The sequence below is a fragment of the Centroberyx gerrardi genome, chromosome 20 (genome assembly GCF_048128805.1).
Source record: "Centroberyx gerrardi isolate f3 chromosome 20, fCenGer3.hap1.cur.20231027, whole genome shotgun sequence".
Lineage (NCBI taxonomy): Eukaryota > Metazoa > Chordata > Actinopteri > Beryciformes > Berycidae > Centroberyx > Centroberyx gerrardi.
In genome coordinates, this window is record NC_136016.1 from 6,037,399 (window position 1) to 6,106,515 (window position 69,117).

Sequence of the window (69,117 nt, forward strand, 5' to 3'; positions counted from 1 at the left end):
CTTGAAGCGAGCCCTGATGCCAAACTCCATACATATATGACAATTTAATGTGACCTTGCTCGTCGTCAAAGGTACATATATAGTAGAACAAAGTCAATATCTTTTTGCCAATCGTTAGGAGCCACTCACCAATTCGGCATCCATCGAATCCACCAAGCAGCACTTCACCTTTACGAATTCGTACACAATGCTCGCTACCGCCCAACAAGGTGGTATTATTTTGGTGCAAGAAGATTGGGGTACAGTAGGCGAACCAAATATAAAAGCTGAAATATTACTGAAAGCGCTACTTTATGTATTAGATGTGATGTTATACAGTTACCGGATAAACGTTATATTGAAGAGAGTAACAACAACAAGACCACATAAAACTACCAGATTTTTGAATGGAGTTTGGCACGTAACGGGTAGCTTGTAGCTACTTAAGCCAGCTGTCAATGAGTAACATTGAAGAGTGGGTTTATCATTTGTTTTAGTGATGTTAGGGATATGGTGAGATGACTTTACTATTTGGGGGTTGAAATGATTTTCAAATCACCACGGAGCATCTTCTTCACCGTATTTGCTGTCATAGAGGGTGAATACTAGCCACCACCCCAGCATCACTTACCTGAATGGACAGGCTCATGTGGGGTGCTACCTACCTCCAAAATTGTGCATGACAGCTTGGAAAAAGTAGACAATATCATGAGGTGCTTTCTACTCAGCAGTTGCGGGTAAATTAGATCACATGAGACCTAGTGATCCCTTGGGGAAATTGGGTACACACGAAAAATACCATCATCTAACAAGACTTTTGGGATGTTTACATACAACAGCATTCTTGTGCCGATGGACCCCTCCATTGGGTCCAATGCCAAATGAGGATATTGACCATGAAAACCTGGAATCGTTAGAGAAGTATCGCAGCTACACTCGTTACTTCAGACAGGCAGAGGAGGCAAAGAACAAGGCGGTCTGGTGGAACACCTACAGAAAGCACGTGGAGAAAAGAGACCCTGAGCATGGTAAGTATTTCATTTTGCGGTCATTAAATCTATCACCGCTTCAGAGTCTTAGGGTGTGTTGTTGTGGCGCAGGTGCAGAGCGGGTGGACATCGGACTGCCACACTGCCGACCCTACAGGATCAAAGAGGCAAGGGAGAGGAAGCAGGTGGTGAAGGAGAACAAGAAGAACGTGGAGCTGGAGAGGGCGTCCCGTTTGCGCACATGTAAGCCTGCCCAGACCGACCATAAACTGAATCCTTGAGCTTCTCTAATGGATAGATTTAATCTTCCTTACAGTTTGAGATGTGCGCTTGATGTTGCGCGTTGTTTTGTTTTGGAATCTTAGCTTAGTTCATATTCAGCTTGCAGCCCTGCATGTTGCCCACTTGTCTTGTATTAAACGTTCAGTCTTCTGTCCCCACAGTCAAGATCCCTCTGGATCGAGTGCAGGAAACCTGGGAGAAGAGCAGCGGTCCATTTCATGTACAGAGACTGGCAGACCACTACGGAGTCTTCAGAGACCTCTTCCCCATGGCCTATTTTCTACCTCACGTCTCACTCCGGGTCAGCTATGGCCAGGACAACAGCGGCCAAGTGCATTATGGGAATCGGCTGACACCTACTGAAGTAGGTTAAAGGAATGGGAGTTTAATCTTGATCTTGTTCTCCGAATGATGTTTTGAGGGATGACGCCCCTTAAAGTCTTGCTGCCTTTTCTCACCCCTCATTCCGTCCCGACATCCTGCATCCTTATTTAATTTTCTTCACTTTTTCTTTTCACTCTATCCAACTTTATGTGTATTCCCTGACTGTGCTCCATGCTCTATCTTGTAGGCAGCATCTGGTCCTCAGGTCAGCTTTGAGGCAGAGGAGGGCTCTCTGTGGACGCTGCTGCTCACCTGTCCAGGTCAGTGTCTTTTTGGAAATAACATCAGCTATGACTGAAAAACACGGGAGCCAGTTAATGTCTGTGGAAAATTCCTTCTTTTTCCTAAAATCAGGATGATTTTTGTGAACTGAACACAACTGCCTTTTACTGCATTCCCCATCATATTTTGTTATTCTAATGAAAATCCACATGGAGGCACTGTATGACTAGATAGTGAATATGAGGTTAGTGTCTTTGTCTGTAGGGATCAACCGTCACAATAGACAAATTATTAACATTTTATGGCTTGTGTCTTGTCTTTTTCAGATGAGCATCTCCTTGACAGTGAGGGGGAGTATGTGCACTGGCTAGTGTAAGTATTACAGCCCCAATTTTTTTTTTTTTTTTTTTTTTTTTACAATATTCTCAAATAACTTAACATGACATGGACTTGGATCACTTTTGTCATCTCATAAAAATTACTACATTTTCAAAAGCTTTACTTAACCAGGCAGTTCAGTGAAGGGTAAATCGACTCAAAGATCATTTCCCAGACAACAATATGTGCTCAGTCACCTTGGTTTAGTGATGTGACTTCACCAAATTTTAAGTAATGCAGTCTTCCACATCTCCTTTTTCTGAATGCCTCTTGAGAAAGGCCCATCATAGTGATTGCACATTATGATAATTTCACAGAGGATGTAGTGGAGGAGAAACCCACCTAAACTCAGCTTACCCACCTTCATCAGCTAATGTAAATCTTTGATATAAATCCATTGTATACCTTCTAGTAACTAGTATCAGATTGATTTAAGTGGAAAATGAAAACAAGTTCTTTTCAAGAATATAAAATATATGTGATTAGAAGACAGTTTTTTCTAAGACTCATTTTGTTTGTCCATATTTGTTGCCGTTTGCCTCACGGTGATCACGGGAGTTCACTCTTTACCCAGTTTCTATCTGCCGCTACGTCACTGATCCTGAACCTGTGTCTCCTGTGTCTCTGCAGGGGGAACATACCGGGGGGCGCGGTGCAGTCCGGGGACGAGTTGTGTCACTACCTGGCTCCCTTCCCTGCCAAAGGAACAGGCTTCCACCGCTACATTTACGTCCTCTTCAAGCAGGACGGACCCATCGACTTCCAAGGAGACGTCAGGCAGTCTCCGTGGTGAGCGACAGCATCACTGCACAGGAATGAAGTTTATGCTCGTAGCACGTTTCATATTGTTAAATATCATGGCCAGATCATTCATGTTACTGCAGAATAACCCATTTTATCAGCCTAAATCATGAAGTCGGGGCTGCCATACAGAAAAGCGTTACATGTTACATGGTTTGTGGGTATTGAAGTTGCAGGTTTTCAAATAGTTACCTAAAGATGCATTTTGTAGCTTTAATAAAGATAGAAAAATGGAGAAAATCTTTCAAAAAGAGGACATTTTTCAGTCCTCACTTGGAAAAGTTTTTTTTTTTAAGCATTAGGGGCTCAGTTAGTGTGAGAGTTAGGGTTGGCTGAGGTTAAGGAATGTAAGACAGCGGATTGTATTCACAAGCATAATATAAACTTGTGTGTTTATGTATGTATCTTGTTTCATATAGAAACACACTGAGCATGTTTTGTCCCTCCTACCCAGCCACTCTCTGGTGGATCGTACATTTAAGACGGTGGATTTCTACAGGAAGCACCAGGACAACATGACACCGGTAGGCCTGGCTTTCTTCCAGTGCCAGTGGGATGAATCCGTCACCAACACCTTTCACAACACACTCGGTAAGTCCCCACACACACACTTTCACACACACAAACACAGCGCAGGCATGGTCGTTTTCCTGCTTCAAAGTCAGGCCAGGCCATTGCAGCAACACCAACACCAAAAAAAAGACCCTTCCAATAAAATCCTTACTCACATCTTCGATTACCTACAAGTGGTTGTGATTAGACAGGGACTTTCTAGCCTTCTGGCAAATCCAGTTAATATTTTTGAATGATCAGTAAGGAGTCAGTTACTATTAGCTGAGTTGGGACCTCATTGAGTTTTACACTGGGTTTTCACAATATGACTTTCACAATGATTTAAGGTGCAAGTTTTGCCATCCCGATGGGATTTCAAGTTAAGGGGAAGTCTGCGCCGATGGTTGGCATAGCTAATGTTGTTGTAGGGTTCTGCTGGGGAACCCCATCACAGACGATTCTTGTATGTGATGCTCCTCGTCAAATGTGAGCCCTATTCTTAGATTATCTACAGGTTTATGCAACTGTACAACAGAGAGACTAGCAATCTGCTAAAGTTTGTCATTAAGTGTTACATGCTTCCTGATTTCACAGCCTGTTAGGTTTAAGGCCTTTAAAAAGTATTAAAATACCTTAAATGCAATCATTAAAGGTCTTTATTTTTCACAATGTAATAGCAGGTTTATTTTTTAATTAAGTTTAATTTGAATGCAAATATGAAATCAGACACTGGTACTGACAGAGATATCTAGTCGAAGTAGAGTTGGACAGGAAGGCAAACAGAATAAGGCAAATGCTATGAATTGTGTAGTTTCAGCAAAAAATGTTAACGGGACCAGCAGTAGTGGACAGAAATGGTGAAAAGTAGGGTACTGAACTGGCCATCTGCTATTGGCTGGTCTTTGTGCCAGGTGATGTCACCTTCTATAAAGTACAACAGGTGGTGACATCACCTGGCACAAAGACCAGCCAACAGCAGACGGCCAGTTCATTACCCTACTTTTCACCATTAGGTGTCAGGCTTCACCACATTTGGGTTTGGGGTTTAGTAAAAATTTGAGTTTCTGAAATCTGCAGAAACCCTGTAGTTGATAGAAATGCAAAATTCACAATTTGGACAAAAGACTTGTACAAGACCTACATTCAGAAGTGTCTCAGAGGAGATGCAGACTGAATTTAGCGTGTGTGAGGATTGCTTGTCTTTCAGTAATTAGAAGTCTGATCGTTGACTCTGTTTCTCCCTACAGACATGAAGGAGCCGGTGTTCGAGTTTGTTTGGCCTCCAGTCTACCACCCTCCACAGGTCAAGTACCCACATGGACAGCCTCTACGCTACCTGGACAGATACAGAGATGGAAAGGAGCATACCTATGGAATATATTGATTATGAAACACACGCACACGATTGACAACCTCTGCATCACATCTTCTCACAAATGTGGAATTACGGTTGACTTATATATGTGTTAATATAATAAAGCATTTTTTGTATTCATGTCAAGAGTATCTAGATTTCAGTATCTTCGTCTGTATTTTCCATTTATTGTGACTGTAACCCTTCTTGATAGTGGGAAAACTGTCTTGGTCAACGTACCTGCTCTTCTAAACATTCAGACAAGTTGACGGTAACAACGAAAAATGGTTGTTGATGACCCAAACACCATACAAGGTCTTGAATGGAATAATTATGCATTTATGCTCATCCTCTATCATTAGGAGAATTACAACTTTTTTTTTCTGCCATTTTGCCTCTCTGACAAAGTTTCTACCAGACCTTTCTCCTTGCACCAATGGAGTGCTAAGACAAAATCTGGAGACAGCTGTTCTTTACCTCACCTGAAACATACACTAATATATACAGTATGTCTATAAAGTTGTAAAAATAAACAACTGCACATCTGTATCCTGTAGACAAACTACTTCTGATCTAACTCTCACTACTGAGCTGCCATAAGGGAAGTGAATACAAATACTCGGTTCATTTCAAGACATTTAATTTACTCATTTTATCTCCACCATTGTCATTAGTGTGCCTGTGATATATATATTAATTCCCTATATTATTTTAAGTACCACCAAATGTGGTTTGGGAACATGTCTGTTTTTAATTTCTACATAGTTTAAACCAGTGGTTCTCAAAGTATGGCCCGGGGACCTCAAAGGGTCCGTGAGAGGGTTCCAGGGGTTCCCCAGCAAAATGAGGAATAGTTCAACTTTAATTTACTAGAAATTATCCCAATGAAATATAAGATGTAGGCCTATAACAGTGATCATAAGAATGACTAATCATAGGTTTCACTCTCACCTCACTCTCATAGGTTGTCTCTCCACCACACTACAGTGTACACAGTTCCTCAGTTCAATACTAAATCAACAGCTAAAATCTTCCCTTATGGCTCCTTGGGACTAAATCTGGTCAAGTGGGGTCTGTTTACGGTGGGTCTATTTGCGAGTCCTTGACATGAAAAAGTTTAAGAAGCCCTGATTTAAACTACAACAAAACAAATCTTTATAATATAATCCCTGGGATCATATTAAAAGAGATGTTTTACTGTCAGACCCAAATCACTTGGGAAATTGTGGCTGTTATAAAAGTCATCATTGCGGCTGTAGCAGATTTAAGACTTGTATTACCCAATACAAGTTTCAAGGAGCCTCACCAGTCATTGAATACTGAGGCCCTGATTCGCTAAGCGTTAGCGCACGCGCAAACATTCACAATGACAGAAAAAGGAGCCTTTGCTATTCATGAACTGTGCTCTGAGCATTTCGCGCAGCACAGTGAAAGGCGAGCTGACTGCGCTAGTGCCCCTTATAAATATGTAACGTTTGCATATAATTATTGTTCAAATATTAATGACTTGTGGGTTTGGTCATGTAAATTTGGCTTTGCGATCAATTCATAAAACATCTCTCAATATGCGCCCCTGTAGGAAAAATAGCGCAAACTTTTGAAAAAAAGTCATTTTAGTTGCACAATGGGATCATGTAAAATAGCTTAATCAGACTATTGCCTTAATGGTTAGTTACATTATATAAATGTAGCCGTTTGGAAATTGTGCAATTTGACGCAATGACATATATTGTGGGTGTTTTTTGCACGATCACTTGTTTTGTATAAATAGTCATTTGCTCGAGCTATTTGCTTCCGCAATGTAATTTTAGTCAATTAGAGCCTCAGTGTGAAAATGTAATAGACTGGGACAACATAATGGAGACACTAAGAAGTAGTGTAGTAGAAGTAGTGAAGTCAAAAGACTCTGCAATTAGATTTTTAAACATTGCTTTGGTGCAGTTGTAGAAGTGGCAGGAATGCAGAGACGGACAACTTCTCTCGTTGACTACACCAACTCGTGTGTCATTTATTTTTAGCCCACAGAGCAAGACAATTTACTTCGCGCTCAAAAACACAACATGACGTCGATCTGACGACTTTCTTAAAGGGACCGTGTCTCCTTAACCCTGAGAAGCACACAATATAACTGCGTGTGTTAAACATACCCAAACCACAGATTATGGTGAATAATGTCTATAGAGTCCGCCACACAGTCACCTTAAAAGCATAATGATCTGGATCAGATGATTCTGTGTGACCATCTTGGGGACTGTATTTTTTTTTTTTTTACTTAAGTGAAAAATGCTGTTTCACATACATATTAAAAATAATCTTCCATAAATGTTCAAGCAGATTTGTATGGTTATTGAGAAATTGTCATATATCATATACTATGAAATGCTGAACCTCTACCAGCACTGATACTGATTCCTATAAAGAGAGAGCCAATTAGTCATTAGAGCTGATCAGCAACAGCTGTGGCACCAGTAGGAAGTGCTTTTATAAACCTCTGCTGTGGTTCAGGTAGTTATTTTGTCTTGGTGACCAAAGCAATGGGATCTTTTTGGGCCTTGGTTCTCTGTGTGCTGAGTGTTTGGCTTGCCAAAGGTATGTCTCTATAATGCTATTTAAACCAGTATTTGTAAAATTGTAAATCAATTGAGGACAGTACAATTTCACAATATTCTGAGCGTAGGAGCTCAGAATATTGAAGAACTAAGACTACTGTCATCATCAATATGGACAACCTGAAGCTGCAAGGCTGATTTCCTACAATCAGCCTTGCAGCTTCAGGTTGTCCATATTGATGATGGCAGTAGTCTTAGTTCTTGGAATTTCTAGTTCTGAACATGAGGGCATGCATTGGACCATCCTAGGCAAGAGAAATATTGAGGCTAAATTTGACTGGTTTTGCCCTGTATTTCTGTTATCAATACTGCATTAACCTGTGCTAACTGCAAGTGCACCATCTACAGCATCTTGTTCACCAGATGGTGACACACAGGAGGATGGTTTTAAGAAGAGACTGAGAGGTAAGCACATGTGCAATGGCAGCTATAACTTTTGGAGCTAATTTCAGACTAACTCAATTTCCCTTGTACTGCAGAGATTTCACCCAATGAGATCTCGATAAAGAAAGCCCTTACACTTCTTCAGTCAATGGAGTCCATGTTTGATGAGCGACGTGCTGAAGACGGTAAGCAGGTTCTCTGAAAACCCACTAGCTAAAAGGCAATTTTGTGTAGCCTTGGCTTTTTAGCCTTTGATGTGGTAATCATGAGTGCTCAGTTCTCATTATACATTTATTATCTAATGTTGGTGTTTTCTTACTCAACAGTACACTTGGAAACCAATGAAGTGGAAGCTGAGGCATCATCTGTGCATTTCCGCCAGCCCATTGGAGCACGCCCTAACAAACTTGGACCCTTCCGTGGGGGTACCCAGAAGACTCCAATGGAAACCATCAGTGTAAAGGCCGCCATGACTGCAGCCGACAACATGACGGCAGCCATGACTGCAGCTGACAACATGACGGCGGCAGACAACATGACAGCAGCCATGACGGCGGCAGACAACGTGACTGCAGCCGACAACGTGACGATGGCGGACAACATGACTGCAGCGGCCATTACTGCAGCCGACAACATGACGGTGGCCATGACAGCGGCAGACAACGTGACTGCAGCCGACAACGTGACTGCGGCCGACAACATGACGATGGCGGACAACATGACTGCAGCGGCCATGACGGCGGCAGACAACGTGACGGCGGCGGACAACGTGACGGCGGCGGACAACGTGACGGCGGCGGACAACGTGACGGCGGCGGACAACGTGACTGCGGCCGACAACATGACGATGGCGGACAACATGACTGCAGCGGCCATGACGGCGGCAGACAATGTGACTGCCATGACGGCGGCAGACAACATGACGGCGGCAGACAACGTGACTGCCATGACGGCGGCCGACAACATGACGGCTGCAGACAACGTGACTGCCATGACGGCGGCAGACAACATGACGGCGGCAGACAACGTGACTGCCATGACGGCGGCCGACAACATGACGGCGGCAGACAACGTGACTGCCATGACGGCGGCCGACAACATGACGGCGGCAGACAACGTGACTGCCATGACGGCGGCAGACAACATGACGGCGGCAGACAATGTGACTGCCATGACGGCGGCAGACAACATGACGGCGGCAGACAATGTGACTGCCATGACGGCGGCAGACAACATGACGGCGGCAGACAACGTGACTGCCATGACGGCGGCCGACAACATGACGGCGGCCGACAATGTGACTGCAGCTGACAACATGACTGCGGCCGACAACATGACGGCGGCAGACAACGTGACTGCCATGACGGCGGCAGACAACGTGACGGCGGCAGACAACGTGACTGCCATGACGGCAGCCGACAACATGACGGCGGCAGACAACGTGACTGCCATGACGGTGGCAGACAACGTGACGGCGGCAGACAACGTGACTGCCATGACGGTGGCAGACAACGTGACAGTGGCAGACAACGTGACAGCGGCCATGACTGCAGCAGACAACGTGACGGCGGCCGACAACATGACGATGGCCGACAACATGACGATGGCGGACAACATGACTGCAGCGGCCATGACGGTGGCAGACAACGTGACGGCGGCCATGACTGCAGCAGACAACGTGACTGCAGCAGACAACGTGACGGTGGCCATGACGGCGGCAGACAACGTGACTGCAGCAGACAACGTGACAGTGGCCATGACGGCGGCAGACAACGTGACTGCCATGACGGCGGCCGACAACGTGACTGCCATGACAATGGCAGACAACGTGACAGCAGCAGACAACGTGACAGCGGCCATGACTGCAGCTGACAACGTGACGGCGGCAGACAACGTGACGGCGGCCATGACTGCAGCTGACAACGTGACGGCGGCAGACAACGTGACGGCGGCAGACAACGTGACGGTGGCAGACAACGTGACAGTGGCCATGACGGCGGCAGACAACGTGACGGCGGCAGACAACGTGACGGCGGCCATGACTGCAGCAGACAACGTGACGGTGGCAGACAACGTGACGGTGGCAGACAACGTGACAGCGGCCATGACGGCGGCAGACAACGTGACGGCGGCAGACAACGTGACGGCGGCAGACAACGTGACAGCGGCCATGACTGCAGCAGACAACGTGACGATGGCGGACAACATGACGGCGGCAGACAACGTGACAGCGGCCATGACTGCAGCCGACAACGTGACGGCGGCCATGACTGCAGCCGACAACGTGACGGCGGCAGACAACGTGACGGCGGCCATGACTGCAGCCGACAACGTGACGGCGGCAGACAACGTGACGGCGGCCATGACTGCAGCCGACAACGTGACGGCGGCCATGACTGCAGCCGACAACGTGACAGCGGCCATGACTGCAGCAGACAACGTGACGATGGCGGACAACATGACGGCGGCAGACAACGTGACAGCGGCCATGACTGCAGCAGACAACGTGACGATGGCGGACAACATGACGGCGGCAGACAACGTGACAGCGAACGAGCTGCATCCAGAAATCCATGGGGGAACTAATTCTGAAACTACCAAGAGTGCACCTAAAGGCAGCAATCCCAGCATCCAACATGTTCTTCTAGACATGATCACTACCACCACTGCTGCTCTCAGAACCCCAGAGCTGACCACTGACCTCAATGTGCCCACCTCAGTGTCTCCCTCTATCACATAGATTATTTTTTTGTGAAGGAAGGGATGCAAGAGTTCATGTCTTCAGGTCTAGGATGTGGGCATAATGTTTCTGCATGTACCTGCTCTGCCTCTACCTCAATTAAAATTTTAACTTGTATTTGTGTTGTCATTTCTCTATCCACAATCCCCAGATTAGCTTTGCTTTTGTTGGGTCAATTTGACAAGCCACACTACCGACACTACAGCTTCTCAATTTCTGACAGCTTTACTCCGTAGGACCAAGCCTGACAGAACTATATTTTAGGACTTCTGTTCTGTTCCTACTGTAATTTCTAGCAGTTAATGCAGCAATGCAAACCTTAATGCGCTAAGTATTGGTATACAGTGGCTTCAAAGTATTGAGACCCCTTTTCTCTTTGTTATAGACTTGACAAAGTTAAAACCTAATTAGAATTTCTTTTTTTTTTCTCAAATGTATTAAGCTGATATCTCATTTACATAAGTATCAGAGCCTATTACACTCTAAATTGAGCAAAGATCTACTTTTACTGTCCCCTTAGGGAAATTTGTCTTGGATGCTGTACAGACACAACATGGCATCGCAACAAAACAAAATGTGTGGCATACCTTAATTTTATAAAATGCATCCTTTAGTCATCCTTGATGTCTCTAGAACTTCATTATAGTCCACCTGTGGTAAATTCAATTGACTGGACATGATTTAGGTGTTGGTGCAAAAACCAAGCCATAAAGTCCAACGAATTCGCTGTAGACCTAAAATTTGTGTCAAGGCATAGATCTGGGGAAGGTATAAAGCCACTCTTGAGGAAAAGACATTAAGTTTGCCAAATGGCACTTAAGGGACTCGGAGCATGAGGAAAAGATTCTCTGGTCTGATGAGACAAGCACAGCTCATGTACAGACCCACGGCATGTGTTCAATTCACTTCAGCTCAATTCAATGCACTGAAGCGGTTAAACAATTCCACTTAATTACAAAAGGTAAATACGTTACCGTTAAAGATTTACAAAGACGTTATCAAGTTACTGTTTACAATTCCTGTTACTAACACAGACGAGTTTGGAGCAAATTGTGGAATGTTAAGTTTCACTTTAGTTTTCACACGGGGAGGCTCTGTTTGATTCGAGTACATTCCTGCTGGTCTGCGCATCACCAAATGACAAACGTGACATGATGTGCACATCAGGCGCATTAGAGATCGATTTAGATAAATTTCTAAACATTGACCAACTTTTGATTTTGTGCCTCTGTATGGGAAACACTGCATCTCACAGTCATAGACGCCCTGTAGAGGCCATCTCACGAAGCAACAGATGACCGACTGCCTGACCTGAATTTGCCTCGTGATGCCCTTGGCTGTGCTGTGGGAAAAATGTAATTCTTTGGACTGAATAGCAAGCGCTATGTCTGGCGAAAACCAAGTACTACCGCTCATCACCTAATAACATCCCTACGGTGAAGCATGGTGGTGGCAGCATCATGCTTCTGGAAAATGGGAATGCTTCTCAGGACTGAGGGAACGATGAACAGAGCCAAATACAGAGAGGTCCTTGAAGAAAACCTGCTCCAGAGCGCACACGACCTCAGACCGGTGCGAAGATTCACCTTTCAGCTCTTGAAGCACACAGCCAAGGCACCACTTGAGAGGCTTCGGGACAAGTCTCTGAACGTCCTTGAGTGGTCCAGTCAAAGCCTGGACTTGAACCCCATTGAAAATCTGAAGAGAGACCTGAAGATCTCAGTTCACCAACACTCCCCATCCAATTTGACAGAGCTTGAGAGGATCTGCAAGGAATAATGAGAGAAACTGCCCAAATCCACGTGTGCAAGAGGCATACCCAAGAAGACTCAAAGCTGCCATCCCTGCCAAAGGCGCTTCTACAAAGTACCGAAAAAAAAGTCTGAATACTACGGAGCCCCTCTGGGGTCACATGGTAGAAAAAAAACTCGATGTGTAAATCCGTGCGAACGGATTTGTAAACTGTGCCATTTGAAACTGTTTACAACTCCGTTCGCATGGATTTACACATCGAGTTTTTTTTTCTACCATGTGACCCCAGAGGGGCTCCGTAGTAAACCGTTTCCGTTCACACAGTTTACAAATCCGTTCGCATGGATTGTGAATCCCAGGGCATGGTTTTGAAATCCGTTCGCACGGATTTACACATAAAAAAAATTTTTCTACCATGTGACCCCAGAGGGGCTCCGTAGAATACTTATGTAAATGAGATTCGTTTTTTTATTTTTAATAATTTTGCAAAAGTTTCTAAAAACGTGTTTTCGCTTTGTCAGTATGAGGTATTGTGTGTAGATTGATTACAAAAAAAAATCAATCCATTTTAAATTAAGTCTATAACACAACAAAGTGTGGAAAAGTGATGGGAAACCAAGATACCAGTTGCTGTACTGCAGTCCTGTTTAAAAATATGTTTTCCAGTTAATTTACGGTAAGTGGCCTACTCTAAATACTCAAAGCTTTTCCAAGAAAGCCACTCTGCTTAAAAAATCTGCCACTGCTGCATCGGATACCTGTGAATCGCCTTCTTCCCCCTCTTCTTATGGGTGTTTTCTCCTTTCTGCTTCCTCCGTCTCCCTGTCTTTCCTTCTTATTCTCTCCTTCTCTCCTTTCTTTCTCCTCCATCTGCTTTTCTTCTCTTTATTAGAACTTCTCTATTTCTCTCCGCTCCTCCTTTCTTTCTCCTCCAAGTATTGCAGCAAACTATCCTGGAGTCATAGTCACAGAAGTTATGGTCAAAACTGAATATCATTTTGCTACTTGCTTTCTAAGCTTGCTGGCTGTCTTAAGAAACAGGCACTGCAGGTTGCCAGCTAGCTAAATTTGCAGTGTGTATTTGTGCGTGTGTGGCTATCACAAGTGTATCTCAGCATTGCAAGCAAACTTATTTAACACTGTCTGACAAGTTACTGAAGCAACAATAAATGTGGTTGCAGGTTTTAACCTCTGACCGTCTTGGGAACTTGGTGTGAACTTTCAGAATGTGCCGCATGCACAAAAAGCACCACTGAAACAAATAGTGGTGCTGCGGCAGAGAATGTAGCCAATCCACAGTCTTCCTTTACTGTCCACGAGCCAATCTCCTCTCACAATGCAGGGGAAAATATTACTTGCTAGCGTTTGTGTTCAGAATACACAATTTGCGCAATGAATTTTCCTGTAGTTTAAATGACCATGTAAACTGTATGATATGTGTTTGGGGAGCTTGAGAGCTTGAGACAGGGCCTCAAAGCACATTTCACGCCAAATGCGTTAAAATCACTAGTATTCACCTAGCAACCACCTACAAACCTAATCCATTTAGTATTACAGTGAAGTAATCACATAGCTACTACTGCTGCTACTTCTACAGCTAGCCTGCACATTTTCTCCAGGAAATGTAGCTCGTGTATATCTAAAGTTGTATATTTTAAATTCCCACTGAGCCAAAGTTTTAAGAAATGTGCCATGAATTCTGAATAATGCTCAATTTTGCTGAAGAATGGCAATACACAAGTATCAGTTGGAATAACTGAGCTAGTAGCCTACACTTACATAGTGCATAGTCCTACATCTATGCTAAAAATTGAATTGGGTGAAATATTTTCAATGTTGCAACAGAAAATGTTATTCCAAGACAGGAAGAAAACAATAGAAATTAAATTTTATTTTGTATAAAAGTAATGAACTGGATAATATGAATACCATATTAACAAGTATAAGTTAGATTTCAGTCACTACACAATTTTTTACTAGTTTTTAAGGCCAGTGCCACATGAAACATCAACTTAGTCCCAGATTTTTAGTTTACTCCAAAAATTCCCACTTCCACTAGTATGGTCCCAAACAAGTCATTGACGTCTCCAGCAATATGTTAACAAGTGCTATAATTGTATACTGCAGCAGATACTCAACGTATTACAGTGTTCATCTGTAAACAATTTCTTGTTTTCAGTCATGTCCAAGCCACCTGCAGCATTTCCTCCACAACCAGCAGTTTTTCTCGGGGTTTTCCCATGGCCTCGCCCCTCCTGGTCTCCTCTTTGTCTATCTTCTCCCAGTCTGAGAAAGTCACAGGTTTCACTCCTACAAAGAGTCAAATTTTGCCCACATTGGGGCGTAGGTTAGTGGAATTATCATAACAAGTGAACATGTCATTCATCGTCCCCCATGAATGATGCAGGCACCCTTTCGGCAAATCAGCAACAAGATGCATCGTCCCTCCAAGTTTCATAAAATTGGACCAACGGTGCAGCAGTTATGGCCTTTGAAAGTGTTACATTTTGACCTTTAATTATAGTATACTGTACTGGAGCGCTCTGTAGTGGAGTTGAGTGGGTGAGTGAACTGTGACAATACCATTCGTGTCAATGCTAAATAATAGTCTCTCTCAGTTGATATGTTGACACTTCTCTTTCTCTATTGGTTATCTAGTCAAAATCACATCACAAGCAAAGCACCTCATAACTGATTTACAACTAATGATGTTCTCCAGTTATCTGAGGCCAGTGATTGCTTCAACTCAGAGGAAAACCCAGTCTAGAGAACAGAGCAAGGAAGGAGAGAGCAAGATAGCCAGAGAGACAGCACCGTACCTCTCTCCTCCAGCAGAGCACTGACTCCCTGTGAGCCAGGCTTGGTGGCAGACACATCCAAGGTTCCCGAGTCGATGTCCTCCAGTAGGGTGCGTGCAGTGTCAAAACTGTTGTTCATAGTGGTGGCTATCACCCCGGTGGGGCCTGTCTTCAACCAGCCACTACAATATAGACCTGGAAAGAGAGAGGAATTCACTCTAGTGCCAACTGTCTTTACTCTTGGAAAGGAATACGACTGCTAAGGGTTTGTAAGGTCAGGTGTAGCGACTTCTTTCTTTCTTAAGGTGCTTTTTAAAGTCACAATGAAACAGCATTTTGAGAGTTTCTTGCTTTCGTAATTTGATGTATTTCCGGGTGAAAGAGGATGGATAGTCTGTGATTTTAATGTGTTGAATTTGTGAAATGTAGACCTTCACACACATGCAGGGCAGTACCTGTAGCCTGCTGCACACGGCCCATGGTGTTTGGGACGATGGCTCTGCGGGAGTCAAACGGCACCGACGGGTCAATGGGGAGGCTCTTGTAGCCGATACTGCTGATGACCAGGCCGCAGGTCACATCCTCCACCTCTCCTGTGGGGACTGCCCGGGCCCCCTCACCTGACCCCTGGTCACACACAGACGAAGTTAAACAGGCTGATTTTATTAACTTATGCCTTTTTATGAACTCTTTCTCCAGGTATTTGGATTTGAATTTAATACTTTTCAGCTTACAATTTGATGCCATATCTGTGTTATGTATGAAATAACACAACAACATCAGGGTAAATGTAGTATTTGGCAAAAAGGAGATAATGGTATTACATTTTTGCCATTTAGCTTATGCACTTACATAGATTGACACTGAGTTACACTGAGTGCGGTTGAATACGCTTCAACTTCCTATATCACCAAAAAATTCAAACAATCAATATAAGGAGTGCAAAGGTCAGGGCCTTCATGCTGTTACGTTATATTCCTGTGCCCACAGAGCGATCATGTAAGAGCGAATGCTAGGAAAAGCAATAGAAAAAGAGAGAAGGAAAGAGATAGAATGAGAGTAGAGTGAGTAGGAAAATCCTGTTCACCTCCAGCCTGTTGATCGCCAGTCGGATGCCAGCAACTCTGGTGAGGTCGGGGGCGGCCAGGACCTCGACGGGGCTCCGGAAGAAGCGGAACCCCCAGCTGCGGGAGACCTCGCTCCGTCTCGCGCGCTCCTTCTCTCCGGGGATCTCCAGGGCGGCCTTCACCATCAGCTCCGTCAGACGCTTCCTGGGCCTCGGCAGCTCTGACACACAGCAGGCGGACACAGATGAGCTCGGGAACGTGCAAAACACACATAATCAAGTACAGATTCTGTATGGTCCCACGGAGCATTTGTGGCGATGACATGCAGTTCTGTCTGAATACGAGAAGAGGATTGTAAGAATTGTGAGAAAATTTGCAGCCAAGTTGTGAAGATTCATAGTTGTATTTTGAGAATGATACAACTCTACTTCCTTCTATCATGAAGAACAGACAATTTGTAGGTATAGAGGTTTCAATTTTATATTTTTGCACTGCTACAAGGCATTTTAGGTTTACATAATGGACAATAGAGGATGTTTACGTAACCCTCCTAATGAGCCCACAGAGATGACTGACCTGTAAAATTATCATGGGTAAATGGTTTTTTTTTCTCAGCACTTTTAGAAGGTAAAGAAAAACAACTCTTCTTTTTTGTATTATTCTAACAAGAAAAGGTTACAAATATCCACTTCAGGGTCATTTTTGACCCCAATTGGTGTACATTATATTTAGAGTACTTCGATCCATGATGGATCTTCGTCAGGTCAAATTACAATTACGATGCATGCACACCTCCCATTTTGGCAAGTGCGGAAAAAGTGCATGCCTGTGTGTGTGTGTGTGTGTGTGAGTGTGTGCGCGTGTGTGAGTGTGTGCACAGGCGCGTGCATATGCACAGAGGTGTGCATGTGCCATGTACATGGTATCACAAGCACATGTACACACATACACATGTCAAGATTACTATTATCCCGCTGCAAATCCAATGGAAATATTCAAAAATGACCCCATAGAGAAAAAAAAGGAGAGTGAACAGGAGAGTTAAATACACCAACATTACACCTTCCCACATACAAACTCAAAATAAAACACTACAGTATGTCATTGAGCTAATCTGGAACTAAGAGAGTCCAAGGCAAACAGCTGGTGTACAGTCAAGGCCTGCAATCACTCAGAGTTCCAGTCTGTTGTGAAACAGAGCGGTGATCTGCGTTCCCCTCCACATACTTGAAGGTTTTAATGGTTTCGTTTTGAAAATGTATGAATTCAGTGGTTTTCACGAATTTCCTGTGACTGCACACATTCATGTGCTGCCAGAACCATAAACAGGTCATCACTCAAATGCTCATAATACTGTAATTGACAAAGCAACCATAGCAGCACTGACAACAAGCCAGGCACAAACTGCTAGCTGCTACTAACAAAATCCTTTCCCCTCTTCCCATCGTGTTGATAACAGATAGATTAATAAGACAGTTCTCATAATTAGCCATGGACTGTGGCAAGGAGAGCCTTATCACTAAGCCTAAACATGCTGGGCAGCATCAAGCCCAATCAAGGACAAGGACAAGATCAAAATTGCATAAGTCTCAAGGCCTTTTCTAAACCTTGCGTTTGCTCCAGTGCTTAATTTGTGCCGGATCCTGCCGAACAGGATCCGGCACCTCGCGGTTTTGGACTACCTGCATTCCGGTACTTATTTGCGTGGACCTGGCGGCATGACATTTTTTTTTTTTTTGTCTGCCATGTAATACTCCTAAACCTAACTGTCTCATTTCCATATGAAGACAGGTGTTTACCACATTAGAAAGTAACAACAAGCGCATAGTAATCACTTCACACACATAGGTGAATTATGAGACAAAGGGCCCCTGGGCACAGATACCTACAAAGCCCCCCCGCCCCCGCGCCACCACAACAGGAAAGTACAGGCACGTATACACAGAGGCAATCACACAATATCACCTGAATCTCAACTCAGGATTTACAGCTCAGAATTTACACAGTCAAAGCCAACGGCATGTTAGAAAAACACTTATCTGAATATAATTTTGGAATACGTTTAAGTCACTTCTAACAACTGAATGCCCTCATTGTGTGTATAATATTACTATGCCTATTATCTTTTTTTGTTATTGCACTTATGGGAGATAAAACTATCCATTACAAAGGAATTACAAGTTGCAAACACATATTATTCTAGGCCTAAAAAACAGTGCAAAATGCCTTTGATTGCCTGCAATGTCCTAAAATCTACTGTATGGCCGCACAGTAGCTGCATGGTATATGAGTCAGTGGGCCCTATTCTGACAGATCAGGAGTGGAAAACAACATTTTGGGGTCTTCGTAAACCATGTCTTTACATTACGAGGCCTTTGGACAATAATGCAGCGCTTTACTGCTAAAGCGCTATAGATAAACTGAGGGGAACACTCACTGTGACAGTGCCATGTTGACACCTTCAAAACAAATGTTTAGGTTATTATAGGGCGAATTTTGGGGCTTTGGTGTTGATATAAATGACTAAGCCCTTTGACTGCAGGGCAGTAAATGTAAAGTTAGTGACAGCATCATCATGTATCAGGCTCTGGCTTAGGGGCCCCCCTGAGCTCTTGGGCCCCTGGGCCTGTGCCCGGTTGGCCCGTTCAGTAATCCATCCATGTTCACACGTGAGTGAGCTGCTCTGCAGAGTGTGTTATGGTAAACTTCAGACAGTGTCATGGCTAAAAATTGAATTTGCTGTCCATATGTCTGCTGTGTGGACTATTTTGGAAAATTAGACATGGTAAGCATGATTTTTTTTTTTTTTTGTTAGCATATTCTGTAATCTATTAGGTCTCTGCTGGGACAATCAAAATTCATATTTGCATAGATGACTGCGAAACAGAAATTTTTGGAGTGCGGACCTGTAAGTCCCACAGTTAAATATGTGGGCAATTGCGCATGTTATGTTGAGTGTCCAGAAATAATTGGTAATAACATGAGAATTGGTTGACGTGAAGGGTTGTAAGCCCCACATTAATGTGGGCATTTTAAAACCAGCGTGGTCCAGCTGAGTGTCGCATTTAGGCCGACTTCTAGCTGCACCACGACATGTTTTATTGCATTATTCGCTATCGATATCCTATGAAAGTATTTGTATTGAATATTGATGCGTAACTACTCGAACCACAATTTCTCTGGTAAATGGTTGAAGCCATTGCAGTTTCCTTTATGTATGATTAGGATGTCTCATAGTAGCCTATGTAGGCATTTATATGTTGTGCACAGTGCAGTTATATCTTTAGTCTACTACTTGAAGGGCAGGTTTGTAAAAATGAGCATTATGTAGCCTATGCAATAATCAAATATAGTTATAGGTCCCCAGTAGTCGGAGCTCTAAGGTCATATAGTCGGCCATTTAGTAATGTTTAGGCTGTTAGGTCTACAGTAAGCTATATGGCTGTACTGAGCACCACCGTGCCTCCAACGCGCTTGTTGTCTTGATATGTTCCGGAACCTTTTCCCTCCACACCGACTCGCGGGAACACCGACCCCTTGGTGTTCCGGGACCTCATCATTTACAAATTAAGCACTGGTTTTCTCACAGCAGTTCAAAGCCATTACCTACAAGGGATTAAGTGCATTCTTGAGGAAAAAGCATTTCAAGTTTTGAACTTTGCAACATTTAAAAACTTCATTAGGTAACAGTTACACACATTTAGCAATAACACAGCACACATTTCCATTCACATGACCCTATATGGGCTATATGTTCAAATAGCTTACAGACACCTTGCAGCTCTTAACCACAGCATACATCTCTTCCTTCCTACTTCTCACATGTTTCACCGTCTCTGCATTAGACTCTCGTTTCATCTGAACTCATACTTTTAACACATGCATTCATCTTATATGTTCATAATGCCAGTGTGCTAGTGGAAAACCTTTCACCTTCTCTTTACATTATTCTCTTCAAGTTAGCATTGTGTTGCATATATTGAATGTGTTGTATGAGCCCGACTCTAAATGTGAAATATCCTGGTGTCAATTAAAAAGTCAAGCATTTCATTCAGTTTCTAACGTTCGCTTTTTTAACCATAACAATTGTTCCACAACACCAATGCAAATAGAACCGCAGACTTCCGTACATCAAGAATGGAGGAGACTGATTAGGCAGTAAAGAGAAAAAATGACCCTCAGAAAGGGTAAAATATTGAGAGGAGATGTCATCTCTCACCTTTCAGAGCCTCTGCAACACCCTCAAACTCAGCCGCCACCATTTCAGGTCTGGTGCCTGGCAGGTTCACCATTTCTCTAACCTCCTAGAAATAAGGAGAACATAGCAGTGATGGCTGGGCTGGACTGCAAAATGATTTAAAGCCGTTAAGAGCTGGTCTCTCTTGATGAGTTCAGACTGTTAAAGAGAGGATCTTGTGGCAGACTCAGTAAGGAGATGTCTTTGCTTTGATTGGTCAAGATTTAAATTGGCTTGGACTATGAGCCTGCTGCAGCACGTACAGAAAATGTTACCTTGCGTTACCTTCTGTGTGACTTTGAATCTATTTTGCTTTTGTACATCGTTAAATATCGTTTGTTTGTAACTTTTTACAACTGTTTGTCTTCCCTGGCCAGGTCTTCCTTGAAAAAGAGATGCCTCAATGGGACTAACCTGGTGGAATAAAGGTTAAATTATAAAATAGGTGGGTTAGAGCGCTTTTATTGATGCAAGATGATGGCAACAGGTAATGTTTCCCAACGTATCATTTCAAGGTAGAGGAGGAACACATTTTGACATCTGACTTCCTCTTTAAGGTCTCATGACGCACCTTGATTGTGCAAGCGACTTGCATAGGTCCTCTCCGGCCCACGATCAGCACCCTGCGCACCTGGCTCTCTGCCAGGGCCTCCAGGGCTGGCTGGGTGATGTCAGTCTTCTGCAGACACAGGGGAGTAACTTTTCATTAGTCTGCAATAACAATTCCTTTGTTACAAAATTTAGGGAATATAGGTAACTGACAATCATGACCCGTTTGCTCCTAAAAATAGACGTTTGTGAATGAGAGAAATCAAAACACGAGCACCTGTGTGACTAGAGATTTCACCTTCTAACCGTTATGGCTATACTGTCGTTTTTTATATAAATGCTGCCTCTGTGATGAATGTGTGGGTCATTCTTTTCAAAAATATAATTCCCAAATGGGTGGTGAAAGTGGGCACTAAGCAGAGCCCTTAGTATAGGCTAATGAGCCCTGGGAAAATTCAGTCAGCCAGAGACAGATAATGACACTTTTATAAGAATTTGTGAGTAATTTGTAAAGAAAACAAACGTTATGAAACCACTTTCTTTTTACTGTAAGCATAGAAGTGAGAATGAGGAAAATGTGGGGGATGGAGCTGAGGTGACAAATCAAAGTGACGACAAAATCGAAAAAAGGGAGGAAATGCACACAAACATATGCAAAGGGAAATATTGACTCAATATTTACAAGAATTGACAAATGAAATGTGAAATGTCTGTTCAGTGTTTATTAATAACTAGATGTATTTTTTGTGCTCCTATGAACAAATGTTACCATCAACCCCTGCAGTGGTAATCCAAGGGATCCTGTTTTGTTATTTGTTTTTTTTATTTGACGTCATCTTTTAGTACTAAGCGCTCACTGCTGTGACGTTCCTGCTCTGCACTTCCCAGAAGTCACCTGTCAATCAAACAGTGTGGAAAGTACCAAGATCTTTTTCCCTGGATTTTCTGTTGATGCAGTTTGAGTTTCTGTAGGTGGCGCTCTTTTCTTTGTCTGTTCAGCCATGGTGGCTATCACTGCTCATGCTAACTACTCAGTTCTTCTTCTATTTATTCTAACACATCACTTACTGTGTGGCAGAGGGTTTTTCCTGGGAAAGCTCTACCAGACACCGGGTGTTTAGAACAGCAAACATACTAGTTTTCATGAACTGGATATACTGTAAGTTGTAGCACAATAGTAAGTGATAAAGAGTAACAGACATGTATTTATATGAAAATGTTGTGGATTATTACTTTCAGGGACACACACGGCTGTTTCTCACCTTTAAAGTGTCAATGGGAGATAGCAGTATTCTTGCTACATCCAAAGCCACATTTCCCTGTCCTAAAACCACCGCTGTTTCGTTGCTCAGGTCCGGGTTCAACTGGACAGAAACACAGACAGACAGGGGAGAGAAACTGTGACTTCATGATAAAGAAGCAGAACAGAAAAGGAACTGAATAGAAAAGGGATGGTTTATCTTATCTGATTTACCTTCACATGCAGTGAGCTGTGCAACCGCACTGACCTTTCTAGAACCATCAGAAGAAACATGAGCTAGATGAACAGAATCTAATGCACAGAATACCTCTCTGTTACTGGGCACTCCGTTGTACCAGGCCACGAAGTCTTTGGCCGAGTGCACACCGGCCAAGTGTTCCCCTGGCACCCCCATACTCCTGTTCCCTTCTGCTCCGTAACTCTACCAGGAAACACACAGAATCAATGCCCATGCATGCTTACACACACACACACATATACACACTCACACAGCTTGCGAACAGAAGGGTTTAAGGTTAAAGTGTGATTTTATTTCTTAAAGCACCTTTCAAATGTGATTTTACACTACACTACCCACAAGGCAGTGTGTTTTCACGTTCTTACCAGTACGACTGCATGGTAGGCTCGCCGCAGCTCCTCTACACTCAGGTCCTGTCCCACGTTTACATTGCCATAGAAACAACAACGCGAATGTTGGGCTGTCTGCGTAAAGGTGTTGATGACGTTCTGAGGAAATAAAGAACAAAAAGATGAAAATTAAAGGATCAGAGAGAGTGTGCCATAGGAAAATGGTTTCTGGGGGAATTGCCAGTTTGTTTTCAGAACAGACAGTCCAATGTGTTTTGTATTAGACTCCGTTTTTCATTACTGAGTTTATGTTTACAACTCAACCCACACAACCTCATGTGATGTAACTCTCCACTTCACATTCAAACTGCTTTACTTTCTGTAGGACAGGTTTCAACAATTAAGTTTCTATTTGTTATTTTCCACTGTCGATGCCAGGAACTTTCCCTGCGAGCTACACAGTCTGATCATTATAACGCTGCCAGGGAAATAGTCAATTTCTATTATAATCCTTTCATCCTGCACTGCCAGTTTTCCACTAAGCAGGTTTTTCTGACTTGGTGTCTTCTTATTCCCACCCACTTCTCACGCGCCCACTATTGTAAACAGCATGCCAATAAATCCTGCTGGTCTCCTATTTCATGATTGGAGGTGTTGATCAGGTTATACACTGAACATTGTGTGAACCAAACTATGTGTAATCAACAGTGGAAATAAACCGGTTTTGAAGGGATGGCTGGTGGGAGGAAAAGAGTGAAAGGTAGTAATGATCACTGCTCCTGAACTCATTCACATAGAGTACAAGGCCTAAGCAAATATGAGTCATGGTAAGACATGCCTTTAACAGTTTGATGTTTATTTGTTTTGTTATGTCAGCATGTTATTTACACTTGCATTCTTACTTTCTCCGTAGCCCACAGTGCACCACAGCACGCCTACAAGCATGCCGCCAAACCTGCTAAGATGGCTACTTTTCCTTCAAAACCTCTTGTGGACACGGTTCTGTGTCACAGTTACGTCTCAGTGTGAGCCACAGACTCAACTAGCACTCTGACCTTGACTTCAGGATGGTCAGGGGCCACCCCGAACCTGACCAGGCCGAAGGGGACAGGCAACCGCTCATAAATGTCCACTTCCAAATCTTGACGGGCCTGGGAGGAGGAAAATGTTCACTTTTAGATTGTAGGTGGAAATATGCATTCATTGGAAACTAGCCTGTTTCTGAGACCAATCTGGCACATTTAGGTACTGTATGCTTGAATTTGACAATACATCTCCAAAAACACAGTTGGGCAATCACCGTTTTGCACACAAAGTTACATTAGGAAATATACTCAAGCCCTAATTAGATATATCAAAAATGATTATCTATGCAAATGTACTGACATAGCCTGGTGACTCACAAATTCCACCTTTTCCTATACACAGAGAGCTGAGGTCTGTGAGCAATTTCCTGTCTAGCTAGCAGCAGGCCTCTGGAGTTTAAACTGGTATACATCTCCTTCATCTCCTTTCAGGCATCCACCGAAAGTTCTGTCAATGAGGGTGTGACAAGCAGAGGTAAGGTGAAGCGTTGGTAGGGAGGCAGAACCCTATTAATCCTCTCCTACGTAGACCCCTTTGTCTGAGCTGCCGTGTATGACTTTGTTTTGTTTGTTTCAAGGAAATTGGTATCACTTCCTGGAAGGGGGCATGAAGACTGTTTATTTGTTGAAGTGTTCCCTGTCATCCAAAACCTGTGAAGTACATTGAAACTACATATAGCCAATATTTTGTGCCAATATTTGACAGTTGACACCTTTTAAATTTGAACATTTTATGCCTCAAAAATTCACAGTGTTTCCCCAAGAACTGTATTCTTGTCAGGGTGGAAAAGGCTCTGAAACAGAATTTAGACCATCATGGGACGTTAAAACTCTCCATTGAAACCCATAATGAAATTGTTTTAGGTGGGTTGGCAGCTCCTTAAGGCAGAGTGACCCACCAACCTTTTCAATGATAGGGGAAACTCTGGGATACATTACTGCCTTTAAATGAAGCATGAATTAATCATAAATATTACTGAACAATTCCATTAGTAAATAAAATGAATAGAAATAACTATAAATAAAATTTCATTGCAGGTTTTATAGACTGACACCCCTGAAGTTACTTCCACATCCCACTAGACTGTTTTCTCTCATCAGCCATCTGTAATAACCATAACAATAATAACAGGTTCAAGATAACAACGCAATGTAGCAGTACACAATGCAGATACAAGAATGGCTCTGTTCCATTAGTACTGTGTTGAGCCCGAGCCTTTATGCCCCTATATTATGAAAAGTGGAAATACCTTGATCAGATGCTGGGCCGTGTAGAAACCTGCTGGACCACCTCCAACAATACACACCTTTGGGCTGCAGGAGGAAAAAGAAGCCTGCACACGCCCACAAACACCTGCAGAGTCAGCAGAGAGAATAAAGCAGAAAGAAGGAACACATAATCCTCAAAGTAAACTTAATGGAGATATGATAGCTAGTAAGTCTAGGCTCGTGCCAAAACGTATCGTCTACTCACTGCAATGTAATTCCTCAGGCAAGATCGTGAAAAGTATTCATTACTAGCCATGCTACTGCTGAATGGAGAGAACGTCACGCCAAACTCCATTGAAAAAAACGACAGTTCAATGTTGCCTTGCTTACCGACAAAGCTAAACACCTCGGGGAACATGACTTAATATCTTTTACGAATCATTAAGGGCATCTGCAAAATTCAGCATACAAGTGATTCACTGTAGCAGCACTGTATTTCGAAAAGATCTCAACTTTTAGAAGTGATTCACACTCCTTGCTACTGGCCACCTCGGTTTGTTTTGGGGGAAGAGTATTGGGTAACAGGCAAGCCAATTTTACAAGACGACATTTTATTGGGTAACGTTAACAGACAAGCCAGTTTTACAAGACGACATTTTATTGAAACAAGTGCTGCTTGGTGTATCGGATATATGCCGAATTGAAGAGTGGACTCTATTGATTCGTGAAAGGTCTGAACTTATCTTCTACCAGGGATGTACATTTACCGATAAGCAAGGCAACATTAAATTGACAATTTTTATATGGAGTTCTCTCCACACGGGAGAACCGAGCGCATCGGGGGTACATATATTAGGGAGTACAGCTAGGTTAGCATACATGTCCTCTCACAGTGCCTCACCATCGTGAAGTCGGTTTATCCAGCTTCTTCTTCCTGAGGTCCACAACGACTTCAGCGTATTAGTCTTGCAAAATATCACTTTATGGGCGTTCATCTTCTATTCAGGCGTTACAGCACCGACTACAGCCTAGTTGCCTATATTTAAATCACGAAATATCCAAGTCAATTGTATTGTTCGCCTCTGGTTTGGTAACCAGCTCCACATAGCTGTCCCTGCTTTGAGCTTTGGACGGTCAGCAGGAGTGAGAGCAAAAGCCAAGGTGAAAACCTGTATCTTTCCTGGATAGTTTCCACAGACAGGAACATTGAGCGGCTTATGCTTTCTCCAGCTAACACAAATAGTTAGTTATATCTACACGATTAGAGCCAACTGTTTCATTTTGACAGGTACTCGACACTTTAAACATTATCAAAACAGACTGCTTTCAAGGATGCACCGTGTGTTGCATCCAGAACGGCCCGTAGAGAACAGAGGATTTAGTACATGTGTTCCGCGTGAGCATGGTCTATATATCATAGAGATGAAACTGTTTTATCTCTATGGTCTATATGCCGTCTCTGTCCACATGTACTGCCCTATCCTGTTTTAAATATTCAGTAGCATCATGTCCTTAAAAAGCCCAGCCTTGCCCCCAAACTCCCAGTTTTATTCAATGAAAAAGTTATTCTCTCTCAGCTGCTCTCCCACTTGAACCATAAGAACATACTTGACATATTCCAAACTGGTTTCAGAGCTCTGCATTGCACAGAATCTGCCCTACTGAAGGTGCTGAATGACGTACTGCTGCTTGTAGACTCAGGTGACTGTGCCATTTTGCTGCTCTTAGATTATCAGATCACAGATCACTCGTCTGGTACAGACTGCTATGAAAATTATGGGGGTTAAAAAACACTTGTCCCTCCAAACAATTTATGAGCAGTCTATTATCAGACTGGCACAGAAAATAGTGTCTGATCCAACTCACATTCTCCACCCAGAGTTCCAGCTCTTACCTTCCGGTAGAAGATTCAGGGTTCCCAAGAGCAGGCTGAACCGTTATAAACATTCATTCCTGCCTATGTCCATTAAGCTTCTCAACACTAACATGTAATGTAGATGTTGGCCATGAGGGTTGTGCAATATGTCACCATTGTAAGTGTGTATGTGTATATGTGTATAGGCAAACTGTTGAATATGTGTATGTGCAAACTGTGTATGTGTATGGAAGCCATGTGTTGTTAAGATGTTGACGTTTTTTTACTATGTAGTATAGATTTTATCTTCTGTGGAACTGCAGGATGGAGTCCAGAACAAATTTCCCTATGGGGACATTAAAGTATATCTTATCTTATCTTATCTCAGATCTTACTGCGGTCTTTGTCATTCTGAGTGACCGACTCAAGCATGGGGTTGGTGTTGATGACACAGCCCTTGACTGGTTTACTTCATACTTCACAAACAGAACCTTTACAGTAAAACTGGGCATTTCCTCATCCTCTTGTGACGTCCCTCAAGGCTCCATTTTGGGTCCTATCCTCTTCTCTGTCTATATGCTTCCCCTTGGTCAAATCATTCACAAGTAAAACACTGACAATACTCAGATATACCTCCCTCTAAAACTCAATGATCTGTGCTCCTTAAACAACCTCAGGGATTGTCTTGAGGACATCAAAAGTTGGATGGCAAGTAATTTCCTCCAGTTTAATGAGAGTAAGTCGTAGTTAGTTATATCCTCTGGACCCTATCACAACCTTTACCAACAACCATAGCCAGCTGTGCACTCATGTCAAGCCTTTCACCAAGAATCTTGGGGTATTTTTGCACTCAGACCTTAACTTTTAAAAACAAATTTAGTAGTTAGATCCAATTTCTGCCATCTCAGAACAATATCCAAAATCAAGCCCTTAATTCCTACAGGCATCAGTCAGTCCTCTCCTCTGCAGCTGGTTCAAAATGCTGCTGCAAGGCTTCGTACCACCAAAAAGAGAGAACATATTTCTCCCCCACCTTTAAATCTCACCTCAAAACCCATCTCTACTCTGTAGCCTTTGATTCTACTGTAATTGGTTGTAGGTGTCTTGATTTTTTGGCACGTGCCCCTGTGTTATGGTGGTGTTTGTTTTGCTCGTTCTGTCACCTTTTTGATCTGCTCTGTTATGACTATAGCTATATAAATAAATTGAACTGAACAGATTTAGAAACCATCCACATAAACTGACACCCAAGCCTTGAGTATGCATCCTGAAAGCCCTGGGTTTGTGTGTAGATAAATGTGTAATTTAATTGTAAATTTGCACTCGTTTAACTTATTATGTTCCATTTTTTTTTTGTATCACATATCTTTATTAATTTTGAACATGGTACATCACTTTTCCAAAATGAGTTGGTTGCATCATTCAATATTATGTTCCATTTTGGTTTGCATTTCCAGTCAAGGACCAAAGGCTGAAGTAGTGACTCTGTTTATAGCATTTGTTAAGGAACAGCAACATTGGAAAAAGCATATTATTTACATAATGCTGTGGGTAGACATGATGCCTGACCTGGATCTTGATATGACTTTCATGTATGACAAAATCAGGGAGACACTTTTAGTTGACATCTGTCTAAATGGATCTCTAACTGCCTTGAATCCTTTCATGCATTGATAGATTAATTCATGAATACCCCACAGAGACAATAACTAGAATAAGCACATTGCAAAATAGAGCAGGTCACGCACATATACTGTATATAGCATCAAAGGCCTTTACAATTTGCTTGATATGCATTTTTTCCTCACTAATACTGTTCACATGCAGACCTGTATACCACAGATCAGCCAGGATGTGGTAGATGAGTCAGTTTTCTGCTCACAAAAGACAAATTTATACACAAAAGGAAATGAAACCCAGAATAAGAAAACAACATTTCACAAGAAACCTTTCATTTGTTCATTGTATTCTATAATTCAAGGAAAGCTGCTGACTCAAATCCCACTCATGGCCATTTGTTTAATAGATTACTAACCTTCTATCAAGCTAGTGACACATTTGCACTGTCTCAACAATCACATACAGCTCTGGAAAAAATTAAGAGACCATATCAAAATTGTACATTTATGGGTATGTGTCTGTGTAAAATCTAACTTTTGATATTCTCTTATGAACTATTGACCACGATTGATTGTAATTTCAAACTTCAAACTTCAATGCTACAACTGGTCAAAATACCAAAAATACACAATCTCATTGTACATTGAATTGTGCAAACTAAACAAAGTAAATGTTTTTATGAGTGTATGTATAATGTATAAGAAATGTTCAGTAACCCTGATGCTTCATCACAAAATATGAGGTTTCTCTTTTTTTTTCTTTTTTCCCAGAGCTGTATATTCTAAGAATGTTCATCCGTTTTTGTCATCTTCACCATCATCAATCATCATTTCCCCCCTCAGCATTACAGAATGCCCCTGAAGTCAAGGCTGTCTGCAGATCTGCTGGAGTAGGGCAGCTGTTGACCTCTATGCTGCGGGAAGACATGCTGATGCCTGCAAGGCCTGGATCTTGCTATGGCTCTTGCGGGTCTGTAGTGCTTTTTGAACTGCAGGAACACAGAGAAAACACGTTTAGTACAAATCCCTTGACATCTACTAAAAGCGTTAAAGCCTTGACCTAATTAAGAAAGCGGATCCATCGCTTAATCAGTGAGTTATTTTAGCGTAGTACTCACTCTTGTGCATCTCAATATCACTGCTCCAGTGAAGAGGAACAACATGACAATGAACGCCGTCACGCTCAGGACAATGAAGATGAGATCCATAGCATGGCCGTCACATTGTTCCTGAGGATCCCTCTCTGTGAGGCAAAGGGACAGAAGGGGGTGTCAGTTGAATATTTGATTTACTTGCTTGTAGGGATGGGACGATGTACTGAAATTCATTATATCACGATACAAAACTGTGACAATACGTATTGTGGGGCAGAAAAATTTATCGTGATAAGCATATCGTCCCATCCCTACTTGCTTGAAATGTAAATTAATCATGTTCCAAAGGGTTACGTAACTATTTAACCTTCATCTTCTCTAAAACTCAAGTGACTGATTCTTCTCACCTCTGACAATTACCACGGTGCCATTGCTCTCAAGGCTTTCTGGCGTCAACGTGTGCGTATTGAAGTAACTCCACTTGCAGTAGTACACGTCCGTGTCCTCCAGCCCCAAGAGAGACAGCCGCAGGGTGAACCCGCAGCCCGGCCCGGTCCCTGGGTCTGGAACCACGTCGACTCGGCCTGTGAAGCCCGAGTGGACGGTCCTCTTGGTGACTCGGCCCTCCGCCAAGGACACGTACACGACGCTTCTGTCGCCTTGGAAATAGCCCAGCAGGTAGAGCCCCATCGGGTTGGACAGCGATGTGGAGCACAGGATCTCAGCGGACGAGTTGACTCTCATCAGGGAGATGGCAGGCGGGTTTTGAGAAACTGTCAGGGAGAGATGGATCGTTACTGACGGGGGCGGTCTTACCATTAGGCAAAGGTAGGTGAATGCCTTAGGCCCCATAAAAGACAAGAATAGAGCCAATATAACCGTGTTTCTCATCAATTTAAAAGAAATTCCCTTATTGAAAAGCACCCCAATTGTTTCAATCTTGAGTCATGGCCACCATGTTGCCGCTTGCAATATTACCTATTATTAACTACCTATTACCACTGCTTCCAAGCTCAGCCCCAACTTAAGGTAATGTATAGAAAGGATGGATTGAAAACAGTGAATGTTGGGACTCAGGGGGCCCCATATTTGCCTTTGCCCAGGGCCCCCAAATCACTAAGTCCGCCCCTGCACCTGAGGCAGTCATGAAATGCAGAGAAGACATAAGCATTTCCAGGCCATGTCTTCTGGAGAAACATGAATAATATCTAATAAAATGATAAAACTCAGCTTCCTCCATCCCTCTGCCTCCTACCAAAAAAACTATCCTCATGAACTGGAAAACTAGACACAAACTAAACAGAACACAATGGTTAAACCTTCTTACAGAACATATTTCGATGGAAAAGCTTACAGCCTCTCTCCAAGATCAAACCCCATGCTTTGAAGCAACCTGGAACCCCTTTCATTACGCACTAAAGCTACCAATGTTGAATTTTCCCCTCACTTGCCTCTACTGACACAAATAGGATCTACAGTAATTTATAATGCTGTTAGAGAGGCGGCTCTCTCTCTAACTGAGGTGTCTGTCACCTTGCGTGCAGGAGGCCTCCGAGTGACCTGTGAACCAATGCCCCTCACACATGAGGAACGCACACACACACACACACACACACACTCTCTCTCTCTTTCTCACTACTGCAAACCACTAGACTCTCAGAACCTAATCTGTTATTGTTATTGCTATTTTTATCATTATTCTATGTAATAACAGCTGCTTCTTTTTTTTTATTCTCTCCCCTTTTAATTTTCACTTTGCATCTGTTTGTCTGTGTGTTCTTTTTTTTTTTCCTTCCTTCCTTTCACCTTCTTCCTCTCCTTTGTTATTGCTTATTCAGCGAGGAGGGAGGGCAGGGACTTCACCACTGTCTAATTATAGCTATATTCATCTATATTCACAATAAAGTATATATATATATATATATATATATGACACTACCAGTCAAAAGTTTGGACACACCTGATTGAATGTACTATGTTTTTCATTATCTTAAAGCCAACAGTGGAGTTGATGCCTATGTATGTATTTCTTTCCAAATACATTCCTTTGCCTTTCCATCAAGGCAAAGGGCGGCTACTTTAAATAATCTAAAAATATAAGATAGTTTTGATTTAACACTTTTTTGTTCACTGCATAACTCCATTTGTGTTAATTCACAGTTTTGATGTCTTTACTATTATTTTAAAATGTGGAAAATAGTAAAAAATAAAGAAAAATGTGGTGTGTCAAAACTTTTGACTGGTAGTGTATATATATATAACAAAAAGACAAAAAAAACCAACAACCTCAACTTCCTGCAGGTGCTGTAGGGTAATCGCATGAAAAGAGCTAAGAGATGCTCTCAGGGCAAAAACAAACTGAGGCTGCAAACAGGAAAAAGTGACTCAGACCTGTTGCTGAAGACAGCTTCCCTTCATCCCTTCCATTAACCCAAGACAAATCCATCCCTGCTGTCTCACACACTCACCTGTCCAGGGGTCGAGCAGCGCCCCAGCAGGCATGCACAGTAATCCCAACAGACAGCTCCACCAGTGACCTCTCATCCTGCAAGCTGGGCTGCAGGTCGGCTCCCTTGCACACACACACACTCACACTCGCGCTCACCCCGACCCGACACGCTGCACACACGACTGAGCTGGCCGGCTGCCAGATCGGGCCTTAAAAGAAGAGGTGTGACATACATACCGTGCAGAGGAAGTGTGACTGGAACATTGTTTTTCTCTGTTACCATTTGTGGCATCGGTGGTTATCAGCTGTACGTGCGTCGGGCTGACTGTGCTGTAACACCTATCAGATAACTGATACTGAAGTGTTTGATATTCATAAAACTTTATTGGAGCAGATGTTCCATGACGCATAACACTTTTATATACATTATATACACAGTGGTTACAAAAGGCATAACCTGCAGTGACAGTATACCCAACAGCATTACCCAGGGTACATTTATTAATCTAATCAATCAATCAGAACTTCACAACCATTGCTCTGCTTTCACACTATAGTGTTAATAATACCACATTATGCTTTTGATCTATCCACCGCCCACTTTTAGTGTTGCCAAGTGCAAACAAAGCTAATGCAGATTCTGTTGAGAAATTGAAATGAAATAAACAAATCAAGCCATAGCAAATTATGAAGAAACTTGTATAAAGACCTCTCAGAAACGCATAGAAGGTAAAAAAATAAATAAATACAACACAAATGGGTCTGAACAAAGCTGTTATAAAGACAAAGCTCTGACACAATAGGGCATGGTGGGTTTCCAGACGCAGGTAGCTGCCCAGTCAGTAGTAATGTAGAGTCTGCTTTTGTGAACAACAGATATATACATTTCTATCTACATTATGTACATACACATACGCAAAATCACACATGCGTTAGGCGTTTTGAAGCAGCTTCGCTCTCCGGGTCGGCGTCAGCATTGTTGGGGTGTCGTTGCGTCATTTTGTTCCAGACATGGCTGACCATTCTCTTGCCTCTCTGAGTTTTAGCCAGGTATACCACAATACCCACAACAGCGAGGGTGACAACAATGCCAACCAGGGCAGCATACACGTTAGTTGGCTCAGGGTCAATGGATTTCTCTGACAAGATAAAGAATTTCTCTTATGAACCCACATTAAACCCACATTGTGAGTCTGAACAACACTTCCAGGACTCAAAATGACAGTATATAGGCACGGAGAATAATCATGCACACATACAAATAATCACATAAACATGATAAGACATTTGCAAAAAAGCTTTAAGACACTCACCATGAATGTTAACTCCTACTGTGGCAGTAGAAGATTCAGTACCACAGTCTGTACTCATTGAAATGTAGTAAATTCCCTTCATGTCTTTCTTGACACTTGGGATGTTGAGATACAGCACATGTGTAATGTTGTCCACTCCACAGGTGTAGGGTTTGTCCTGTGCGTCTTTTTGCGTGTTTTCATTCATCTTGTTGCTGCAAATTACGTTGCCACTTTTGTCACTGTCTTTACTCCAGATATACTGTAGAACTTCACATCCACTGTCAAAATTCGAGAAATTCATGGCACAGCGTAGCATCATGTCATCTCCAACTTTGGCCTCTACTGTACTGTTGCACTTCAGCGTCACTCCTGGATGATAAACAGTGGCATTAATTGATATAATGACTTGTTTTCACTTCATAATGTATTTGCTGTAGTATATTTATTCCTGTAGAAGCGTCATGATTAACTGTTCGGTTACCTTGATCTACTGAGGCACTGCCTGGCAAAACGGCAGCCATAAAGAGCAAACACAGCTGGTGCATCCTGAAAGTCCCTCTGTCTTAAGGAAATGGAAGAGGGGAAAGAAGAGAAATCAAACAAAAGAGATAAATTAGGCCACTTTTAATTTCTGCTGCCCCACCTGAGTCTCACCAAACACGTAATTCAACTACAGATTCACCATGTGTGTTGAAGTGTGGGGGAATAATGACATAAGTTTAAGGAAGAGTGGGGGTTGGCTGGTACTTTCCACTCTCTGTTATGGCGTAATGTTGAAAGTATTTAACCTGCAGCAAATGAAAGATTAAGATCGCAGCTAAAAACCAGGTCCATGACTGTTCCCATGAAATGAGTGTAAGTGATGTTGTACTTTTATGTCATCCAGCTCCAACACGCTGCTGGTAGACACACAGCTAGTTGATATCCTGCTATAGAGGAGGAAACTGTTTCCCCCTAAGCACCACGGCCACTTGTGAGGTTTAGAATTAAAACCCACTGAGGCCAAGCCTGTGGTGTTTGTGTGATGAGGTAAATTACACACTCAATACAGTTCTTGATGATTCAGTGAGTTTGCATTTCGATGTAGGCCTTTGCTTTAGCTTTTTAAGTGAAGCTGAAGTGTATTTATATCTTGTTTGTTTACATGTGTATTGTTTATGAGCATCAGGTTGAAATCTATTCCAAGACCATTAAGTCCAAGCTTTTAGTCCTTTTAGGTGTTTTGTGTAATAAATGACACATTCATTTTTTCAAAGCAGAGTTAGTTGGATGAACTACATTTTTTATGGTTGTTACAATTAAATTGAACGTCTTTCATTGAGTATCAGCTTGGTAAATAGCAGTTTAACAGTAACTTCCCCAACCAGTAGCGTAACAAGTCAGCGCCGGGCCCCAATGCAAGATGGTCAAAGCGGGCGTGTAGCAGCCAATAATGTAATACTACATACAATAGTTATTTTTGGCAGTTATTACAATAACTACTGTTATTGTAATAGTTATTACAGTTATTACAATAACTACTGTTATTGTAATAACTGCCAGTAACGTAATCATTTTTCCGTTCTTAATGTAGTAAAAGTCGATAATGTAATAACTGGCCAATAATGTCATACATTTTCTGAACCAATAACGTAATAACTTTTTGCGCTTTTTTTTTTTGCCCTTCTAACTCTGTAATTTATGGTCTTATGTACATAATAGTAAGCATCTAAAAAGTTTTAGAAATTAGTTTCAATCCAAATTGGAAATATTGTCATTTAAGTTTTTGTAAACTTTCCTGATATTGGGTTTGAATTGGGCGTGGTTATGCTCGGACATTTATAATGATAATATAATATAATATAATAATTCCGCGAACCAATCATAAAAAAAATCCACGTCAGTTGTCAGTTGAAACAGATGCAACAAAACCTCACTGCACTGGTGAGTCGAGTCAAACTAATGTAGCCGCTCGGAGCTGTATGGTGGAGAGATGCAGGTGATGCTTCTAACTTCTTACTTAATACTTACTTCTTACTTCTAACTCTTCTAACGCAGTAGTATGCATGTGTCCATAATCACCATAACCCAGAATCCGCGGGGCGGGAGCACATTTTGCACATTTTTGAACATCAAATCGCCCATTAATCCTTATTTAAACTTAATTTAGAAATGTAACACAGAGCAGTCAATAAACTATATGTAAAACTGTTTTATGTTATTGTATTGTTATTTATTTGGTGAATGAATGACATCAAGTATGTGTCACCATGGAGCAGTTGACTTGGCTTATTGAGTACTATAATACATACCGCTTACCATTGAAGTTCAGTAGCTGTGTATATAATGTAGAGTCAGTGCTCTAGATCTTATGACAAGATAGTGACAAGATAATAAACTATACATCTGCATTATCTAGGTAAGATCTGGAACACTACAGGGTCAGTGTTCAAGATCTTATGATATGATAGGAGCCCAATGCAGCTGCATTATGTAGTTACAACACAGGACTGATAAATTGTCAGAAATCTACATGCTATTTCCTATCCATCATAAATTCTGTGGTATCTCATAATCTGTAGACTGGTAGTTATGACTAACCCTAACTCTGATTCCTACTTCCTACTCATCTTGAGATCAGTGAGTAACTCTACAGCAAAATATTACAAACAGCTCATGCGATTGGATCAGGCCAGCAGCCCCGTTTTCCCTGATACTGAATCAGCCTTGTGACTCGCTCATCTCCCACAAGGACAGCTTAAACTAACCCACACACACATACACATAAACAGAGAAAGAAAAAAGTCAGGTACTTACAGTCTGCCTGAGAGAGTCCTTCTGTCAAATGCGAGCAATAGGGAAAGTTTCCTTGAGGATAAATCTGCGGCTTCCACACGCTACAGTGCAGCTCACGTTTTCAACCCACACACACACTTTGCCCCAGGGGAATTTCCTCCGGTATCACTTGAAACCATGAACATGCTTGGAGAGATGAAAAGATAGTTTCAAATATCCAAAGAGAGAGTGGCAGACAGAAAGAGAAAGATAGAGAGAGAGAGAGGCAAAATCACACTACAATAGTGGGAACAACCTACGGTCAATAAAACCATACCTATGCAATGCTGTGCCTGTTCAAGTGGAGACGTGACTAGTAGGAAGTGAGTATGACCATATACTTGTTGATTCCAGAGATAACACGCACACATGCACGCACACACACACACACACACACAAGGAAATGGCATTATGTTGTTGCAAATTCACTGTCAAGGACTCAAAACATTGTATTGTCATTTGCATTAAGACCGCTTCCAATCAGAATAATGCAATGGCTTTTATTGTAAGATTATGTCATGTGCTTTCATATATGTTCATAGAGCATATGAACAAGTATATGCTCATGTATACGCATATGCTGTATGAACATGTTTACCCTTCACAAAAAGGATAACTTCCATTAAAAACTGCTGCAAACCAACGATCAATTGTTGCCAATGACGACCTGTATAAACCCCTCAGTCACTTATGTCATCTTAACACTATATGATTAACTCATCAACTTGACTTGAATAGGAGTTAGACATTAAATGGTTTCATATTAAGAGCCATGTTCACTCTAAGGCAGGCAGAGTCAAACATGAAAGCTGGACAACGCAGTGAATAATGGGTCACATTCCAGTATAATTCCCATTCGAAATGACACCACACCTTCATTTCGCTTGTTGGAATATTTTACTGCTCAACATGTATGACATGTATGATCTTGTAAAACAAAGAAAAAACACAAAACACATTAAAAATGCTATTTTGCTTGCGGAACAAGAACAAAAAGGCAAATGAAAGTGTCCAGTACCGTTTGGAAGAATTCATTTTGATTCTCCTTTGGGACGGATGAACAAAACACTGGGTTGGTAAACGCAGATAGGCAAAGACTTACATTGTGTCAAGTCAGTAGTTTTTAGTGCATGTGGTAGAGACCTTTAACCTGTACTTCCGTTGATTATGACTGAGACCAGATGTTGTACATGCGTTGCAATAGCAGTCAGGGTCAGACTGCTGCATGAGGAGACTTTGGCCTCTCTTTCAGAATCATTTACAACAGGGACACGTCTAACACCTCCAACTAAAACAGCGGGTTTCATATGGGACATTTGTAGAATACAACAGGCTCCTGAATGTACATTCACTGTCCAACAGTTTGTTTCATAAGCTTCTCAAATGTTTTCTCGATGGTTTATTGCTCTGTAGATTGGCATAAATGGTTCAAACCTCCTGCCGACCTACTTCTGCCTCACACCTGTCTAGTGACCTTGTACCTAGTTTTTCATTAGCCAAGTCCCCATTATACAAACAGCCTGTCAGTGCTATTGTCCTGTGCCGGGTAGATATGATATTGACATCAGTTTCATTGTGCATAAAAGGTGTGTGGCTAGACTCTGGACTCGAATTCCCCCTTCAGGCTCCGATTTGGCACAGGAGATCCACCAGTTTTTGATTTTACAAGACATCACCCCCCTGTGGCCAAAAGGAAGAATGGCAACTATCAAGCCTTGAGTTCTTTTCCACTGGCCCGCAGTGCAGCCTGGTCCTCGGTCTTTAGATGGGGTGCTTCACGGCGCCAACATGAAGGAATTGTAGGCCAGGTCGGCCTACGCGGGATCGGAGGCGACCGGAGACGACGACCTCAAACGTGCCCCGATACATCTGTGTTTATCCTCACCACTGGATGTGCGGGGGCTGCGTGTGTATCTGACTCTGGTGCCGGTACTGGGTGTGTAGGAGCGCGCCGGCCTGCGGGGAGTCCTGGCCCTGCAGCCAGTCTTGGTAGAGGGTGTGCAGGGCGGGGTTGAGCTCCGGGAGGCGGAGCGGCAGGCAGCTGTAGGCCTCCTCCATCTGCTGGACCAGGGTTTTATCCGCCCGGCCCGCCAGCTCGCTCTCTGCCTGACCGCGGCCGCTCAGGCACCCTGAGGAGACGTGGGAGAGTTTCAGTGGAAGAGCAGAACTCCAAAAAGCCACCCAAAGTTAGTACAGTTTTGAGTAGGAAGAGGCAAAAAAAACACACTTCTGACAGCAGTGGGACAAACATGGTGATTTCAATCAGTGGTTCTTCCTTTCTGGCTTGTGACCCCTTAAAATGTGAAGTAATGCTGACTCGCACCCCCCAACTCCCCACCCCCCACCCCCCACCCACCCATCATAGGCTGCATATGCAGAGTTGTAAACAGTTCACCCAGAGACTGATTTTCCCTTTTCAGGTCGTTTCATTCGGTAATCGGAGGAGGCCGAGAGGCTGAAAAACTATTCAGTATTTCACAAGAAAAGAGCAAAAATCAGAGAAAAAACACACAAATCTACTATACAAATGAATGTGTATTTCTTTCAGATTTTTCTCAATTTTTTGTAATTTTTTCCTTGTGAAATTCTGAATAGTTTTCAGCCTCTCGGTCTCCTCTGATAATGAATCCAATGAAACAACCTGGAAAGGGGAAATCATTGGTTGGTTGAAGTCACATGCAGCCTGTGACGGCGGTTTGTGAGTAGGCATGGCTTTGTTTTAAGGAGTCATGGACCAAAAAGATTGAGAACCACTGGAGTAGAGGTTGTGGGAATCTAAACACATCCGCATCACGCCGGTAGTGGCGGTGTTACCTCCGGGGCAGGACAGCACCTCCACCAGCTGGTAAGGCACGCGGCCTTTCCTCATGCGGTGCACCAGCGTCTGGATGTTCCTGAAGCCGTAGACGGCGGCAAACTGCAGCAGCGTCTCCCCGTCCCGCTCCAGAGTCACTTCCTGGAAGTCACGGTTCCTGCAGAACCAGAGGAGAGTTTTCAGACAAAGTATATGCTTGCAAATCTGGAAGAATGCAAATGAATTGTAAATGTGGACATGGATGGATAGAACTGAGGAGTAACAAATGGAGACACAATGCATTTATATTTTGTTGTTAACAGCGTCTCCGGCAGATGGTTTGGACGCTCAGATCTTTGAGGCGCTTTCTTGCTCTATCTGAATGCAGTCAGGTGGAAAGGGGGTTTTCCGTGTGTTTCACCTGAGGGTCTTGTATGTGATCTCGTGGACGTCCAGACCGAAGAGCTCTTTGGCGGCGTGTTTGAACACGTGCTCCAGGAAGCCTTCGGAGCCGCGGCCCTCATGTCTCACCAGGCCCACATCTCCAGCCTCTCCCAGCCTGCAGGACACAGTGCACCATAAAAAAAAACTGTGAGCTGCATTAACGCATACTACTTTGACACATGATTTATTTGTCTTCCCTTCAAAAATCGAGGTAACTCAAGTATGCCTCCTGTGCGTTTCTGTGTGCATGATCAGGGAAACCAAATAGTGTTGATGTCTAATGTTCTTGCCATTTTGCTTGATACAAAATAACAGTAGTGGGAATATTTTCTGCCATTTTTCACCTAAGATAGCTGTCAACTGATACAACTAATTATGAGGAAAACAAACCGAGGGATTTGGATAATCATAGTTTTTGGATAATTCTACTTCAATCTGATAGAAGAGGCAATGACAAAAGTTGTTACTGGGAAAGTAATATAACTGAGTAACATGTTACCACCCAGCACTGAATGCATGTACAGTATATGTTACATACACACTGGCACATAGACATGCAGAAGCTCCAAGCTGAAACTAGTTGGCCCACTCACACATGGTCTAGTGGAACCGAGTCCAGCTCCCCCACTGACACCTGCCTCCGCTCCATCATGTAATAGATCTCCCCTGAAACACAGAACATCACTGTTGCTTTAACATTTCCATATCACTCTCGGCTATTTCCACTTGCATTGTGCAGGGTGTGCAAGAGCTCAGTGGGAGGATGGCAAAAAAAAGCAGAAGGAGAAGTAAAATAAGAAACCTCATGCTGTGTAAGAGGGACATAGGAAATGAGGAAATGAAGTACAGAGTAAGACAGAGGTCAAACATGTGAGTCGGCAGAGGAAGAGAATGGGAGAGAAAGTGAGAGTGAAACTAACAAAAATAGCTAATCTGACCTTGATTTTCTTTTATGTAGCTTTTAAGTAATCCATTTTGTTTTTATCTTCTTTCACTGTGACGCATCGGTCTCAGTTTCACTATACTCCCAATTCGATGCATTACTGTTAATAACATTTTTAGCAATTTTATTTTCTTACTTTACTTATATCATCGTATTTTACTTTTATTATTATTACTATTAATATATGATCCTGATTTTCATTATTGTGTTGTATGTCTTCTCGTTTTGTTTTGTGTTTTGTGTATTGCAATCTTGCACGAAAGGTGCTATATAAGTAATGTTTTGTTGATTGATTGATTGACTGATTGATTGATTAATGACTGGGGGAGAGCATGAGAGATACATGTAGTCTAAAAAACAAATTAAAAACATATTGGACTTGGGTCAAATAGCGTTTACAAATGCATTTCATGGTTTGTTTTAGTCTTCTCAGGTGCCAGATGAGAAGGGTTTGCCACACAGGACAATAAGTCAGAAAGTTCATGCAGTCACAGGAAGGTATTTGAAAGTTTAGCAGTCTTTTCTGTGACTGACAACCTACCTGACCCTATCTGAAATAGCTATCTGGTAATCTATGCAGGTTAAAACAAACGCTAAGAATTCTTTGCAAAATATGATTTGGCTTGAGAGGGCTGAACCTGAGGTGAGGACACAGTCCACATCCCTGCTCTCCAGCAGGCTGCTGTAGAACTCCTCTCTGACCGCCTCCAGCTTCTTATCAAAGCAGGGAGCCACCACCACATGGTACAGCTTTTCTGGACTCAGCTTCTGCTAGGACACAGGACACAGAATCAGGAACTCATGATCTAATGAAACAGATCCTCTCTTGCATAGCAGTCACTCTGATGAATGTGGTGCGGCCCGGAAGACAGATAGCGACGGTACATGATCCACGCTGACCTGCTGCTTGGAGAAGTAGTCTTTGACCAGACAGCCCATGATCTGCTGGGGAGACCTGGCCGTGCAGATGTGAGGGGTGACCAGGCTGCCCAGGACCCGCTCCGCATACCGGATCCACCCTGCAAACACACACACAGTTTTTCCTAGTGAGGTCCGGATTATAATCCTCAAAAGTTTGCAAGTTTTTGTTTCTTGTAGGGAAATTTAGACAAAATAAAAAAAGATAGTACAGTGAAAAAAGTAAAAACCTCATACACACCCACAGTATAACATGCTTTACATAGCTGATGCTACAATTTTCATTACATTCCCATACATTTCATTCAAGGCAGATGGAGTGAGACAGAAATCTACGTTTCCTGCTGTAACCCTAATATGCATAATTTCATGACTTTTCCATGCCTATCCATAACTAGAATGGAGTGATTCCACAACCTAAAAATGTTATTCCTTGCTGGTTTGTTAATGTTGTTTTTTCTAAAGGAGTAAACTGTCTGGTTTTCTGCTAAAGTTGGGTTTGCTGTGGAGAAAAATGGCTGAAAACCACCATCTAGTGCAATGAATGAAAGATGGAAAATGCATTCTGGTATATTCTTGTAAAGTGACCCATTCGTAAAATTCACTGTTATTACCTGACTTCCACAGAGAATTTATCAAATTCCCTGAATTTCCCTGACTAGAATACAGGAAAAGTTTGGGAATACCATATTCCATGACCAATGGGAAGCCTAGAAATTGAAGGAACACCTGTAGATGTTTATGCATGAATTACTGAATGAGAAAACGAGAGGCTGAGAACATTCTCCTCTTGCTGCTCCTATCTCTGATGGAGGGAGTGGTGTGGGATGAGCCGCCTATCTTTCTCCACCAGCACTCCACTGCTATCTCTACTTCTAAAACAGGCGAGCAAAGAAGATGAAAATGGAGGCGAATATCAGGGTAGAGGGGAAGGGAAGCGGTTGTTTATTTGGACAGAAAGCCAATCTGGCAGGTGGGGAATTAAAGAGAGGAGGGAGAGGAGAATAGAGGGAGGAGAGGCTGGGAGGTGGGGGGAGTTAGGAAGGCGGTTTACCTGGGCAGGAGGAGGTGAACATGGGCAAAGCGTGGGAGTCATGGTGCCTCCTACGGTACCTCTGGACAAACTCCTTCTGGCTCTCCAAGATGCTGAAGCCTGCCGCCAGAGTGGAATCGAACACATACTGCACTCCTGCAGAGGGAATGAGAGAGAGAGAAACCAGGGGGGAGAGAGAGAAAGAGAGAGAGAGAGAGAGAGACAGAGAGAGAGAGCAGTGGGGGAGAATGTTGAGCGTCCATGAGAGATACCGATGAGTAAGCAGCAGTTTCTCCACATACATATAATAATACAGGAGGGAATCTGCAGGTTTCAGAAGGACAAATTTAAGACTTTTTAAGACCTTTTTAAATTGGTATCTGGAATTGAAGAAAAACCAAAATAAAGAAACAAAACATGGCAAAACCAGCCTATTTCTGATTGAACAGACACCAGGAAATTCATTGTTAAGGGACATGAACTTCAGTTGTATTTCGTATAACATGTACAAGCACATTTGCATATTATACAACTAACCTTGTTCTGGGTGGACATGCAGTGCAAAGAAACCTGTCATTGTATGGTGAAACATATAAGACCTCTATAAATTTAAGACATTTACAGTATATATTTTTTAAGGCCTTGAATTTGGATATTTTAAGACTTTTTCAGGACACACAGATTCCCTGTATTATATTCTGACACAGATACACACAGACATACAAATTCCACCGGCTCACCCAGGCTCTTGAGGAAGCCGCACAGTTTGTGGGCGGCCTCAGCAATGTCCAGGCCGAACTTGACGGCGAAGAAAGGCAGGGACTGTGGACACACCGACACCACCAGCACCTTGTGTTTGGACGCGTCACACTTCTGACGGGGACAGAGACACGACAGGGATGAGCAACATGTAAGGTATTGTAGAAAGTGCAGCGAGAAACAATTCCTGTGTCTGGGGTCCTGCATTGCACCTTATTGAGGGCCAGAACCCGGTCCACTTCCTCCAGGCTCTGCTGAGAGATTTTCAGGCCCTCCTCCTCCGACACACAGCCCTCGCAGGACAGACAGGCACTCAGCAACAACTGGGATCCTTCATTCACCTGAGGGAATGCAAAGCGGTTGTAGAGAGACCAGTTTGACATGTAAACTACAGGCAAATGACAATCTGATTCCATGCACGATCAAATCTGGAGGGAAACTGTAATAAGTGCAAGACTGCAAAGTAAAAACAGCAACATCACAATGGTCTTATCGCCCTGTGTACAAGTTTAAACAGTCATTACCTCTCCGTTGGCTTCATCTTTCTCCTGCTGGGAGCTGAGGCCTTCATCACTCTGCTTCTTGTTGCACTGGAAGCAAGAATCAGTAAGCAAATGCATCACTGGCAGCGAGAAACGGTTTTTGCATGTACCAGAAACCTGTTCACTTCTGCAAACAGACGGCTTTACTAGACAACACAGTTGCACAAATTCACCTGTTTGGTGCAATTCTCGCACTTCTCCTTGCGCTTCGCTATGTTGACCTCCGACATTCTTCTTGGCGGTTATCTGTGGATTGGATAGGACAGGTAGATAGCATCACGACCGGCATTCCAGCGTTGACCCTCACAGCACACCTGCATGTTCTCTCTGCAGGACCGGCATGGCGACTGTGCCTGCAGCCCGCTGGTGTGTGTTGTTTTGTTAACTCCACCCCTCCTCTGACCGCCTCACTGTCCTATCAGAACCGGCCTGCTTATCATGACCACAGCAGGCAGCCAAGCTTTATAATGGTGGGAAATTGGCAATAAAGGGAAACGAGCTTCCTCTCATCAACATTAAATGGCTCACACTAATTACATACACAGTGCCAACAGAAAAGAGCCACAAAGCCCATTACATCACATTATGGTTGTATGAGTCCAAACAAGACAGGCATGGGCTGGAAGCTAGCATGGCGTGAAAAGCCAAATACTATCTCAGTCTCCCATGACATTTCATTACTGCCTGTGATAATTAAAGCCTGGCCTAGCTAGACACATCAATAATCAAATCCAACATAAATGCATCATACATTTAAGACACTGTGTAAAGTGTAATTATGTGAAAAATGCTGTTATGTAATGAAAAGATATGCTGTCATTACAGGCCTTTCTTCTGACAGCAGGGGATTTAGTCACTGGCACAATCTTATCTTGGCCTTAATTGACCTTTTTATAAACTGTACGATATGGGAGAATTGCTGACAAACCTACTACAAAGGTAGAATTTTACAGTAACTCACCGGATGAATTCTATTGCACTGCTCTTTCAGACAAAGGCATGAAAAAAATGCAGAGGAGAGACAGAAGAACAGTCACTGCTAAAGGAGGACAGCACCACTGGATATAGCAGGGCAGGTGACTCAGTAGTTACTCAGCAATCTCTGAATCTCAGATGAACCCGTCTGTTGGCGGTGTCACCGTCACTGCCTACACCTGACTCGGCAATTATTCAGAATCTACAAACTACTGCTATTAAAAGAGTCGGAGCTTCCCACTATTCAGGGCAGTCTTGCCTCAGTATGTCCGACTCCATTGTGTCCCCCCGGCTCGGCGAGAGCGCATGCGTAAAAACAATCCGGAAGCGAGGCGAGCGGATAGAGAAAAAAACCCCTCCTGGATAGAGAAGGGCTCACTAAATTTCAGGGATTATAGTAGGGGGCTGACTTGCTGACTAAATAGTAGTACTACAGGGGGTTCAGTAGTACCGTACATCCCGTACCGTGTGTCGTCATCAAGCAGGCGTGGCAAAAAAATTTTTTTTCGAGAGAGGTCAACGAGCACGCGCAGTGTAGTTGGAGTAGCTAGAAGCCTCACTGTTTTGTTTTTGTAACGCACATGCTGCAGCTTGCTATAGTAGTTCATTGTAGCATTAGCGCAGCTTCGACTTCGGTTTTTGCATTACATAATAGTTTCAGACGCTTCGTTTTTTATTGTTATTGTCTTTTTTTTTACTTTACATGGTCTCGCAATAAGTCAGGGCGTTTTTGTTTAGGTAGCAAATGATGTCTAGCCACACAGAGGAGCTGGATAAACCTGACCAGAGTTTTTCTGAAGGAGACTCCTCTTGTCTTAGTGAAGACTCGAGTGACGATGAACAAGATGGTGAGCGGTACGTTACTTTACAGCTTTATATTTTATTCACTAAATTTCGCACTTCAGTTGAGCTATCATCTGATTTATTACGCGAAGCTTCTAAGGATGATTCTGTACTATTCTGGTCTAACAAATAGGTGTGTAGATTGTGAATTATTGCTTAGCGGTTGGAATGAAGCTTTCTAAAATCCTTGAACCCTTTTCTGTTACACGAGCAAAACACATTGTGTGAAAATATTTGCAATACAGTATAAAATCTCACCTTTGTGTGGCCTATCCCAGTTGTTTTCATATGCATGTTTAAACATGGCCACTACTCTTCTTCTACGCCTCTTCCCTTCATTATATATATTCTCATTTTAATTGGTCAATTAAGTATTTATTCAACAATGGTAACATTTCTTTTTTATCTCTCTATTCCCCATCAACAACCCTGTGTTTCTTAGGTGTCCTTTGCACTCTCGGTCACCCTCTCCTCTGTCATCAGAGAACCAGGAACCTCCTCCATGGCCCCAGCCCTCTCCTGCCTCTACTCCTGTGAAGAAGCGACGCAGGCAGGCTGCTGTACCTCAGTGCTCCCCTCCACCAAGAGGGGGAACAAGCACACCCGAGCGAGGAGAAAGGTGGATGGATGACAGCGAGCCGGACACTCGGCCATCAGTCCACCCGTTCGCTCCGGCCAGAACACCTGGGCCACAGCTGGATTTTGCCAAGGAGTATTCTCCCTTGGAGCTATTCCAGTTGACATTCTCTCAGAGTGTGACGCAGACGCTTTGCATCAACACCAATAAGAAGGCTCAACAGAGACTAGACCAGGGAAAGAAATTTCCATGGGACCCGCTGGAGCCACATGAGCTGTACCGGTTCTTTGGGTTGCTTATTAGCATGGGCCTTGTGAGGTGTCCAGAGACTCAGGACTACTGGAGCCGTGTGAGGTGTTACAACTTTCCTTTCCCTCGCACAGTCTTAAGCAGAACCCGGTTCGAGGCCATCTCCTGGGCTCTGCACATCAGTGACCCTGATGCGGACAGGCAGAACGATGCACTGAAGGGCACAGAGGGGTACGACCGCCTTTTCCGCTTGCGTCCGCTCCTTGATGACGTAGTGACCGCATGCAGGGCGTTTTACCAGCCGCGGCGGCAACTGTCTATCGATGAGCGGATGGTAGCCACCAAGGCTCGGATTGGATTGAAACGGTACATGAAGGCAAAACCTACAAAATGGGGCTTCAAACTGTTTGTTCTGTCCGATTCGTCAAATGGCTACACATGTGACTTCAATATTTGCACAGGGAAACAGAAGTCATCAACTGGAATCATCAACGATGCTGTCCTGAAACTCCTGACTCCGTCCCTTGGAACAGGGTACCAGGTATACGTTGACAACTGGTACACCAGCACTGCTCTCTTCCAGGATCTGCATGACATGCGGTTTGAAGCATGCGGGACCCACAGGGAGAAGAGGAAAGGCTATCCCGTTACCAAGGTGAACGACATGCCCAGGAATGCCGAGAAGGGTACAATGAAGTGGATACGGGAGGGTCAGATGCTGTATCTAAAATGGATGGACTCAAGGGAGGTCAAGATGTGCTCCACATTCCACACTGCATTCCAGGGGGACACCATTGTGAGAAACATGCGAAACACTGATGGCACTTGGAGCCCCCGTCATGTTCCAGTTCCCACTGCAGTGAAGGACTACAACAAGTTAATGGGGGGTGTGGACTTGTCAGACGCCCTGCTGAAGTACTACAGCATCAGGCGGAAGACCGTCAAGTGGTACAAGGCCCTGCTGCAACACTTTATTGATATTGCGGTGGTAAACGGCTTCCTGCTGCAGAAGGAGCTCGCAGCACAGAAGCAGCAGAGACCGCTCAGTCACAAGCGCTTCCGAGAGTTGTTAGCCGAACAGCTGGTTGACTTTCAACCTGGAAGGACGTCCGCTGCTGCATTTGGTCCTGCTGTGCCTGCTGCTGCCCGCGTGTCGCCTGCAGCTCCCTCTGCTCCTCCTGCCTCTGTCTCTGGGTCTCGAGCACCAGTCGCTGCCCCTCCTGCTGCTGCTTCTGGTGCTTCCGCCGCAAGCTCCGGTCCTCCCGCCGCTGCAGCTGGTGCTGTGGGTCCGAGTGCTGGATTCGGTTGCTTCCCAGTCCCCATCAACGACCCTAGCAAAATAGCTCGCTCCCAGAAGGCGACAGCAAACAGGCGGCGGTGTGTTCATTGCACTGCTCAGCGGGAGCATAATCTAACACCTTGGAAATGCTCAAAGTGTGATGTATCGCTCTGTCTGATCATGGACCGGAACTGCTTTCTAGAATGGCACAAAGACAAGGCACAGAAGTAGCAACCCCACCCCCCACATTTTGTTTCGTTTTTTTTTTCTCAAGCCCTTTTGGACCCTGCCAGTTTACTTTTGTGATTTGGAACTTGAGTACTATGAAGGGCAAGGATCTTTTTTATTTGATTCAGCGGGGTTTTTATTTTATATAAGAAAACTTGTGGACATTAGATTTCATGCCTGCATAGCTCCGAGTCCACCTTAGTTCTAGCTGGTGTATGTAATAGTTCTAGTTGATTGTATGTATATAGTTCTAGTTGATTGTATGTATATAGTTCTAGTTGATTGTAGGTATATAGTTCTAGTTGATTGTAGGTATATAGTTCTAGTTGATGTATGTATATTGTTCTAGTTGATGATTGTATAAAGTTTTTGCCTCCTAAAATCCAACCCCAACGTCCCCATCATAGGAGGTGGAAACAGGATAGAGGACAGGATTGACAAGCTCCTGAACTCATTTCTGGCTAATGGGGCTCTGGTAGGATATATTTACATCAGGTTCAGTGTGTTTCTACGGGTGCTAAGAGCTTTTTGCTATATTTGTCTATGTAGAAACATATCAAAATAACATCTTAAAATCTAAAACTTGATTTTAGTTTAGTAATTTTTTTTTACATTTTATGTACATTAGTTGTTGAAAATAGGTATCACATACTGGATTTCTGTGAAATCTGACTGCTTTGTCAATATGGTGCTCTAAAGAAGCTTTGAACCATAATTGTACCATTTTATAGTTTTTCAGATAAAGAACTTTTTTTAACACTAGTTGGCCTAGTTGAATTGGCCCTTTGCCTTGACAGCAATGAATCACTGAGAGCAGGTCTTTCACTACTGATTGTGATTTTACATTATAGAGAACATTATGACATGAAGCCCCTGGTGCCAAAGACAGGTATTTGGTGTATAATAAAATTATCATGAATCACTGAGAACAGGTGTTTCACTACTGATTGTAGTTTAGCATTATAGAGAACATTATGACATGAAGCCCCTGGGGCCAAAGACAGGTATTTGGTGTAAAAGAGAATGAATATGAATAACTAAGAGCAGGTCTTTCACTACTGATTGTGGTTTTACATTATAAAAAACATTTTGACATGAAGCCCAAAGACAGGTATTTGGTGTTAGAGAATTAATATGAATCACTGAGAGCAGGTGTTTCACTATTGATTGTGGTTTAACATTACAGAGAGCATTATGATATGAAGCCTCTGGGGCCACAGACAGGTATTTCATTCCTCTGTATCATTACACATAGAGAACATTGACATCAGATGCCTGAGGCTGATGACAGGTGTTTGGGTAGATAATGCAGCTAAAATGCACTCTCAAATGCACTTGACTTGTACGCTATCGGCCAGTATTCTGCTTTCAAAAGGTGATATGGTCATAAAATTATGGGAAATCACTGTGAGAAAGGTATAATGCTAAAGACATAAAATGAATATAGAACCTCCTTGCATAAAAGTAGCAAGCTAAGCTAACATGTAAACAGTGAGGCTTCCAGATACTCCAACTACACTGCGCATGATCGTTGAACTCTCGAAATTAACATTTTTTGCCACGCCTGCTTGATGACGACACATTGATGACGCTGCCCTGAAGTAAGGCTTCGAAACATTGCCTCTAAGGAAGAAACCTGCCTAAAAAAAAAACTTCCTGTCAAAACATAAGTTTTCAGTAATAGCCTACTAACGTTAAATACAAAAGACAAAATAAAGAATATATTTAAGAAGGTGTCTTTAGTAAACGAAAATATTTTTTTTCCCAAAAAGTTATCGTTGTCTACTACCAAATAGATAATTCGTTCTTTCTCAAAATGACTAATTTTGTGCTTTTATTTTGAAGGCAAGATCGAAAGTCATCATCCAATCAGTGTTGTCGTATCCAGGAAGGAAGTAACACCCTCTCCGTACAGTGGTTGCTGCAACATGAATTGAACTTCCTTATATTTCAACTCATATGTTTCCTTGTACTATTGCTCTGTTGGCGAGTCGACTTGGCAAAAAGTTGAAGAGTGTAAGGTAAGCGATACAAAATGTGTCATTGTTCATATCTTTGTACAGTCGTGGTGAAGCTGTGGTGTGTGGGGAGTAGTCAGTCTCATCCATCACATCCCATCATCATCATCATCCTTCTCATCTTGTTGAGCTTTCTGCTATGATTAAAGTAGATTTAGGGCTATTATATCTGTAATCACCGTCAACTCACAATATTAAACATATCTTGAATATTAAACTTGTTATAGGCCAGGTGTGGGTAAATTGGCTTTCATTGAGCAATACTTTCTACTCAAATCCTCATGCAATAGCAGAATTTTTTACCCATCTAGCATGACGTTACATTTTGTGGTCATTTGAAAACCTATTCATGCTAGTGCATTTTCCTAATAACCATCAGTTTTTAAACCAATGCAGTTATTTACCTGCATAAACAAATCTATTGTCCATGGTCAACAATCTATTGGTCAGCTTGAGTGAGTGTCAAGTGCTAATTTCCTAGTTTTGGCCTGTGTTTTCAGATGGGATACATGACAGTAGAGGAGCAAAGCTCCACCCTGCTCCACCTGAAGAGATCCCCGGGGATTCGCTCCTGGTCTCTCCTTGTTGGTGAGTGTGTGTGTGTGTGTGTGTGTGACTTGCATACTGTTACAGCTGAATGCCAAACAGCAAACACCACTACTGTTCATACTAGCTAAACTGACCCAGCCACCATCCCCAATATGTAAGAATTGTAAAACTGGTCTATCTCCTTTGCTCTCATCCTCGTATTCATATGTTACATCATCACACAGCCATCTTGGTAGGAAAATAATAGGTGATTGTAATAAATTAAGAGGTGATCTATAATCAAATGACAGCCACCGCCAATGAGCTGTGGTTATGGTAAAGCACCATATTGGTAGGAATGCATGTGGCATATGAATTGCTTCCAAAACACTTAATTTCTCATTTGATTTTCAGGTATAGCATCTGTTGGGTTGGCGGCTGCATACTACAGCTCAGGTACACAAATTGGATTCACCACCATCTATTCACCAATTTGCATTCTATCATCGATATTCCCATCTATGTTTGCTGAGTGCGTCTCACTCCTGTTTCCCTTTTGACAGACAGCGTCCTGTGGAAGCTTTTCTACGTGACCGGCTGTGTGTTTGTGGCCATGCAGAACATGGAGGAATGGGAGGAGGCCGTGTTCGACAAAACCCAGAACCTGATTGAGCTCAAGACCATTAGCCTGTACGCCTTAGTCCTGACCTTATGGAGGAGAGGGCACGAGAAAGGTCAGTAGCATCAGAGAGAGGCTCAGCAGGTTCAGTACCTCTTAATATATATTTCATAACTTCACATGTGATACAAGTGTTTTTCCAAACCGCCATCTCTCTCTGTTGCTGTGGATCTGTCAGTGGTGCTGGACCTGGCACACCTGCGGGACGTCTCTGTCCAGGAGGAGAAGGTTCGCTATCTGGGGCGGGGCTACCTGCTGGTGCTGCGATTGGCTACGGGCCTCTCCTACCCCCTCACCCAGAGTGCCACCCTGGGGGGACGCAGGTAAGACACTGGGCCTAGTAGGCTGATATATGGGGCCGATATTGTGCTTTTATTAAAAATCAGATACCAGCCAGCCAGTGTCGTCCACCTCTGATATGATGTATATGATGCAGTTTGTTTCATTACATATTTACTGTAGAACTGATCAATGCTACACTGGTTGTCTATGGGAAGTCCTTAACCTGAGTTGATTCTAATGAATGCAACATTTTGATCGGATCCCACACAAGCAGCATGAATATGTTTATTATTATTATCATTAAGACAATATTAAGCTTAATTGATCCCCATGGGGAAATTAGGTCACTGTAGCAGCAAAAGTAATTGCATACAGCAGTGAAAAAGAAAACCGTGTAAGCGCACAAACAGCATAGAAAAATATGCAATAAGAGTAGCAGAAATTATAAAACAATAAAACAGACTATAAACAATTGTAGTGTTATGTAATCTGCGGACAATTCCAACACGTTAAGTAGACTGTATTAGTGGGAAGTATGGGAAAGAGCATGGATTATCAACATTCATGGATTTACTTACAGCTTTTACGTACAGATGCTACTACTAGTCTCAATTGCTTACTTAAATTTGGACTATTCTTCTTATTTTCCTGGGTTTCACTGGAGAATTTTTTGTGTGTTTTTGAATTAAGTAAACAGTGAATACTTTTGGCATGAAAACGATCAAATCTAAAGAAACTGTCTCTGTATCGGCCTTCAAAAGGCCGTATTGGTTGAATTCCAGTAGTGAGAAACATATTGTATGGTTATGAAATAGGCTTTGAACTAATATAAGGTCATATATTATTTTCTCATTCCATGTCTTCTCCGTCAGCGACGTGGAGGCCGTGGCGGTGTTGGTGAAGCGCTTCCTGGGGCTGGAGGAGCTGCAGCGACGCTGGCAGCAGGAGGAGGAGGCCGAGTTTGGGGAGGGGGAGGATGAGGAGGGGGAGGGGGAGGAGGATTTTCTGGACCACAGCAGTGATTCAGAGGATGAAGCAGACGAACTCTGACACATCACAGAGGGTGTGGTTTTGGGTGATGACGACCTGGGGGTAACGTCCACCTGCAATATAAACGGAATACTGTAAGCATGTGCATTGAAGCAGCAAGGATATTACCTCTTTTTTAGTATTTCCTGATTGTTGCCTTACAAACTCCCTTCCTCCCATGTCTTTTTTTATAATATGGCAGGTTACGACGGCCTATAGAATTGGGATACAAAATTTGGGATACAAAATCTGTCAGTTAAGATTTTGTCATACAAATACATATATATCAGTATGAAGAAAATAAGAGTTTTTGAGGACCATTTAAACACAGCTGCTGTTACTTTACTGTTAATGCTGATCTCTGTAAATGAATATCATGTGTAAGCGTTTTGGATTTAACGACCATCTGAGAATCCTCCTCTAGACGACAGACTCACTGTGCCTTCTTCCTACTGAACTGTAACAAGTGTTTATGTGGAGGAGTCATTGGAAGTGTGCAGGTTTTCCCACAGTAAAAAGGGAACACCGGTGTTTTCCGGACCACCCAGTTGATAATCACCTTTTGCTTGTTTATTCATACCAACCCACAATCCAGATGCGCGCATGCGACTGTAAACTATAATCAAGCGTGAAGGATTTTCACGGCTCAATCAAGAGAGTGAATTACATGTGAAAGGTAAAATGCTTTTGCCTTTCGCTGTTTGTCCATCTGTCTTTGTGTTAACATTTATACGCTCTTTTCTGTTTTTGTAAACCAAAGAGTGAATCTCAGGCAAACACTTTTGTTAAACTTTTTTTTTTTCGGTTGTTTTTTGTCTGACAAGAGTATTGAATCAGGGCTCTGTCACTACTGGCTGATAGCAAGTGTGAGTATATGCCGCTTGAAAGAAAAATGACGAATGAGATTTTTGGTTGATTGGATGATTTTTTTTGTCTTTTTTTACTTGGATACACTTGCAGGAATGATATAAAAGTGTTTTGTATGTAAACATGGAGTCCTTTTTTCATAATTCTTTGTTTTCTTTACTGCAGGTAACTCACATAATACACCAGTTTGCACAAAATCACTCCCATTCTCCCATCATGGCTCCCACACTCACTTGGACATCAAATTCAAAGACTTTTCAATGACTTTCAAGGTCTTGTTTGGTGAAATTCAAGGATTTAACATCATAGAAGCCTCATTTATAACTCAAGATCTTGTCAAGTCAAGAATTCATGGAAATTTTAAAACTGCTGCTGTATCAACGCAAATATCCATCATGGGACAGAGAGCTGAGGCATACTGATGAATTTGGGTTCTGTGTTAAAAAAATCAAGTACTTTAAAGGCCATTCATTTTCAAAAACTTTTAAGGCCTTATTTTTCTCAAATCCACAAACTTTTAAGTATTTTCAAGGTCAGTGTCCCATTCCAGAATTAATGGAACACCTGAATTTATCAACGGGGAACTTTTATCCTTTACCCCCTAATGTCCCTCTGCAGACCTCGTACCATTCATCCTCCCAGCCTGGACATCAGGGTCTCTCTTATTGGGGAGCCAGAGACGGCATCATCTCCTCTAGACAGGCTGTGATTTCCTCTGTGATCCTCCGCAGGGGAGCCGTGACGGGGCTGACGTGCTGCTCTATCCACTCCTGGGCCGTAGAGTCTGGGTAAAGACGCACCATCTCCCCCCTCACCGCCTCCACCTTCTGCTCCAACACGGCCAACAGCCTGAGGAGAGACGGACAGGGGAAGAGGGGACACAAATAAGAAAGGATGGGTGTATGAGTAGAAATTTTAGAAAGTTTATCAAGTAAAAATACCAAACATTTGCTAGTTACAGTCTCACACATGCTAAGATTTGCTGCTTTTCTCAATTTCATATTATTATAAAATGAATACTTTGGGTTTTTTGGCTGCTGGTCAGACTAAGTAAGAAATTTAAGAATCACTTGTTCTGGTAACTTGTAATGGGCTTTGTCATTATTTTCTGACATTTTATAGACTAAATGATTAATTGATTAATCGAAAAAATAATGAATAGATTCATCGATAATGAAAATAATCGTTCGTTGCAGCCTTTCACACAATGCAGGGTATCTGCAGGTTTCAGAAAGCTAAATTTAAGACTTTTTAATTTAGCTTTTCTATAAATGGGCAACAGTTTTTAAGGACCTGCAGATTACCCTGTAATTCGAAAAAGGAGGATACTGTACAGAGATTCAGGCTCACATTGTCGCTTGACTCTGAATCTGCATGGTGATAAGAGGGTTGACCATCTTCCTCTGTCGGTGGTAGGGAGTGAACCATCCTCTTACAAACCTACAGTAGCACAGAAGAAGTTTCCCATAAAAGCATGATTTCTGGCTATTTGTGACAAGTTTGTGGTAGATGAAAATAAGATTTTATGATCATTGCATATAACTCACATGCTACTTTCAAAATAGCGCATGTCCTCCGAGTTCAGCAGTGATGTGAGCTCCACAACCAACTCAGCCAGCTGCCTTCCTGCAAACAACGAGTCACCCGCTGAAGTCCTGAGACACACCGACAAAATCCAGTCAGTTCTGCAGACACTCATATTAAATACGACACTTTCTAATATGTCAGTACGGTTAATGAAACAATCAGGGTGCAGGGTCTCACCTCTGCATGGCCTCCACCTCCACAGAGGATATGCCCAGGCTCTCTGTCACCTTGCTTTGAGCCTCAGCACTGAACTGGCCATGGATGAGGGTCTGGAGACAGGCTGCTAGTGACGGAAGAGCCAGCGGCATCAGCTCACACAGAACGGACAGATGGTCATACCTGGCATTGGGGGGGGAAAATGGACCAGGTAAAAACGTCATTTATTACACAATGGACATATTATAAACAGACAGATCGACTGTCTCTAGACCTCCACCTCCCCCATATTAGCACTCACAAAGTACAAAAAGTTGCGTAAAAAATGATAATGCATTGAAAAGCTACCATCAACCTGGCTAATAACTGTAACCCTGATCATTTCCTTTGGTTCTTACCTTTGCCAGCCTGTGAGTGCGATGCCCTGCAGGTTCATGGCAGCGGGGGCGGAGGCTGCCACCTTCAGCCACTGCAGGTGGTTGTCCACATGCCTCTGGGTGCCGGGCACACTGCTGTGAACGCTGGTGGAGCCTTTAAAGGAGCTGGCTGCCCACAGCTCTGACAGACCGGCACTGTGGTACTTCTCCAGCAGAGACACTGGAGAGCACAGAAGGATTAATATACATCACTATCCATAGCTCCCACGTTAGCAACTACATTGAAGTACAAAGGTTACGTAAAATTGATAACGCATTATTAGTGTCCAAGTGATTTCCAAATTCTAACATTTCATGCAGCAGTTCTTACCAGTGTTGTCCACATCCAGCACAGGGTTGTAGTCCCACAGCATGGGCTGGACTAGTCCTACTAGACCACTGGCTGTCACATGAATAACAACAGAAAGAGTATTTGAGTGCATTAATACCACCAAACATAGTGGTTCCAAAAGTGGGGTCGAGGGACCAGCAGGGGTCCTTGAGAGGGTTCCAGCAGGTCCCCAGCAAAATGAGGAATAGTTTAATTTTGCTATTACTTCCATCCCTAGAAGTTAGCCCAATTGACCTTATTCACACAGCGGCCATTTTGAATACTCAGTGGCATATATATATAAAACTAGCGTTACTTCAACACATAATGGAGGACTTCAAATAGACTCAACAGTTATCAAATTAGCTAGCAGGGAAGTTAGCCAGTTTACTAGTTAGTAGCTACTAGCTAGCTAAATACGCTAGACTCTGGTAGCTAGCAATAATAGGCCAAATAATGTGAACCTGAGATCCATTTATTTTAATATGTTTTTCAATCGGTATCTGTGAAATGATAAATGTTTATATGATGTGCATCTTAGGACAGAGCTGAACTTGCTCTTCCAAGTACTTTCCCACCCCGTTCAAAATGGCCACTGTGTGCATAAGGCATAGGAATAAGGTCAATTGTATAAGGATGACTGTTGTGATCATAGGTTTCACTCCCCCCACTGTATCTGCCCACCTAAAGTATAGACACTTATATAATTCATATCTGACAACAAATGTCTTTTCAGATTGGGTTATTTGGGGTTCCATCCTCTTATTACATGAAGTCCATAGTTAAATGTGACTCTATTCCCCCCTCACCTTTCAGTGTGTCGTGGCCCATCCCTCTCAGCATGTCGTCCCACATGATGACGTTCAGGTGAGGCCACGCCTCCTTGACGGCCTTGGCCACCCTGGTCACATGACTCAGGAAAAGTTTCTCCACTGTGTTTCCAGGTGAGGCCAACCAGAGTTTTGACTCCTCTCCTTCACCTAGCAGATACACCTGAGGAAGGGAGACAGCGTGAGAAGTCGCTGTGGATCTAGGCTGCACATGGGCATTCTCTTCACTTTTTATCTCTCCAATTTGGGTTCACAGCCTTTCTCTCTTACGATCAAGAGACTAGTCCTCACCTCATCTGCTCCAATGTGCAGTGTCTGTAGGCCCGGGTGCAGCTCCACCACCTGCCTCAGCATCTCCATCACCAGCCGCACCCCTTCCTCTCTGTGGGGATTCAGGGTGCCCAGACAGTGGGCCACCTCTCTCAGGCCCCCCAGCGACTGATGCTTCAACACAAACTACAACAGAGAGAGAGAGACAGTGAGAGCGAGAGATGGGAGTACCATGTTAATAGTTACAACCAATTCGAAACAGCAGAAGAGTGCCTGCCTCACCTCCATGTGACCGAACGTCTGCACCAGCGGGATGACCTCCAACCCCTTGGATTTGGCAACATCCTGGATAGACAAGACTACCTCACGGCTGAAAGGAGTATATAAATAAACAGCCGGAAACAATTTAGTCCCCATATCCAAGACTAGTAATTTTTCCAAAGCATCTTTATGACAGGACAAGCTCGTGCATAAAGCGTTATCTCTGTAGCGCACAGGAGGTTCAGTCAAGGCAAGGATTTACAGTTTTATTACAGGATCTGATAAAAAGCACATACACCCTCACACTCACACACACACACACACACGCACACAGACAGGAATAACCATCAGATAAGCATATAAATTGGCCAATATCGGTGATAACTTCAGTTGGGAGGGGAATGAGCAATGTCTGGTGTTTGTGCGTGTGTGTGTGTGTGTGTGTGTCCACCTGTAGGCAGGGTGTGCTGTGGCCTGCAGCAGGCTCAGCTCGCCCCCATAAGGAAACATGTCCTCATACTCCACCAGCAGGCCATCAGCTCCCAGTTGAGAGAACAGCTCAATCAGCTGAGGAAATACAAGACACAGGCATCATTAACAGTATAAACAGACTGACATATGTTTAAATGAGTGCTGCAATAGTTTCTTACCTTGTGAAGGTATTCAATTCTTGGAGGGGCACCTTTCAAATCCAGGTGAACTAGTTTCTTTCCTTTGGGCCATGGGGGAAAATTCATTCTGGCTCAAATCCTTTACAGGCAGCAAGTAGATATCTTACAAGCCCGTAATATGCACAGGTGTGTATGTGTGTGTGTTTATGTGTGCAGGAACATCTGCTGGACTCACCAGGAATGCAGAAACCGCACCAGACTGAGTTAGGATACCAGAAAGTGGAAATGACTTGTATATTATAATGGAGGGCGAGTTGGATCACATTCCACACGAGACGATGTTAGTGTCCGTCGCTTTCACTTGTTTCAAAACATAACGCACTGATGTAGGTAATCGATTAGTTTTGTCTCAGCTGACAGAGCAATCGATGAGAGTATGCATTTTAATTTATAACGTTTTCTTTTTTTGTGCAGTCTAGTGAAGACTGTCAAACAGTACCAACGCTGTATAATTGTATTATTTCTGTAATTCTGTGTGTATTTTCTGCAGTCAGGCGCTTTCTGGCACGCGATGACGTGGCCCAATGAAAACACTGGCTTCTCTTCCGAAGAGCCAATCAGACGTGCCGTTACGCGTCCACCAGGAAGTCACCAGAGTGGTACCAAGCTGCTGCTGGGATGGTACATGGTTTTGTGTAGACAGGAATCACTTTTTATCATTTTTTGTGTGTGTTTTCTAAATGCCCCGTGGGTCGAAATGACAGTGCAGCGACGAGGGAATACGAAGGTTTCGGATGCAAACGGAATAGAGAAGAAAATCAAAAGGTAAGTGAATAAAATAATGCTGGACTCTTGTGTGAAGCTGGGCAGGGTGAATGGGGAGAGTGGGATGTAGTGGAGGGAAAACCCAACTAAACTGTATTTGTAGAATATATGAGCTTACCCGCCGTTTTGTTTATACTATGACCTAAATTCATGGTATGCATCCTAGTAATTAGTATCAAATTGATCTAAGTTGTATGAGGATGGAATGTTTTATTGAAAATGTGTTTATCTTGGTGCTTGTTTGCCTTATGATGAGGTCATAGTTTACCTCCAGACCACAAACACCCAACATTTGACCCCTCTGACCTGTGTTCTGTCCTCCTCAGGGGCAACGCCCTGCGCCAGGCCTCCGCATGGAGGGGGTCCCGAGGGCCCCTGGTTTTGCTGCTGGGCGCCGTGGCGCTGTGTGGGGCGGCTGCCTGGCTGTACGTCACCACGCGGGACAGCGAGATCACAGAAACACTGGCCAGCCAGGGCGAGCTGGTCTCCCCCCAGCCCCGGGTCTACACCGTCCGGTGCTCCGAGGACTACGAGAACTACAAGCGCTACCCGGGTGAGGCCGCCTCTGCTGTGTAAACATGACTCAGATGAGATAAAGCCAAGGCCCACTTGATAAATAACCTTCTAATCCAGTCGTACCACTCCTGCTCTTGGATCTGATTCAGCCTATCAATAGCAGTGAGTCGCTTCATATGAAATTATAGCTATCCAGTCCAAAAACGTCACTTCTTGAAGGTGAAAACTGTAATGCAGCAACACTGCTTATCCAGGCAATCTAAGTAGAAGTCAACTACAAAGCTGACTGTCATTCCTGTGCATAGTGTGCTCTCTAGTGGTGAAAAGCAGCAAAAGTAACTTGGTTTCCACAGCTTTCTGCATGGCTTTCAGGATGAAACTTCAACTCATGTCATAAAGCTAAAGAGCTCTCAGCAAGTGTAAATGTAGTTAATTGGAAATTTTTATGTTGCATCATATTGGAACCAAAGTGCTCTGATTCTCTCAACTCCAAACCCAACTTATTGGTTGGCATACACTGCAGAAACATCCAAGAATATTGGATAAACCTCTCCGGTCTGCCTGGCATCTTGTGAAGGAAGAGATTTTAAAACAAAAACTTTGAGGCTAAACTTGGCAGATGCTGAAGCTGAAGTTGAGAAAGCAAACGTATCTTATTAAACGCGGGCTGCTTGGAGCTCCGACTGTGCATCTCAAGTGTCTAAAGTCAACACAGTGGGGATTCAGGTTTAGAGCAATAAATTCTGATGGTCAGGAGGTTGGAGGGAAGCCCGGGAGTTTGTAGCAGCGATGGGCAGAAGTCCGACAAACTCCCTACCTTGGACTTCTTCTGCCACTTTCTCGCTCTCTCTTCTCTCTTGCTTCGGGGCCACAAAAGCCTCCAAAGCCAGTAGAGGATATTGCATCAATATACACTGTACATGTCTCTCTCTCTCTCTCTCTCCCAGGATGCACTCCTCAGAAGTGCGGCCGCGCAGTCGCAGACAGTGTGGTGAGCAGGGAGGAAGCTCAGGTCCTCAGGAGGTAAACAACATCATACAAAGTACTGGCTGTCTCCCCTTCCCCTCCTTCCCAGTCCTATTTTTCCATTCCATGTGTTCCCTCTCTCCAGTATTGATGAGTTACTTGGAATACTTTCTGTCTCCGTTGCACACACAGGCTGGCGGAGAGGGGGCTGGCGCTGGCCGGCTCAGAGGGAGGAGTGAGTATATCCTCAAAAAAGCTTTAATATTGTTAGAATAATGGTACAATGCACGCACACTTCAGGCAGTGAGTCTCGAGTGGATCCGCTCTTCTTCGGGCAGCATGTATTGTATAGCTATATTCACTGTTCCATGGCCTATATATGCATTTTGATCTTGGTTACTGTTGCCTCTTTGGGAATCCTTTGCCCTTCTCCACACCTTTTACTGTTATGCTATTAATAAAGTATGTTATGTATCTCCCGCTTCCAAAGATTTTAGGGAATATGTGTGGGTAGAACACCCTTGTTGAAACAGACCAAACTGCCCCACTGACGATACTAAGATCAGACCGATATATGGGTTTGCCAATATACTGGAAAAATAGTGGCCTTTTATTCAGAATTGGTCAGTCAGTATTGTCCACATCTGATATGATGAATATAATTTAATTTGTATGATTATGGATTTCTTGTAAAATTGATCAATACTCCACTGGTTGTCTGTGGGAAGCTCTTAACCTGAATTGATACTAATATGAAATTTTGATTGGATTGGAAGTGTGCATATAGTCTTTGGTTTCAGTGGAGAGTTTTAGTGTCCCATGATGATCTAAATGCCGTTTCAGAGGCTTTTCCACCCTGCCAATAATACAAATCTGGGGCAAACACAGAATACTTGCAGTTTTTTGGGGATTTTATGGCATGAAAATTGTCAAATTCAAAGATTTTGCCCTTCAAAAATCCATATTGGCTGAACCCCAGATGCACTTTGCTCAATGTTATCCTGACTCCCCACTGTAAGTGCCTTTTCTTGGCACTAGAGGGCAGGCTGGTCCAGTAAGTGGAGTACTGGCTTGACGTCCCGCTCCAGCAGATAAAACGGGGTGTGATATTCTTGTCCAGGGGCGTCTGCATGACCCTGGCATGCCCTACCCCCTGCTCTCTAGCCCCAGTGGGCCTGCTCCACAGCCAATAAAGAAACAGTTTATGGAGTGTTAAGACACTTAACCAAAGGGAGGGGAAGCGACGGGGGAAAATGACTTATTTGCTGGCTTGTGAAAGACAGAAGAGTGTCCCAGGGCGGTGGACAGGCAATAACAAGTAAAGGGCAGAGCAAGCAGACCAAGACCGGCTACAGCCGAGTTGAACCAGGAAATGATGCTATTCACACGCACAGTGCCAGTGAAATGTATTGGAAAAGGGCATCAACAGCATTTATTTATTGAGCTGTGTTGACTGTCAAACTGATTTGACATTTGGCCCCTTCAGGCCTCCATACTGGACCTGCACTCCGGGGCGCTGTCGATGGGAAAGCAGTTTGTTAACATCTACAGGTGCGCAAGTACATTTTCTCTGTCCTTCTCTGTGTCCCCAGCACTCCTGTTTTTTTTTTTTGCCTTGTGTGCTTCCTCCATACGCAGTGTAACAGACAGAATATACAGAAATATATTCAACTTCGAATACAGTTTGTTCATCAATCTTACTGATGCCGGTGCTTGTGAGCTGTCATCTGCAGGTCCAGTCACCCATATGACTCTGATTCATCACTGTCAGTGGAACCCAGTTGTATTTGGATCGTCTGCTCCTCTCTCTCTCTCTCTCTCTCTCTCTCTCTCTCCCTCCCTCACTCCCCCCACTCCTCCGTCGGGGATTCCTCATGCGAAGCAGTCAGACGGTTCGGATGGCGGGGCGACACGCCCACCCGGGTGATCGTGCTCAGAATGCAAACGCATGCTAATATCTCCTCTGCTCTCTCCCCTCTGCTCTGTCTGCGTATGCCTCTGTGACCGTCCGTACGTGTCTGTCTGTTCACGTGTCTCCGATTGGCTTTTGCCCGTGTCTGTGTTGCATCTGTGTCTGTGATTGGCTGTCTGTGATTGTCTGTGACGGTGTGGCTCCAGGTACTTTGGGGATCAGATTGGCGATGTGTTCACCCACGAGGATTTCCAGCTTTACAGGTGACTAAGGAGCCTTCATTAAAAATCACCCACACATTTACTGTATAGAATAGCTTGGTTCCAAAATGAGATACCCACCATTTGAAAAAAAAGTGACACATACTCTTACAAATACCCCAAACGAATGATGGTACCTCTCGGATTCAAAAAGATAACAAGTAACAGCAGCACATAAAGGATAACTCTACTCATAAGGTCTTTTACAGTAAAGCTTATGATCCATCTGCCACCTTTATGGCACCATGAAAAAGCAACAAACCTGCCAGCAGGAACTGGAACGAGACATTTATACATGCATAGATAAATTATAATATATGACAAGAAGATGTAACTGATGCAATGTGATACTGACCTTTTACTGAAAATCATATATCAGCCATTTAGTGTGATCTAGCTCTGATATGATGGATATGATGCGGTTTGTTTGATTACATATTTATTGTAGAATTAAACCACACTGGTTGTCTATGGGAAGACCTTAACCTGAGTTTATTCTAATGCAACATTTTTGTTGGATTCCACATAAGTATGCATGAATATGATAATGATGATGAGTGTTTTAGTGTCCCATGGGCTTCTCCACCCTGCCAAGAATCAAATTTTACAGGGAAACACTGAATCCATCCATAATTTTTTGGAATTATTTGGCATGAAAATGGTTGTATTTAGGGATACTGAAAACTAAATAAATGAATAGCGGTTTCAGTCCAAAAGTATTTGTATTGGCATCAACCTTCAAAAACCCATATTAGCCGAACCATAGGTGAGACATCCTCTAGGCGAAAGTTGCCTGATGCATCACAGTAAATAAAAAATAAATCATCAACTCAATTCGTAGTTCCTTAACACATGAAATCACATTTCAGTCACTGCTGCGGTATGTGTGTGTCTGAATCTGACAGGTTGTGTGTGTTTTCCACCTCTCAGGGACGTGCGCAGCCGTATCCAGGCGCTGATTGCCGAGACGTTTGGTTTGGACCGGTCTCTGATGTACCTCACTAAGCCCACCTTCTTCTCCAGAATCAACAGCACCGCCGCCAAGACCCAGCACGACGAGTACTGGCACCCGCACATAGATAAGGTAACACACACACTCAAAAAAACACACAGAGCTATGATTCCTCTTACTTTGGATGCCATAGGTAAGACGTCATCCGCAGGAATCATCTCAGCATCTTTAAACTATTAAGCTGAAATCAATTTTACATGGTTTTCTAGATTCCAGATCTCTGAAAAAGTGGAAAGCACACACAGTTCTGGAGATTTAAGTCATAGTATTCCTGAGACTCCCACTCCAAAAATATACAGTACCCATATCCCCAGAAAACACCCCCTGGATTCTCTCACATTCACCTTTACCATCTCTGCCAGTTCCTATGGAGCCACTGCAGCTTTTACATCTTGTTGAACCTGGGAACAGCGTATATAAATTCTTCAATGGAGTGGTATTCCCCTCAAGGCGAGTTCGTAGACGCCGCTGTTCTCTTGTATAAACTGTTCACGTCTCACAGCGTTGTTCACTCCCCATAAATATTCATCGGCCGTGGCTTCTTTGTCGGCACTTTAATCTTCAGTCTTTTGCTTCATCATCCTAAGACATTTAAGATGTTTTGGGATCGAGAAGAATGTGAAACAAGATCTTGAGGCAAGTTTCAAACAAACGGGGTGTCTGTTTGGGGAAAAAGAAAAAAAAGCTTCAATACTTTACATCTATTCAGTAAAAAAGTAACTAAAGGAATTCAGGAGGGTGGGTTAGTCCAAAACTAAAGGGTATTCTACTGAATGGGACTTGCTTTGATGTTTTTTCTTATTGTCTTGCCAGCGGGCTGATAGACAAAATGAATCATTGCGTTTGACTCTGATGCATCGCATATTAAAATTGACATCTCTGTTCTGTCTCTCTTGTGGATCTTCTGAACTTTTTTAAAAGTCTTTTTTGAAAGAATTTCAAAACATAAGAGCTGGAGGCTTTATTTGTACATGGTGGGCATCACACATAAAACTGTTGAAGCATCTGTCTCAATATTGATCTGTTTTCCTTTCTTGTGTGTATGAGAGCGAGAGAGAGAGAGACAGAGGGAGAGATAGAGAGAGATAGAGAGAGAGAGAGAGAGACAAACAGTACATATTTGTTTTGCTTCTGGCATTTCTTGGAACATTGCTTGTTTGCGATTGCTTTGTCCTTTGTGTTCACAGCCATCTCATTCCTCGGCCATATTCATTTTCGTCACCATTCATTTCGTTCCTCTCCTCCTGCCCCTCGAGAGCTGGAGAAATTGAATCCAAAAGCACCCACTCTCCTCTCCATCTGTCTGCGCCGCCATTTTGGGGCTAATTGGCTAACCCGGCCCTCATTTAAATGTAAATGGCCTCTGACGTCTTTGGTGGTTAATTTTCTTCCCATCGATCATATTGCTGATACGGTGTCCTGGCACAGTTGCAGCGCGATATCAGAGAAGTGTCTTTTTCCTTCATTCACACCATGCAAATAATCTTGGCTACATAATGAAGCTGAATTTTAGATGTGGGGACTAATGTACAACTGCAGGACTTTCATTCATGACCTTGGCACGCCATTTTTGGAAATGTTCCCAGCGCAGCCTGCTTGCTTTTATGTTAATCTTTGCTGGAAAATAGCCTCTTGACTTGATCGATTTGGGTTTTCGCCCCTATTTGATTTTGATTTTATTTGGATCTCTTTTACCCCATTGGCTAATCATCCAAGAGTCCACATTAAAAACATTGGAGCACCTGAACATTTTAAAAAGGCAGCACATGAAGGTTATCATTGAGTGGGACTGAAAGAAAGTTCAAGTTTCTGGTTTTGCCTATCGGTCTGTTAGCCTAGCTAGATAACCGGCTCAAACTTTGGTTAAGACACAAATTAAAGTTACAGAATGCAACTTTTTTTGGAAGTCCTGTCCTCCTCCCCCTCAATTGGTCAAGTTCACACCCCAACACTTGTCACTAATCTTGATGAACTGTCTGACGAACACGTAAAAACGTATCAAACTAGCTAGCATCCTACCTGTGTAGCAGTATACAAGCTAGCTCTGCGTTGCCTCTTAGCCCTTTTGTCTCCTTCAGATGCCACCAGTGTGGAAAAACCAATGGTCTTGTCTGAAGCATGTTTAGCTTCTCTGTACTTTCTTTTCTTACTGCTTTCCGCCACTGTTCCCTGCGCTGTGGCCACTAGCCTCACTTTGATAGCCGCAACCCAGCTACTTATACGCTCCAAAACGTCCAAAACATCATTGAAAAGCCAATTTCAGGCAAACAGGGGATTTATGCATGAGCACACAGGCAGACATAGACTCATAATGTATACATACCAGATTTATTTTTTGTTATTTTAATGTGGGGAAAAGTTGCATATTGTAACTTTAACTCTAGAAATAAATCAGAGGAAACTTCTAGTGTCCTCTGATCTTGATTGGTTTGAAGTTGTTTTCAGCGATTCACCTCCCTCTCATCAATTCATCTTTGTCCACCTCTCTTTGAATTACGATCAAGCGAGAGCACTCCCGCTCTGCACTTTAGCTCTCATAGGCTTCACTCGAAAATTACTGTTAGACTCCTTGTCAAAAGACTGCCAATTCTGGTTTCCTGTCAGCTTGTCTGTTGGTGTTTGTCTTGACATATCGCCTAGGTCTGTCTCGGGCCGTCTTTGGTGTTTCATTTCTAAAGCTGCTTACGAGCCACATGACTGAGCTCATTGATTGGGTCTGAGCATCAGTCATCAGTATTGTTGTAATTTGTGCCGCATAAATAGTCCAGTAGCACAGACCATCCATTCTGAACGAAATCTCTCCCTAATTACAGAGTTCGCTCCCAATTTATGGCTATGTGGTTGAATTAATGATAGGGATGTAAAGAGGTCAAGTTTTTCTTCTTTCTCTCTCACTCTATCCCTGTCTTTGCCCCTCCCTCTCTCTCAGGTGACTTATGGCTCTTTTGACTACACCTCTCTCCTGTACCTATCGGACTATGGATCTGACTTCACCGGAGGAAGATTCATCTTCATGGACCAAAATGGCAACCGGACAGTGGAACCACGAGCAGGTAACTACCAACTACAAACCTAAAGCTGCATAACATAGGGGCGTATAGTTTCCATCATCTACATCAAGGATAATGATGTTTTACCTGCGGTGCGGCAGGATGTTGTCAATCCAGAGTATCAGCGGTAAAACCTGGCAACCAGCGGCTTCATCTGTATAAACGAATTAACCGAGACTTCAAGTAAGTGATGTAAAACAGATAAAGAGCTTTCACTAATGCGGCTGTACTTAAAATTTCAATTGCTATACTCAGCTGTATTATGGAATCCCGGAGCTGGTCTGAGCTCTATAAAGTGTGTTAATGTGGAGCAAAGTGGGCATAATCCACTGTAAGTGGGTAATCATCAGTACAGACCTTTCTGGCTGCACACTTAAGGTGCAGGTGGATTAGTCTTCCACTCCCATGTGGTACCTGTGGGTTAGATATAACAACATTTTGATATCTTGGGTAACACTGGTGGTTCTGCTTATATAGTGTGCCGGTTAATACAGTATGTAGCTGTACAGATTATAAAGGTAAGGCTTGGTAATTGGTAAGGCTTTGTGTAAATGGTTTATATCTTCATATGTCAAAATATTTCTTCAAAACCCATATGGTTAATATAAGCTATATCCCACTGGACATGGAATTTCTGGAATCTCGTGGAATTTTACAGGTGAATTCCACACAGGGAAAGTCAGGGAATTTGATCAATTCTCTGAGGAAGTCGGGGAATTTTATGAATGGGTCACTTTACAGGAATATGCCAGAATGTATTTTCCACCTTGTTTCACACATTTGTTGCATTAGATGGTGGTTTTCGGTTGTTGTTTTTTCCACAGCGAGGCCAGCTGTAGTGGAAACCAGACTGTTTACCCCTTTAGATTTAATTTCTGAGCCGAAAAACAACATTGACAAACCAGGAAGGAATAGAATTTCTAGGTCATGGACGCACTCTGGCTTACTTATGGAAAGTCATAGAAAAGTCAGGGAATTTTACATCAGGGCCATATGTATTATCTACTGATAAAGTCTCAGATCGTATTCCCCTGCTCTGCTCCCTGCTCGGCCTCTGCAGACCGCGTTGCTCCAGAATGAGGCTTTGTAAATCTGTTCAATATGGGACACCGCTTCTTTGTTACCTCTTCCTGACAGCATCGCTTCCCCTCGGTCATACCTGATAGCAATCCTCCTCCAGCTATCCCATCATCACTCTACCCTCTCCCTCTCCTTCACCTTGTCCCTTCTTTTTCTTTTTCCTCCCCCTCTCTTCCTTTGCTCCCTCACTTCCCTTTATCTCCCCCCATTGTCCATCATCTCCCGCCCGCTAACCTGAACTCTTCTGCTGCTTCTAATCAACTCGGGCTAAGCGGTCTGAACAGCGACCTGCTCCCTCCTCTTCTTTCCTCTCTTTCAGTTTTCCCCTTTTTTTCCCCCTTATCTTGCCACCGCTCCCTCTAACTCCTGACGTGCCGGTCGTAGACAAGCCTCTTACCCAGTCAGTGAGCAACGGTGAAGCATTCTGGGCCGCTGACAGTGTCCTATGATGCAGCTGTGAGGGACGCCGGCTGAAGGACATATGGTAATGGAGAGTGACTCCAGCCCGCCTGCTGCCTGGTCTCCTGTGATGAGCTTTCGCGTATCCCCCAGCCAACCCTGCATCACTGAAGTGAGAATCATCGCCACACAACAGATAGAATGGGGACAGCCTCATCTCCAACCTGACGCCAAGTGAAGCCAAGTGTCTCGAGGAAGGGGAAGAGAGAGAGAGAGAGGAAGAATGAAAAGTGACAAAGGAAGGGATGGGATGAGGGAGAAGTAGGACAACTGCTGGGTCTTTCTCGTCCTCCTTGATAGATCTCCGTCCCTCAGCGGAGTCAGAGCATGCTAGAGAATCTACATATGACAGATCCGTCAAAGCCGATGGTGAAACCGAACCGCCGTGATTACTGCTGTCACCGTGCTATTTTTTAAAGAGGTACATCAAGCAAGCGATGGAGCGAACAGCCATGCATAATGCATCAATAGCCAGGATCTGTTATTTTTATCTACTTAAATACGCACCCCACCTCACTGACCGACTCTTGGAGCGGCACACTGGGCGACTGACTGACAGGTTTTGACTCTGTTAGAATGCGACCCTCATATCTGGACAGATGATGAGTTCACACAGAGATAATCACGGCTCTTTGAGGCGACAGCGATGAATGAGGTGTAATTATAACGGCAGGAAGACAATCAGGCAGTTCAACGAAAACGAGTGGAGGATGAGGGGAAGGAGGATGACAAAGAGGTGTGCATGAGAGAGAGAGAGAGAGAGATATGAAAAAGTGAGGGAGCGATAGGGAGGGAGAGAGCGATGAGCATGGAGACGGCAAATGGCTGGGAGATAGATAAAGAGCAGATATGGCCAGTGCGATAGAGAGATGGCGCATGCAGCTGACAGAGGAAGATACAGTCAGTCTGCCAGTCAGGAGAGCTAATGGGGGTTAACCTTGGCGGCTTAGAGAACCGCAGGGGAATTAGCAGACCTCCAGCTGCACCGGTGCCTTAAAACCACCGGCCTGACCTTGGCAGCCGCTCTCCTGCAGACATACAGACGCTGAATGCAATGAGGTTATATCTTTATCTGATACTTGGCACTGGCGCTGGAACAGGAGGGGACTTTTGCCAGCCCCACTTTGGAGGCCTGGCCCCCGTTTTTAAGGTGCTGGGAAATGTGGTCTTAATTTGGAGAAACATTAGCACAAACAAAATCAGTGGTGTGAGATAGAGGCTACCATCGACAATCTTGCAAGCAATGTGAAGAATGGTTTTGAG

At 43.3% G+C, this 69,117-nt stretch overlaps 7 protein-coding genes and 1 long non-coding RNA gene across 11 annotated transcripts in view; 3 read left to right on the plus strand and 5 right to left on the minus strand.

Annotated features, from left to right (window-relative positions):
- The window catches only part of mrpl38 (mitochondrial ribosomal protein L38), a 5,322-nt gene extending 218 nt beyond the window's left edge, over positions 1-5,104 (plus strand). Inside the window, exons 2-9 of the mRNA XM_071907774.2 lie at positions 819-1,007; positions 1,080-1,211; positions 1,412-1,614; positions 1,822-1,894; positions 2,183-2,228; positions 2,865-3,023; positions 3,490-3,626; positions 4,835-5,104. Coding sequence (XP_071763875.1) covers positions 819-1,007; positions 1,080-1,211; positions 1,412-1,614; positions 1,822-1,894; positions 2,183-2,228; positions 2,865-3,023; positions 3,490-3,626; positions 4,835-4,971 — 1,076 coding nt within the window. The 3' untranslated portion in view covers positions 4,972-5,104. The remainder of the gene's footprint in view (positions 1-818; positions 1,008-1,079; positions 1,212-1,411; positions 1,615-1,821; positions 1,895-2,182; positions 2,229-2,864; positions 3,024-3,489; positions 3,627-4,834) is intronic.
- A 9,223-nt stretch (positions 5,105-14,327) lies between these two features.
- Positions 14,328-26,524, minus strand: fdxr (ferredoxin reductase). The gene is made up of 12 exons (XM_071907833.2): positions 26,101-26,524; positions 25,241-25,344; positions 23,961-24,056; positions 22,942-23,064; positions 22,646-22,759; positions 22,340-22,441; positions 21,100-21,207; positions 20,511-20,595; positions 16,312-16,511; positions 15,680-15,851; positions 15,246-15,419; positions 14,328-14,736 (listed from the first exon to the last, which is right to left on the minus strand). The coding sequence occupies exons 1-12, from the start codon at positions 26,192-26,194 to the stop codon at positions 14,606-14,608; spliced, it is 1,503 nt and encodes a 500-aa protein (XP_071763934.2). The 5' UTR covers positions 26,195-26,524; the 3' UTR covers positions 14,328-14,605.
- A 1,965-nt stretch (positions 26,525-28,489) lies between these two features.
- Positions 28,490-32,372, minus strand: LOC139918504 (uncharacterized). Its single transcript, XM_071907915.2, has 4 exons — positions 32,236-32,372; positions 30,175-30,540; positions 29,792-29,916; positions 28,490-29,662 (listed from the first exon to the last, which is right to left on the minus strand). Exons 1-4 carry the CDS (start codon positions 32,309-32,311, stop codon positions 29,519-29,521), a joined length of 711 nt encoding a protein of 236 aa, XP_071764016.1. The 5' UTR covers positions 32,312-32,372; the 3' UTR covers positions 28,490-29,518.
- A 208-nt stretch (positions 32,373-32,580) lies between these two features.
- On the minus strand, positions 32,581-36,454 carry LOC144542979 (uncharacterized). Of its 3 annotated transcripts, none has more exons than XR_013507562.1 (4): positions 36,308-36,454; positions 33,993-34,069; positions 33,530-33,880; positions 32,581-33,355 (listed from the first exon to the last, which is right to left on the minus strand). It is a non-coding gene; the product is annotated as an uncharacterized LOC144542979 (long non-coding RNA). The 3 variants fall into 3 exon arrangements; XR_013507563.1 differs by having other exon boundaries at positions 33,993-34,073; XR_013507561.1 differs by lacking the exon at positions 36,308-36,454 and having other exon boundaries at positions 33,993-34,305.
- Positions 36,455-36,824: 370 nt separating this feature from the next.
- narf (nuclear prelamin A recognition factor) lies at positions 36,825-45,022 on the minus strand. Of its 2 annotated transcripts, XM_071907875.2 has the most exons (12): positions 44,720-45,022; positions 43,932-44,004; positions 43,741-43,806; positions 43,429-43,557; positions 43,198-43,330; positions 42,479-42,613; positions 41,407-41,525; positions 41,145-41,274; positions 40,157-40,229; positions 39,541-39,678; positions 39,140-39,297; positions 36,825-38,454 (listed from the first exon to the last, which is right to left on the minus strand). In XM_071907875.2, exons 2-12 carry the CDS (start codon positions 43,986-43,988, stop codon positions 38,207-38,209), a joined length of 1,386 nt encoding a protein of 461 aa, XP_071763976.2. In that variant the 5' UTR covers positions 43,989-44,004; positions 44,720-45,022; the 3' UTR covers positions 36,825-38,206. The 2 variants fall into 2 exon arrangements, with proteins under 2 accessions (XP_071763976.2, XP_078147028.1); XM_078290902.1 differs by lacking the exon at positions 44,720-45,022 and having other exon boundaries at positions 43,932-44,176.
- Positions 45,023-49,790: 4,768 nt separating this feature from the next.
- cybc1 (cytochrome b-245 chaperone 1) lies at positions 49,791-53,415 on the plus strand. The gene is made up of 6 exons (XM_071907765.2): positions 49,791-49,930; positions 50,428-50,515; positions 50,870-50,911; positions 51,019-51,189; positions 51,313-51,457; positions 52,289-53,415. The coding sequence occupies exons 2-6, from the start codon at positions 50,428-50,430 to the stop codon at positions 52,464-52,466; spliced, it is 624 nt and encodes a 207-aa protein (XP_071763866.1). The 5' UTR covers positions 49,791-49,930; the 3' UTR covers positions 52,467-53,415.
- Positions 51,761-58,214, minus strand: hexd (hexosaminidase d). The gene is made up of 13 exons (XM_071907764.2): positions 58,010-58,214; positions 57,814-57,913; positions 57,615-57,730; positions 57,185-57,272; positions 56,924-57,088; positions 56,612-56,795; positions 55,803-55,874; positions 55,454-55,652; positions 55,077-55,238; positions 54,860-54,967; positions 54,663-54,752; positions 53,940-54,161; positions 51,761-52,519 (listed from the first exon to the last, which is right to left on the minus strand). Exons 2-12 carry the CDS (start codon positions 57,898-57,900, stop codon positions 53,975-53,977), a joined length of 1,458 nt encoding a protein of 485 aa, XP_071763865.1. The 5' UTR covers positions 57,901-57,913; positions 58,010-58,214; the 3' UTR covers positions 51,761-52,519; positions 53,940-53,974.
- Positions 58,215-58,445: 231 nt separating this feature from the next.
- Positions 58,446-69,117, plus strand: part of ogfod3 (2-oxoglutarate and iron dependent oxygenase domain containing 3) — a 14,181-nt gene continuing 3,509 nt past the window's right edge. Inside the window, exons 1-8 of the mRNA XM_071907913.2 lie at positions 58,446-58,599; positions 58,926-59,152; positions 60,063-60,138; positions 60,274-60,316; positions 61,568-61,632; positions 62,200-62,256; positions 63,184-63,337; positions 66,195-66,318. Of these exons, the coding sequence (XP_071764014.1) occupies positions 58,460-58,599; positions 58,926-59,152; positions 60,063-60,138; positions 60,274-60,316; positions 61,568-61,632; positions 62,200-62,256; positions 63,184-63,337; positions 66,195-66,318 (886 nt within the window). The 5' untranslated portion in view covers positions 58,446-58,459. The remainder of the gene's footprint in view (positions 58,600-58,925; positions 59,153-60,062; positions 60,139-60,273; positions 60,317-61,567; positions 61,633-62,199; positions 62,257-63,183; positions 63,338-66,194; positions 66,319-69,117) is intronic.

Coding starts and splice junctions, on each gene's coding strand:
- hexd (XM_071907764.2), bottom strand. CDS start 57,900: ATGAATTTTCCCCCATGGCCCAAAGGAAAGAAACTAGTTCACCTGGAT. Junction 57,731..57,813: donor GAATTGAATACCTTCACAAG/GTAAGAAACTAT, acceptor GTATTTCCTCAG/CTGATTGAGCTGTTCTCTCA. Junction 56,796..56,923: donor TGCACATTGGAGCAGATGAG/GTGAGGACTAGT, acceptor TCCCTTCCTCAG/GTGTATCTGCTAGGTGAAGG.
- cybc1 (XM_071907765.2), top strand. CDS start 50,428: ATGGGATACATGACAGTAGAGGAGCAAAGCTCCACCCTGCTCCACCTG. Junction 50,516..50,869: donor CTCCTGGTCTCTCCTTGTTG/GTGAGTGTGTGT, acceptor TTTGATTTTCAG/GTATAGCATCTGTTGGGTTG. Junction 51,190..51,312: donor GAGGAGAGGGCACGAGAAAG/GTCAGTAGCATC, acceptor TGGATCTGTCAG/TGGTGCTGGACCTGGCACAC.
- fdxr (XM_071907833.2), bottom strand. CDS start 26,194: ATGAACGCCCATAAAGTGATATTTTGCAAGACTAATACGCTGAAGTCG. Junction 16,512..20,510: donor TGTTGCAGAGGCTCTGAAAG/GTGAGAGATGAC, acceptor GCTGTGTGTCAG/AGCTGCCGAGGCCCAGGAAG. Junction 14,737..15,245: donor TGCTCTGCTGGAGGAGAGAG/GTACGGTGCTGT, acceptor GACTCTTTGTAG/GAGTGAAACCTGTGACTTTC.
- narf (XM_071907875.2), bottom strand. CDS start 43,988: ATGTCGGAGGTCAACATAGCGAAGCGCAAGGAGAAGTGCGAGAATTGC. Junction 43,807..43,931: donor GCGAGAATTGCACCAAACAG/GTGAATTTGTGC, acceptor TCTTGCTTCCAG/TGCAACAAGAAGCAGAGTGA. Junction 38,455..39,139: donor GGTGCTGTCCTGCCCCGGAG/GTAACACCGCCA, acceptor ACGTCTCCTCAG/GGTGCCTGAGCGGCCGCGGT.
- LOC139918504 (XM_071907915.2), bottom strand. CDS start 32,311: ATGAGAGGTCACTGGTGGAGCTGTCTGTTGGGATTACTGTGCATGCCT. Junction 30,541..32,235: donor GCTGCTCGACCCCTGGACAG/GTGAGTGTGTGA, acceptor TCTCCCTGACAG/TTTCTCAAAACCCGCCTGCC. Junction 29,663..29,791: donor TGATATTGAGATGCACAAGA/GTGAGTACTACG, acceptor GTGTTCCTGCAG/TTCAAAAAGCACTACAGACC.